General features: G+C 42.9%; 14 protein-coding genes and 1 non-coding gene across 23 annotated transcripts in view; 6 read left to right on the forward strand and 9 right to left on the reverse strand.

Moving 5' to 3' along the window:
* Positions 1-2035: 2035 nt before the first annotated feature.
* Positions 2036-5102, forward strand: LOC108602164 (alpha-tocopherol transfer protein-like). Its single transcript, XM_017990197.1, has 3 exons — positions 2036-2172; positions 3907-4211; positions 4268-5102. Exons 2-3 carry the CDS (start codon positions 3907-3909, stop codon positions 4887-4889), a joined length of 927 nt encoding a protein of 308 aa, XP_017845686.1. The 5' UTR covers positions 2036-2172; the 3' UTR covers positions 4890-5102.
* Positions 5103-6433: 1331 nt separating this feature from the next.
* On the forward strand, positions 6434-7982 carry LOC108601340 (odorant receptor 83a). The gene is made up of 4 exons (XM_017989239.1): positions 6434-7000; positions 7054-7253; positions 7312-7861; positions 7923-7982. Exons 1-4 carry the CDS (start codon positions 6434-6436, stop codon positions 7980-7982), a joined length of 1377 nt encoding a protein of 458 aa, XP_017844728.1.
* Positions 7983-8917: 935 nt separating this feature from the next.
* LOC108602205 (ubiquitin domain-containing protein 1) lies at positions 8918-10987 on the reverse strand. Its single transcript, XM_017990252.1, has 4 exons — positions 10827-10987; positions 10297-10558; positions 9524-9764; positions 8918-9458 (listed from the first exon to the last, which is right to left on the reverse strand). The coding sequence occupies exons 1-4, from the start codon at positions 10897-10899 to the stop codon at positions 9276-9278; spliced, it is 759 nt and encodes a 252-aa protein (XP_017845741.1). The 5' UTR covers positions 10900-10987; the 3' UTR covers positions 8918-9275.
* A 728-nt stretch (positions 10988-11715) lies between these two features.
* Positions 11716-24905, forward strand: LOC108603280 (chitin synthase chs-2). 3 transcript variants are annotated; one of them, XM_017991941.1, is made up of 12 exons: positions 11716-11730; positions 11819-12178; positions 17699-17874; positions 18391-18634; positions 18697-19926; positions 19988-20258; positions 20318-22254; positions 22339-22515; positions 23449-23649; positions 23711-24076; positions 24141-24245; positions 24299-24905. In XM_017991941.1, exons 3-12 carry the CDS (start codon positions 17750-17752, stop codon positions 24455-24457), a joined length of 4815 nt encoding a protein of 1604 aa, XP_017847430.1. In that variant the 5' UTR covers positions 11716-11730; positions 11819-12178; positions 17699-17749; the 3' UTR covers positions 24458-24905. The 3 variants fall into 3 exon arrangements, with proteins under 3 accessions (XP_017847430.1, XP_017847432.1, XP_017847431.1); XM_017991943.2 differs by lacking the exon at positions 22339-22515 and adding an exon at positions 22603-22779; XM_017991942.1 differs by having other exon boundaries at positions 11819-12017.
* Positions 15642-15714, reverse strand: Trnar-ucg. Its single transcript has one exon. It is a non-coding gene; the product is annotated as a tRNA-Arg (tRNA).
* A 14-nt stretch (positions 24906-24919) lies between the features above and the next one.
* Positions 24920-26123, reverse strand: LOC108603281 (neuroendocrine protein 7B2). The gene is made up of 2 exons (XM_017991944.1): positions 25997-26123; positions 24920-25933 (listed from the first exon to the last, which is right to left on the reverse strand). The coding sequence occupies exons 1-2, from the start codon at positions 26025-26027 to the stop codon at positions 25143-25145; spliced, it is 822 nt and encodes a 273-aa protein (XP_017847433.1). The 5' UTR covers positions 26028-26123; the 3' UTR covers positions 24920-25142.
* Positions 26124-26334: 211 nt separating this feature from the next.
* Positions 26335-27633, reverse strand: LOC108602442 (transcription factor Ouib). Its single transcript, XM_017990564.1, has 4 exons — positions 27455-27633; positions 26724-27376; positions 26553-26660; positions 26335-26492 (listed from the first exon to the last, which is right to left on the reverse strand). Exons 1-4 carry the CDS (start codon positions 27584-27586, stop codon positions 26384-26386), a joined length of 1002 nt encoding a protein of 333 aa, XP_017846053.1. The 5' UTR covers positions 27587-27633; the 3' UTR covers positions 26335-26383.
* A 188-nt stretch (positions 27634-27821) lies between these two features.
* Positions 27822-29724, forward strand: LOC108604125 (protein downstream neighbor of son homolog). Its single transcript, XM_017993424.2, has 3 exons — positions 27822-27909; positions 27967-28127; positions 28182-29724. Exons 1-3 carry the CDS (start codon positions 27862-27864, stop codon positions 29713-29715), a joined length of 1743 nt encoding a protein of 580 aa, XP_017848913.1. The 5' UTR covers positions 27822-27861; the 3' UTR covers positions 29716-29724.
* A 30-nt stretch (positions 29725-29754) lies between these two features.
* On the reverse strand, positions 29755-30376 carry LOC108604129 (DNA-directed RNA polymerases I, II, and III subunit RPABC2). Its single transcript, XM_017993428.1, has 2 exons — positions 30285-30376; positions 29755-30227 (listed from the first exon to the last, which is right to left on the reverse strand). Exons 1-2 carry the CDS (start codon positions 30311-30313, stop codon positions 29855-29857), a joined length of 402 nt encoding a protein of 133 aa, XP_017848917.1. The 5' UTR covers positions 30314-30376; the 3' UTR covers positions 29755-29854.
* Positions 30377-30469: 93 nt separating this feature from the next.
* LOC108604127 (leucine-rich repeat extensin-like protein 2) lies at positions 30470-32285 on the reverse strand. The gene has a single exon (XM_017993426.1). The coding sequence runs from the start codon at positions 31352-31354 to the stop codon at positions 30485-30487; it is 870 nt and encodes a 289-aa protein (XP_017848915.1). The 5' UTR covers positions 31355-32285; the 3' UTR covers positions 30470-30484.
* A 12-nt stretch (positions 32286-32297) lies between these two features.
* LOC108604128 (mediator of RNA polymerase II transcription subunit 15) lies at positions 32298-33253 on the reverse strand. The gene is made up of 2 exons (XM_017993427.2): positions 33168-33253; positions 32298-33105 (listed from the first exon to the last, which is right to left on the reverse strand). Exons 1-2 carry the CDS (start codon positions 33169-33171, stop codon positions 32318-32320), a joined length of 792 nt encoding a protein of 263 aa, XP_017848916.1. The 5' UTR covers positions 33172-33253; the 3' UTR covers positions 32298-32317.
* Positions 33254-33445: 192 nt separating this feature from the next.
* Positions 33446-36676, forward strand: LOC108604720 (G-protein-signaling modulator 2). The gene is made up of 3 exons (XM_017994297.1): positions 33446-34356; positions 34418-34999; positions 35055-36676. The coding sequence occupies exons 1-3, from the start codon at positions 33682-33684 to the stop codon at positions 35733-35735; spliced, it is 1938 nt and encodes a 645-aa protein (XP_017849786.1). The 5' UTR covers positions 33446-33681; the 3' UTR covers positions 35736-36676.
* Positions 36677-36792: 116 nt separating this feature from the next.
* On the reverse strand, positions 36793-45421 carry LOC108603597. Its single transcript, XM_017992539.1, has 6 exons — positions 45393-45421; positions 43119-43293; positions 40512-41593; positions 39991-40453; positions 38217-39863; positions 36793-38160 (listed from the first exon to the last, which is right to left on the reverse strand). The coding sequence occupies exons 2-6, from the start codon at positions 43225-43227 to the stop codon at positions 36872-36874; spliced, it is 4590 nt and encodes a 1529-aa protein (XP_017848028.1). The 5' UTR covers positions 43228-43293; positions 45393-45421; the 3' UTR covers positions 36793-36871.
* A 2686-nt stretch (positions 45422-48107) lies between these two features.
* LOC108603598 (attractin-like protein 1) lies at positions 48108-55604 on the reverse strand. Of its 2 annotated transcripts, none has more exons than XM_017992540.1 (8): positions 54915-55604; positions 52358-52597; positions 52135-52292; positions 51931-52078; positions 49038-51867; positions 48886-48972; positions 48740-48824; positions 48108-48571 (listed from the first exon to the last, which is right to left on the reverse strand). In XM_017992540.1, exons 1-8 carry the CDS (start codon positions 55316-55318, stop codon positions 48414-48416), a joined length of 4110 nt encoding a protein of 1369 aa, XP_017848029.1. In that variant the 5' UTR covers positions 55319-55604; the 3' UTR covers positions 48108-48413. The 2 variants fall into 2 exon arrangements, with proteins under 2 accessions (XP_017848029.1, XP_017848030.1); XM_017992541.1 differs by having other exon boundaries at positions 48414-48571; positions 48740-48821.
* A 625-nt stretch (positions 55605-56229) lies between these two features.
* Positions 56230-65695, forward strand: part of LOC108603114 (tubby-related protein 4) — a 24079-nt gene continuing 14613 nt past the window's right edge. For 3 of the 6 annotated variants that reach the window (XM_033294107.1, XM_033294108.1, XM_017991620.1), the window contains exons 1-2: positions 56230-56557; positions 61843-62098. In XM_033294107.1, the coding sequence (XP_033149998.1) occupies positions 62003-62098 (96 nt within the window). In that variant the 5' untranslated portion in view covers positions 56230-56557; positions 61843-62002. The remainder of the gene's footprint in view (positions 56558-61842; positions 62099-65695) is intronic. The other 3 variants (XM_033294109.1, XM_017991623.1, XM_017991624.1) reach the window with 1 other exon arrangement.

Below are 65695 nucleotides of genomic sequence, written 5' to 3' on the forward strand. Positions count from 1 at the left end.
AAACTATGCGCCAGCAACTGCGAAATATTTTAATGCGCCAGCTTAGTTGTCTTTAGCAACAACAAGTTACCTTCTAGCCTCACTGTTGCCACTTGTTAATTTCTTTATGTAGCAGAGACTTTCGGCTGGCAATGAAAGTTTCTTGACTTGTGCGCTACACGAAAAAAGTTACAGTAACTACAACAGTAGCAGTTTTATTTATTAGTCTGCTGTTTAATTAGTTTTCGTTGTTGTTGCGCTTTAACAGCTTCTTGTACTTCTTTAATTTCTTATTTATGCGAATTTTTTAACTCAATTTGTCACTACTTAGTTTTTCAGCTCGACTTGTCGAATTTCTTTTTTTCTTTCTCTGCTTCTTCTTTTAAATGCCATTTTAACGAGCTGTTAACATAACCAAGCATGACATGGGATGGTTTTGTTAATCACGTATTGAAACATTAACTGCAAGTGTTTATTAAATTGCATAAGGTTAAGCTTTTAAAACAGTTTAATGGCGCATGACTCAGACATAATAAAATATGAACCTTTTAATGATGCACACACTTATTTTTAAGCAAATCATTTTAATAGAATACAGTAGCTTTGGAGCTGTAGAAGATAATTTATATATTTATAAGCTGAGAAAATTCAAGCAAAAATGTTGCAAGTAAGCTGCGTTGTCTTATGAGTATTTAATAAACAAAATGAATAAATAAATAAATAAAAATTATATTTATCTATGCAATTACAATTGATGCTGTCTCGTTTTATTTAAGACTATTAGCAAATTTTGAGTTTAATCGATGTGTTCGGTTGCCACATTAACATGAGCTGCTGCTTCAACAACAACAACTATTGCAACGCTCTTGAGTTAACCGCGATCCACTTGCCAGCTGTACCCTTTTCCTAATGCCAAGCCCAAACATAAACAGTACAGTAAAGTACCACAAAGCAGCAAAGTTATGGTCGCAATATGGAAAATTATCAGTGTGTGCTTTTCATGAAAATGAGGAAATGACGCTGGCGCTGGCGCTAAGCACAAGTTCAACGACTTGTGCTCGTTGTGCCTGAGTCAGTGCATAAAAATTGTAGACAGTAGCCGTAGAGGTATTACCATTACTATTACTATTACGGATTGCTGCACTAAATTGCTTAATTGAAAAAATGTCGAAAATAAAACAGAAACTGAAAACTAAAGGCAACAGACAAGAAAGAAATACAAGCAATTATAGCGTAAAAAATAAAACAAAATTAAAAAACCATACGGGATTTAAGCTGAAATACAATATGCACGTTAAGCCGTGTCGATTATAATTCAGCAATCGTTAATGATTTATTTTCACTATTGTTTCCCACCCTCCCTGCACTGCCAGACATTAGATTAACTCGTTAAAGAAAAGCAACAATTGAGCGAAAAAAAAGTAAAAAGTAAAAGAGGCAACGTGATGTTGCATGCAACTGTTTAAGTGTAACTGATAAGCGGGCGTTATGGCAAAGAGGCGTGGCAGCGGTAGCGCAGCCTTGCATAGAACGTCAAACGCAAGACTCAAGACACGAACTTGGCCGCTGTGTTCGCTTGTGGTTTGAAACTTGACTAAACAGCTGAGCCAGCAAACTGACCGTTACATTTGTATATCTTGCTGATTGCAGCAGCGTCGCTGACTAACGACGCTGGCAGTGGAGCGTGGCAGCCGTGTGCGCTCATTGAACTTCTCTTGCGCAAATGACAGAAACTTTAACGCTCTCTCTCTGTCTCTCTCGCTCCTATTGCCCAGTCGTCAACAAGTGCAGGCGCAGGCGCAGATAGTCGCGCCGCCGGTTCGTGCGGATTTTTCTCTTTGACCGATTTTCATGGCATGATCTGTTTTACGGCTTTCGGTTTTCTTTTGTTCAAGTTGCTGCTGTTGTAGTAGTTGTTGTTGTTGTTGTTGTTGCTGTTCTTGCAATCGTCAGCTGGCCCGAAGTCTTCGTCTTTAGTAGTTAGTTTGCTGATCGCTCGTAAGTATTTAAATGCGCCGAAACATGTTTCAAGACGTTCAGTTTTAGTTAACGTGTTCAGCGCTTCGGTTGTGTTTTGTGTGCGTGGAATAATCGCATTGCTCATACGCCGCGTTGCCCATTGGATAACCAAGCCAACAAAAAAAAAACCAATTCTAAGGATTACCAACTGACTAACCAACTAACTCTAGCAAGGTGAGCTGCGCCCTCAAAAGGCAAACAATTTACCACAGCACAGCATTGTTTACTTCACTGCTGCTGGCTTCTACTGCTGTATACACAAATATTTTGGCAATTTATGCAAAGGTTGAGGTAAAACAAACAATAAAGAAGCCGCACTTGCAGCATGGAATTTAAATGAGTGCGTAAACAATATACAATTGTGATAAAGTGTTGTACATTGTGTGTACCGATAAATTGTGCTGCAGGCTTCAATAAATTCCAATGGACAAAGACCAAGTTGAACTGCATGGAATTTAATAAAAGTTTTGCCAATCATAAATGTATTTGGCAAATATTTGCATATCAAATTCAAATAATCAAAATAACATAATGAAACTGCACTTTCAAAAAATAGCCAAGAACTGTAATTTAGCGCAGCTACAAACATTTCCCCATACAAATCGCTTGCAACATTAGAGTAATAACAATAACACACACACAAACACACTCGCTTACTGGAGAGCTGGTCATAAACCTGTTTTCTAGATTTTTGAAGAACTTTCGCAATATTTGTGGCAACATTTGCAATAGACGCAATGGCCATTAACAGCAGCAACAACAACAACATCACCACATGAGTGTGCACAGAGCAATTTGAGTGCGGTTGGGCCATGCCATGCCACAACCGCAACTGCAGTCAAAATTTTACAAAAAACAAAACGTACCAAACTGCAACCGGTAGTAATTGTAGCTGATGCAAGTTGCACGATTCTAACAGGTTGCAAGTGTTGTTGTTGTTGTTGTTGCTGTTGTTCCAAGCATATAGCACAGCCGTTTTCTGCCTGTTGACCTCAATGAGGCATGCTCACTGCTCTGATGTTGCGAATTGTAAAGCGTAAAGTTAATTGAATTTCGATTGCAATTGCAAGAGAAACTGATGGAAGCCCGAGCTGAGCCATAAGAGTATTTGCAAATATTTAAACAATTGTTGCCGCACTCAACAAGCGATGAGTTGTGTAAAAACGTCAGATTACAAACCTTAAAGCTGTTAAGCTAGACAAGTTCAAAGCAGCAACTAAATATTTGTGTACAGTATATGAATAATATTTAGTACAAACGCAAGCTAATGTGTGACCTGGCCAAGACCATAAAACACATTAGCAACCAAACATTTAAAGCAAGCCAACAATAATAACAACAACAATAGCACAGTCTAACTCTGAGCCTCACTGCTCGGTTACTTGATGTACTATTTGCGTTTTGTTGCCACTCTCTTTGTTTTATTTGGTAACGTATTTTGCGTTTACTTTTATGGGCGCAAGCGTTGTATTTGTTGCTCGTATTATTCGTCAACTAAAAGCGCTGAATAAACGCAAAACCATGAAGAGTTTCGTTGTTGTTATTTTGAGGTCGCAACGCGCTTGATTTGGGGCGGTAAATAGCAAACCTATTTTACGCAAGTGGGCGTGCTGGGCCAGGCCTAAGGGCAAGGAGACGGGGGCACACAACCAAATAGTCAGCTGCCAATCCAAGTGGGGCTGATGTTAATGAAACGACGCAGTCACGTGTGACTACAAGTCGAAATTTCTGAGCTACCGCAATTAAAATGTCAAAAAAACAAAAATGCAAGATCTGCTGCGATAGCAAGCATTAAAATATAAAATAATTATATAGCTTAGGCAATTCGTAAGACGTTGCCGCTGCATTTAGCAATAGGTAAACAACTCTTTTATTAATTGTAAATGCTTTGTTTACGTTTCGCTGCAGATGATGATGCTACACCCCACACCCGCACAGCGCGTGAGCATACGCGAGGAGCTGCGTGAGCCCGAGGATCCAGCTGACATTGAGCGTGATATTAAGCTGATACGCGAGTGGCTGGAGACGCAGCCCCATCTGCCCAAGGGCATGGACGATATGCGTCTGACAACGTTCTTGCGCGGCTGCAAGTTCAGCCTGGAGAAGGTCAAGAAGAAGCTGGACATGTACTATACCATGCGCAATGCTGTGCCCGAGTTCTTTGCCAATCGCGATATCAATCGCGAGGAGCTCAACATTGTGCTGGACTATGTGTAAGTTACTCAGCTGGCCGACACTCTGCTTTATATTAAACTTGCTTTTGGTCTAGCCACTGCCCCACACTGCCTGGCATTACGCCCAATGGACGCCGCATTACTTTTATACGCGGCATTGACTGCGATTTCCAGCCACATCACATTCTGGATGCCATGAAGGTGGCCCTGATGATTGGCGATGTGCGTCTCGCCGAAGAGTCTGTGGGCATTGCAGGCGATATATTCATTTTGGATGCCGCCGTGGCCAGCGCCTCACATTTTGCCAAATTCTCACCCACTGTGGTCAAGAAGTTTCTGATTGCAGTGCAGGAAGCATATCCCGTTAAAGTGAAGGAAGTGCATGTCATTAATATTTCACCGCTGGTGGACACTATCTTTAACTTTGTCAAGCCCTTCGTCAAGGAGAAGATACGCAGCCGCATTACCTTCCACAATGATGTGGAGAGTCTCTACAAAGTGGTGCCCCGTGAGCTGCTGCCCAACGAATATGGCGGCAAGGCCGGCAACATTGTGGAGCTGAACCAGTGGTGGAAGCAGAAGCTGGTGGACAACACCCAGTGGTTCAAGGATCAGGAGGACAAGAAGGCCAATGAGTCTCTGCGTCCGGGCGCACCAAAGACCAGCGATGATCTGTTCGGCATGGAGGGCACCTTCCGCCAGCTGAACATTGATTAAGCAGGAGATTAACAATCATCAAAATTTTCCATCTTATACTATATATTCCATTGTTTGTATTTGTATTTGTATTAACCAATCGTTTGTTTGGTCTATGCGCAATTATTTTTGTTCGCTTTTACGCTTCATTTTCAATCCACTATCTCATATTGCCTCACATCGCCGTATGTATTGCATTAATTACAATAACAAATAAAAGCCGCAGCATATTAAGGAATGAATAAATAAAAAACCAAAACACATCACTTTTATATATGTATAGTTCTATATACTATATGTTTTGCCATTAGCCGCTTTCCGCTTGGTAGCAGCATTAACTGTTGAGTGTCGTCCCGGCTGTGCACTTGATTGTTGATTGCTTCTGCCGCATTGCCGCACATTTTTCTTGCCATTCCATTGACTTGTCTCCATTTTGTGCAACATGCAGTGGCAACAAATGGCATTGAAGTGCCTGTGCAACGGAAACGGAAACATGTCGCATCTGTGGGCGGCTCTCTCTCCATCTCCCCACTGTACGCCTGAAATATCGAGTCCATTGTTATGTGCGCATTTCGGCGTACAAAATCAAGTGATGCTAACATATAGCAGTCATGACATCTACATGGTCAGCTGGACATTCGTACATATAAGACATTTGCTTTTTTCGTTGTTGCAAGCTTTATTTTGAATTAATCGCCCAGCTATGCTGCTGACAGTAGAAGCAGACGTATTGAGTTTGAGTTTCTGGCTAAGCACCGGCATGCGATGTTGCCACATTTCGTATGCATATAAATAACTATTCATGTCACAATGGTGTAACCAGCTAAGGGCAAGGGGCAGCTCGCCAAGATATGGCTAAAAAGCGTGCTAGTGACGAAATAGCAATATGCCTTAATATAAAAGAAACATGTTTATTTTTTATGAAAAAGTTTAATCTGTATTGGATAAATCAGTCGGATATATCAAAGTTATATATATCGATACACAAGGTAAAAAAGCTTTGTTTTTGGTTATTGATGTACAACACAATCGTTAGTTGTTGATGTACAAATTCACGTTGCAACACATCTGTGCAATGTAACCTTTGGTTGTTGATGTACTTTGAAACTTTGTAAGGCTGTAAGTAACAATAATTCCTGTGAAATATCCAACTTTGATAATCTATAACTATGGAAATTATGTCCGATTTCAGAGTTTTAAACCTTTTTACACTTATTGATGCAACTTATAACTTAGCATCATTACAAGCATAAAAAAGCAAATCATTCAAGAATCGGAAGTTTTTTGATCAAGCTATGACTAAAAATCTCATGGTTGCTGGAATTTGTCAACCATTTTTATTAGGTATTTATTTTTGTCTGTATTTAGCTACGCATTAAATACAATAATTCTTTACTTGCATTATTTATTTAAATTATATTAACTAAAGTGAGAAAGTTTACAAACTTAAGTGAAAGCTATAATTTATATGGAAGTTTGTTCAGACATGCATTTATTAATAGTCTACACAATATACAATTTAATAAGGCTATATAAGGGTGTCTCAGGCTGATAGAAGCTTAATCATGAGTGGCATAAAGCAGCCCGAAGTCGACTCAGCCGAGCAGTTTAGTCGTCGAGATCTCTTCAGCTTTGTGCGCAACGTCATGCGTGTGGCTGGGATGCATCCTTTGGGAGCGGAAACTGGCGGCACAAAGAGCTGCCTGCACTACTTACTAGGGCTCTGCGATGTTATCTACGAGCTGTTCAACTACTTTGTGTGTGTGCACATTGAGTGCTTATATATTTGCACAATATACATTTACTACAGCACAGGTGATTTGGAGTTTTTGGTCAATTGTTTGATACAAACGGTCATTTATCTGTGGACCTTTGCCATGAAGTTATACTTTCGACGCATACAACCAAAGCTGCTCAAGCAGCTAATTGAGTTTATTAACTTGAAATATTGCACACGCTCGGCACCGGGATTTACATATGTAACCATGAAGGGCGCCTTGCGTCAGTCAAATCTCTGGATCAAAACATATGTCTACTGCTGTTTTATAGGCACTATATTCTGGCTAGCACTGCCCTTGGCTTATGGCGATAGAAGCTTACCGCTGGCCTGCTGGTATCCTTTTGATTATACAGTAAGTTTAAACTATATTTAATAGTTTTACTTTAAGTTACATTTAATTTGCAGCAACCGTTTGTCTATGAGCTGGTGTTCTTTCTACAAGCCGTGGGACAGATACAAGTGGCGGCAGCCTTTTCAGCTTCAAGTGGCTTTCACATGGTTTTGGGCATTTTGTTAGCAGGACAGTATGATATTTTATTTTGCAGTCTCAAAAATGTGCTTGCCACCAGCTATTTGGAGATGGGCGCTAATATGGCAGAGCTGCGGTTAGTTTGATCTACTTTTTATTAAATAAACAATTTATAAACTTTTGGCTTGTTACAGCCAACTACAAGCTGCACAAGCAGTGGCTGATGCGGAGCTTAATCAATACAACTATTCACAGGAACAACAGACTACGCTAACAGAACTTGCAGCGCTCATAGGTCCAGGTGAAAATAGAAACTTCCAAATTGCATTTAAAAGCGCTTTTGGTCGCTGCTTGCATTTGCATCGTTATATTATCAAAGCGCTTTATAAAATGGAGCGCTTCTACAATCCCATTTGGTTGTTCAAGATTGGCGAGGTGACATTTCTGATGTGCCTGGTCGCTTTTACGTACACCAAAAGCACCAACGCCAACTCATTCATGCGCATGGTAGTCCTGGGACAGTATTTGCTGCTAGTGCTCTATGAGCTCTTCATTATCTGCTACTTTGCCGATGTGGTCTACCAGAACAGCGTGCGTTGCGGTGAGGCGCTGTGGCGCAGTCCTTGGCAGTTGCATATGCGCGAAATACGCAGCGATTACATGTTCTTCATGTTGAATGCACGCAGACAGTTTCGGCTGACTGCTGGCAAAATTTATAATTTGAATGTGGATCGCTTTAGGGGCGTAAGTCTGCTTACAGATATAACTAGTGCCAAGAATTATATTTGGTTCTTTTCCATTTCAGACAATTACCACCGCCTTTTCATTTTTAACCTTGCTGCAGAAAATGGACGCACGTGCCTAAGCATTTTATGTTATAACCAAAAGTCACTGCTTTTATTTGATTTCCATTTGTTCATTTACAATCATTATTAACTGAAGCATATGCAAAGGCAAAAGTAAATTTTTGCTATTAAAAATTAGGTTCTTGCTCAATGTAAAGCAGTGCAAGTTAACTAAACTGAATTTGAATCTTTTTATTAAAAAAATGTAATTTTAGACTAATCGATTTATAATTATATTAAATAAATAGGCATTTATCATTGCATTTGTGTTGGTTACGGCTCTAAAGCTACATACATAAGCAAAAAAATCAAATATGTACATTTTATAAGGTACTTGGGTTTACACTATGCAATCTAAACATTCTTTTTTTTCCTTCAACCACTGTTATAATGTTAGCTACCATTATAATGTTAACTACATTGAGCAAGAGAAATGTTTAACAATTTATTGTATGTAATTTTCTTGTTCTTCGCTTGTACTGAATCAAAAACAAAGCTTGTTCAGTTTTTGTTTTGTGCTTGGTTTCTTCTACTAAACGTTGTAATTTGTGCCGTTTCTTTTGTTGTTTGTTTGTTTCCTTTGCTTTACAATACGTACAAATGTTTTGCGATATTTGCTTATAATTAGTTAATAAAGAATCTATATGTATACTTCCTTTTGCTTGTTTGATTTTGACTTCATGACAAAATGTACATTCGGTTGATTCACTTTTCAGTTTCAAAATTTCGACTACTGTTTATACAAAGTTTTGTTTATAAGGACTGCTTAAATATTTTAACATGCATATGTATACATATATATATTATTATTATTATCAAAAAATTAAATATATTTCTTTTATTAGTATTTTCTCAATTCATTTCATTTTTCCTTTTAATTTTATTACGTTTGTTACGCTTGCTGAATTGTATATATTATTATTGTATATATTACAAAAACACGACAACAACAACGACAACAATTTGGGCATCGAGCAACAATAGTAGTAACAAAACAAGTTAATCAGCATTGTGCAAATGACAGCAACAATCTCAAAACGTTGCTTTTGATAAATGCAATACGTTGGCTGTTGCTCTTGTTGTTGATGTTGTTCTTGTGGCTCTTTGTGCTTTACATTAATGTGATTTGTGTTATTGCTGTATCTGTAGCCTGAGTATCTAACACTATAGTTTTGATTGCTCGTAAGCTGTTGTTGTTGCAGTTGTTGCTGTTGATGACATGGCTTGTAGCTGCAGCTGCTGTTGTAGTTCTTAATGTTGTTGTTGCAGTTGCTGTTATTACCTAGGCTGACTAGTCTAGAGTTGGTACATTGCTAGCTTGAAAGCGAAACGTTCACAATACTCGTGCTGTTGTCGTGATTATAATGTTCCGCGTTCACAATAACCTGCACCACATAGCCTTGGTGTATGCTGCATTCATCAATGGGTACTTTGTCGCCCAGCAACTTGCCACTGTAGAACCAACGCTGGCAGCATGAATCAACGCCCTCCGCGGCCTACAAAGCACATGGATGTTAGTTATAGCAACGATATTAAACAAGATAGATCTAAGAAAACATACCTGGAGTTTCTTTTTGCACTGTCCCACAGTATCCTTTGAGTATACCGGCAGTTTAACATCAGTCATGGTTGAAGATATGCGCAACTTGAGAAAGATTTCGGTGCCGCCATCAACCGGCTCTGAGTATTCGGCTGGCGAATCACGTCCATTCTCCTCCTTCACAATGTTTATGGGATATGACAGACAATAAATCGGCACCTTGTACTGCGTGCCCAGCTCATCGTAGCATTCTGTGAGGTAGCTGCAAAAATAAAAAGAATTCCCAATCTCAATAAATGTTTAGCACACATCTTATCAGCAACTAATTTTTTCAAACATATTGGCTAAAAGTTTGTGCGAACGCTGATAATTCAATGCCAAGTGCAAGCTGTCAGTGCCAGGGTGCAGATAACAGACGATAAATGCAAGGACAGCTGCTCCAATCATTTAGCTAATAATTATAACATGATAAAGGTCAGGGCAGCAGTTAAGCACGACGCGGCGTTAGTCAAAAATCGATTTCGCATAACTATATACAAGTATAGGAGCTGGACAAGCGTTATAAATGGCATTGTTTATAAATCATAAAGTCGTCTCAGTTTACATTACATTCCATTAAGTAACATATGATATGATCTATTAGCAGCAGTTTTCAGTTAAATATGTAATTAGATACACGCATACACACGCACATCGCCACACATTTAAGGAATAATTGTCTCGGCAAATCAGTATATGTTATTGATTATTTATGTGTGTGAGCCAACACTTTGTGGCAGGATAATTAAACTCACCCATTGGGGACAGACACATTAGCCCCATCCAATATGGCCTGGGCCATTTGAAAGTCTAGCCCTTCGGCTGCATTTGTTGCGGCACGCAGTGCATCCCAGATCTCCTTCCTGCCATCGAAGGCTGGTGCAGTGTCCCAAAACTCGTCACGCTTAGAGCGCAATTGTCCCTCGGTCAATGGCACATCTGAACGCCATTTGATGGTCTCATGGCACAGTGGACGATTCTTACGCAGCGCTCCACCGCCGCCACCAAGGGCAATACCTGACGCACAATATTCACAGTCAGTAATCATCAATCATAGTTAATCACTCACACTAACTAGGGTTGCCAATTTAGCCACTTTTCAACTTTGATATGTGGTGCTTGCAGAGAATTAAATGTTTTTGCTAACAATAGCAATCATTTATTAAACAATAGTCGGAATTCCCGCTGGTTGCTAAATTAAAATTCTTGCTGTTACTGGAAAACAGCTAAATTGGCAACACTCTTGCTAACTGAAGACAAATATAAAATTTATATATTTTCTTACCTGCGCTGCCCGGACGCTCGCTGGAAACGCTGATCGTCTCCTCATTGTTCATGCGACATACGCAGGCTCCCATGGCCACCGGTGGGTGTTTTGTGTTTAATTTTAACAATTTTTACAAAAAATACACGCACACTTTGTTTTATGTTAAGTTACAATCAGTACCAGTGCTGCCATTTTAGCGTAATTGTGGCTAGATTTAGTATTTTTTAAAACAGCCTGGCTAAAAATTCGATAAGCATTAGCTCGATAGGCAAAAGTGTGCATGTGTGACCAGACTATATATTTTAACTACAGCTTCCATAAAAAAACGCCAGAGGCTGTTATTTCAAAGTGTTCGGAGTTGGAATGATGAAAAGCCATTCGGAGTTGGTAGCCGCAATGATATGAACAAATTTGAATTTTAAACTAAAATTTAATCAATCTTAAATTAAAACAGCAGGGAAAGTGTTGCACAGCAAATTTTATTTTTGAACTAACCGTCAAATTTCACTGTAGCAGAAAAATAAAATATAGTTGCTTGCTAAATTTTATATACATATTATTGAGTTAAATACATATTAAACATATATATTTTACTATAGCTGCTGCGCATGCGCATTCCGTACCCCCAGCAGCTGGCTCTATCAGTTGCATTGCTAATTTATTTGCGAAATGGAATACAGGAGAAATGAGAAACAAGAAACCAGACGACCTCGAGCAAGTTGACTCAAAAAAAAAAAAAAACAATCGCTTGCAAATTTTAAATTGAGCTACGAAAATTGTTAATAAAGCAAAACTAATAGTTTCGGTAGATATACGAAATTTGTATGAAGTTTAAGTTATTGAAATCTCATTAAAGTTTTAACTCTCACTTAGAGAATGAAATGGCTGGCAAGACGTTAATCACGCTCCACTCAGCAATAAAGTAAGTACAAGCCGTAGTCTCAGCTAATAATAACAACAACAACAGTAACGAAATAAACAAATGAGAGCCCATAAAAATTTATTTCCAGTCAAGCGGTGGCGGTGCCAGGCCCGAACAAGAGCTCCACAGCTGCGACCACTTCCAATGAGCAAAAACGAAAGACTTCAATTCAGTTTGGCGAAGACAACGAACTCGAAAAGAGCTTGCCGCGGACAACGGAAAAGACCGAAAGCAACAGCGACAGACAACAAAATCACGTCTACGTCTGCGTCTCCGTCTCGAAAACGGTACGTGCGCGCATGCGTCTGTGCGTTAGTGTGTGTGTGAGTGTGCTGGTGTATGTGTGAGTGTGTGTATAACTGGCTGGCTAAAAGCTTAATGCAGCAGCAATAATAACAACAACAAGCAGCAGCAGCAACAGCAGTTACCAACACAACTCAGGCCATAAGTAAGCCAAAAATAAGCAAAAGAAATAAACAACAACAACAACAAAGCAACAAGTTAATGAAAGAAATCAAATGCTAAATAAAATTTGAAAATTTGTGAGCCACGCAGGCGACTCGAGACCAAATATATATGTATATGTAATTGTTAACGTATTTTTAAAGAAAAAGTGAAATGTCTTTCTCTCTTTCGTCGTCTCTTTTTCTTGCTGCTTTAACAAAATGCTATGCAAGTGAAAACAATCAAGTGTGCTTTAAATTCTTTAAACTACAAGCGAGAAGCTCTCACTAACAACATTCACTTTGCCAGCAGCAGCAGCAGCAGATGTTAACTCTTACTAGCTGTCGTTACTGCTGCTGTTGTTGCTGGGGCAACAAAATTTTTCTTGGCCTTTTTTTTCTTGAGCGTGTATCTTTTCTTTTTATGCCATTTCATCGTTGCCAGCCACCGCATCAAACGGTACAATTTTATATGTGAAAGTTATGCGCCAACACAAACACAGATTCAAATACAAATACAAATACAAAGCACTATGTTTCTATTTCTTTGCGTTGCAAGGTTTATTGTTAGCTAACGGGTTTTGTGTAAGACTTTGGCAACACTTTTGCTTTTAATATAAAGACACACAGACAGACAGACAGACCGACAGACACACTTAGCTCGACACAAGCAGTCAAAATATAACTCTGACTATTTAGCATTTTCGACTTGATATCATTTTGCGTTGTTAACTTAAACCCGTTCGCCAAAAATAAAACAACAATGTATACAAATGCAAAACACACCTCAAAAACAAGTTGTTCTAGAAATTGTTGTAATTAAATTAGCAAGCCATTTTCTTGGCATTTAACAGCATGCTGTTAACAATACAGTAATGTGCAGTGAAATTTTCGCTTTCAGCAAATGTCAATTAGTTAATAAATTTCAGCTGTTGTCAAAGTCGCAATCCCAGCTTCTTCAGCCGCTGGCTCATCTGCTTGGCATTTTGCTCGATCTTTAGCTCTCAGACACCTACACAAAAGCAAAGACAGCGCAACTGAAACCTTGTCGTACTCGTAGATCTCTGTACGCTCTTGCTCTCTCTGTCTATTTGTCTAGCTACTTGCTTGCTGTATTCATTAAAATTTCGCGCACAAACAAAATACTGCAAGCTAAAAACTTTATTTTCATGTTGTGTATATGGCACAAATAACGGTTTGCTGCTACATTCTTTTGCTGCCTAAACATAAATCTACAACATGACAATGGGCTTGTCCTTCAGCTGCCAAACAATTAAAGCCACAACCAGAAGACACATCATACTTCAAGATTCCCCCAGCTTAATCGAGAAGCGAAACAGTCAGAAAAAATAACCGAAATTAAATGATATGGCAGCTGAGATTACGTAAACAAAACCAAAGCGCTTAAGATTTCTGACTCATGCGTGGCATAATGAATATATATACTATAGCGGCTTATTGCCAGTAACTCTATGCTCAAGCACTTTAATTAACAAAATGTGTAAAAAATCGTTGATGAAATGCACAAACAGGCGTCAAGACCAACGAATGCGTCTCGTGAGTCACCAAAACAGACAAAACACTTTGCTTAAATTTCGTATTTATGCATGTATGTGCATGTGCATAACGGTTTTGGCAAATAAGAAAAAGAAACGCAGCAGCGAACTTGACTTAATGAGTTGACAGCGGGCAGTTTAACAAAAATACACCAAACTGTTTAGGTTTATTGAACTGCCAGTCAGATAATAATTATGATAAAAGTGCATATCTTTAGCGCGTTCTACAAAGCTTCAGCTGCTAACGGTAATAAATTCAACATGGCCTATACGCGTTGAGACCACTGAGGCTGGCTGAGGCATAAATCAATGCCATATATGGCTAGTCAGAGTAACCGCTGACCAAATGCGCATTGAACCCACACCCATTTTAGCTTTTAGTTCACTCTATGTCCAGCATGTTCCGGCAACATTTATTGCTCTTATTATCTGGCTGTTGTGTACTCGTATGTGTGCGCATATTTCTTAACTTGAACGCTTTTCCTGTACGCCAAAAAAACTGGTTAGCTGCTTGGCAAAGCATTCAATACAAGCTGGAATTGCTGCTTGGTTGCTGAGTGACCGCTTGGCTTGGCTTGTCTTGTCTTGGTGTGGCCGGTTGGTTCGGTTCGATTGGTTCCCGTTTTGACTATAGCTTAAGTGTAGCAATCAATTTATGCGCCAGCAGCAGCAATAACAACAACAACAACAGCAGTTGCGATTTGCAGCTACAATTACAAGTTGCTGACAGCAGCGCGCACTTAGATTTGTCAGTGTCTGTGTCTTGTTCATAGATTGTTTTATACACACACACACACACAGTCAAGCACACACATACACACATATTTATGGTTGTAATAGCATTTGTTAGACTTTCACTTTTTGTTGTTGCTTTGGGCTGCGCGCTTTAATTGTTTTTGAATTTTTTGCCTGCCTTCTTGGGCCAAAAAATCAGCTGCATAACCTAATTTTATGCACACAAAGAAACAAATAAATTAAGCTACATTTTAAACATATTTGGTGCTTATTATGCTGATACCATTCACTTGGCCAACGCCTGCTTAAGTCGAAAAAACTAAAAGATTCATGGCGAAGCTTAAATGCTCTAGCAGCTTTTCTAGCAACCCACACCCAACAAATTTGCTGTTACACATTACACGCTATAATTAAAATACGCCCAAGTCAAGCAGATACCGAAAAAAAATTGTTATTAAATTGCTTGCTGCCAAAACGCCCGCAGCTGTGGCATTGTTAACGCAGACCAGTTCTCTTTTATTGTTGCCCCCAAGGCCCATTGCCCCAACCGGTTGCTTATCATTGATCTATATGTATTTTGTAGCATTTGTGGTTTATAATCCTTTGCTTGCTGCACATAGACAAACACACGACTCTTGTTTGCTGTGCTGCTTGGAATTTACAATTAGTGTTGGGCATTTGTCGGCTCTGTAATTTCTTTGGTCAGTTCAGCATTGGCATGTCAAGCACGTCTTCTATTATTGTGTGGGAAGTACTAGTTGCAACAGTTGCAACAGCAGCAGTTGCAAGAAGTTGCTGCGTATGCTTCAAATATTGTTATCAAAAAACATGTTTGCATTCAATGTTAAGTTTCCATTAACAACTCAATAAACAAGTCTTGGACTAAAGTCAAAGCATTTGACATTTAAGCGCTTCAATATAATTGCCAAACGAACTAAAGCGCAATGGCAAATCACAAATAAAATATGGGAAAATAACAACAATAACAAACAGCAGCATTAGTTAATATTTAGTTGACCAAACAAGTTTTTAAATCTGTTGTTAGCTGCACACAATAAACATAAACAATGCGCCATTTAAATATGCTACTGACATTGTTTCCAATTGATTTGAATGGGCTAATTAAAAAAAAACACTCACATTTATATTAAAAAATAAAAAAAAAGACTTTCAATTTCGACCGTGACAGGACTCGAACCTGCAATCTTCGGATTCGAAGTCCGACGCCTTATCCATTAGGCCACACGGTCCTGTTGTAAGGCAATGCTTGTTACGGCTCTATAAGCTACCGAAACAGTCGCGCGGCAAGGATAACTAATGCACGTCGAGCATCCGCCAGACCTACCCACCCTTAGGCAATGCGTTTTTAGGGCACATGGCCTGAGACAGCAGCAGCTGCCAACCGCTTATATACTACAAATATACGTATATACTTTATATAATTGCGGGGTTGTAAGCATATGACGTTTGAGTTGGCCGATGACGCCAGCAGATATGTTACGTATGCTAGCGGACTACTGCGCAGACGCCTGATTAGGCAGACCAAACCACCAACCACCCACCCAGCATCCACTGAGATTTCAGCCTGAACAGCTGTTTGTAGCTAATGCAATTAGCTGGCTGGCTCTGTCTACTTAGCAAGCTGGTGCACTTTTGTCTAGCTGTCAATGTCTCAGAAAAATGTTGATTTAATTATTTTACTTTTACTTTTACAAACATTACTTAGCTAGCTACATTAAACGTGTCTAAAAGCTTTTGTTGTTCAAAGTATTTGTGCATATATAAATAATGTATTCTCTGAATCCCGGCTCAAAATTCTCAATTCAATAAATTCTTATACGCCAATCCTCTCACATTGCATTTCAACATGTTCAGACAAAAGAAGCCGCAGCTATCAGCGAATATCTATGATATAATGCAACTCAATGGCAGAGAACTAGCCTATGATAGTGGTGTGCAGCTGCCGCCGTTGACACTGAACAGCCGCATCAAGCCAGCGGACATAGCGCATGCTAGATTCCGTTTGATTAAGAATGGCGATGCGCCCAAAGTGCCGCCGCCGCCGCCCATAAAAGCCATAACCAAGGCTCAGATTATTAAGTATTTGGCTCAGCATAAGACCAACGAAGAATTGTTTCATTTTATGCGACAGCCGAAGCTCAAGTTTCAAGCAACTTCAAGCAAGCCCAGAGCCAACGCAACGTATACGCAACCAGAGCCGTACTGGCTGCAAGTTGAGCGCAACAAGCAGCTGCAGCAGCATGCCAGCAAGAAGCCCAACCCGCATCCTAGCCCCAACATATCCTATATACGTCCACCGCAACATTTGCATTTACCACAACCACCGCCTTCTTTGCTGACCATGTTGAGCAATGAGCCGCAACAGCAAGACACAAGCGAACTGTCGGAGCAATTGGAGTCGGAACACAGTTCGGCTGACAATTTATCCAACATAAGCTTACGTGCTGCCAATTCCATCAGTTTTTACGATCTTCCCAGTGATGATTCTTATGATGCATACTTTGATGCGCTGAGCGGTTCAGAGGACAAAGAGGTGTAGCAAAAATAAAATCATTGTTGTCCAAAAATATTTTAAGCTGCGTTTGCAACGCTTTAGAAATAAAAGTAGCTGTCAATATAATTTAATTTTCTTATTCAAGTAAAATTCAAGCAACCTACAAGAGAGCGCATCTTTCAATCAAACGCCGTTAAAGGCAACTAGTTTCTTAGCCAGCATGCTGCCGCATGTGGCACAAGGTCTAGCTGCATTGTTCTCAAACCATATGCCAAATTCATAGATGTAATTACCATAAGAGCAGCCTAGAGCTGCAGTCTCAGTTCCGTGCCAAATGTGTAACAACTGAGGCGTGTCCAATAGACTCAGACTCCGATTGTTGCGCATGCTTGTTGAGATGCCATTGTGGCACATGCAACTGCTACTGCTGCTATTGCTGTTGTTGTGGCAGTGAAAGGGAAAGGAAAGTGTAATCAACAAGTCGCCTGCTGCATGCAACCTTCAGCTGCAGTTGCGACTGCGCGATGACTCATTAATTATAGGCTTCAGCAGCGACTGCCCTAACCGGTCTTGCTGCAGTTCAAAGGACACGTGTCCTTGAATTAACACAAGCTTGTTGCTGGCTTACAACTTTTGCTTGGCTTGGCTTACAATTTATGACTTTGCTGGCTTATCGCGCGTCTACAATTAATTTCCACTTCTACCAACTCTTATTGCAGCAAGCTTAGCATATTGAAGATTTCTGGCCATAGCAGCAGCGACCGTGGGAGATGTCTGCGGTGCGGCATCGCCCGATGGCACCGCCAGCCGCTGGCGGGGAGCAGGGCGACAGCGATGACAATAACTTCACCGACGATGAGAGCTCACCGCTGACACACGATATTTATGGCGGCAGGTAAGCAAAGATATCATGGAAAATTTATGCAAATTGCTATATAGTTGAGCTCCTATCAAAGTTAGATGCGTTAGTTGTGAAAAATTTGTCTTCCTTCATTGCTTACTTTTTAGTTCATAGCTTGATATTAAATACATAATGTTAGCTTATAACAGATAATACTCAATTTAATTTAATTTTCTTTTGCCCATCGCTTGATAAGCCAGAGAGCTTGAATTTTCTGACATTCAGATACATTTGTCTTGCTACTTTCGTGGCTTTTGTACTGTGGCTGACAAACCGGAACTGCTCAAGTAGCCGTTCCCATAGTTAAACTAGTTGCAGTAATCACTTTCAGTGCTAAGGCGTGGCGACTTTGAAATGCCGGAAGTTGCGCACAGTAGTTTGACTCGAAATATTTAAAGCTGCACTAAAATGATTTAAAAATTTTTTTAAGCAATGTTATTTATTTGCTGTTTAATAATTTACGTGTTTATGATTTTTATATGTAACCAATTTCTTTGTCAATTCTTGCAGTCAACGCACCATACAGGAAACAAAAGGCTGGGATGTATTTCGTGATCCGCCCATTAAGATTGAGACGGGCTCAACGGCGAACCAGGAGTGTTTAGAATTAACCATCAAGATCTTAAAGATCTTTGCCTATATTATAACGTTTATTATAGTTTTAACGGGTGGCGTCGTAGCCAAAGGCACAGTGCTATTTATGACCTCGCAAGTGCGCAAGGATCGCAAAATCGAATATTGCAATAAGGATCTCGTAAGTTCACAGTCTAGAGATAATATATGCTTCATTAATTCAACAATTTATACTTAACTTAGGGTCGCGATAAAAGCTTTGTGGTGCGTCTGCCGGAGGAGGAGCGCATTGCTTGGATCTGGGCGCTGATCATAGCGTATTCTCTGCCCGAGATTGGCGCCTTAATTCGTTCGGTGCGCATTTGCTTCTTCAAGACATTCAAAGTGCCCAAGACGGGGCACTTTCTGTTTGTCTGGCTGATGGAGAGCATGAGCGCATTGGGCACGGCGCTGCTAATGTTTGTAGTGCTGCCGCAGATCGATGCCATTCAGGGCGCCATGTTGACGAACTGCCTCTGCGTCATACCCGGCATGTTTGGCCTGTTCTCGCGCACATCCAAGGAGGGCAAGCGCTTTGTCAAGGTCATCATTGATCTGGCGGCGATAGCGGCACAAGTGACAGGTCTGGTTATCTGGCCTCTGCTTGAGAATCGTCGCGAGCTCTGGGTTATACCCGTGGCCTGTGTGATGATCTCCTGCGGCTGGTGGGAGAACTATGTGTCGCCGCAGTCACCAGTGGGCATAGTGCGTGCGCTGGGACGCATCAAGGAGGAGATGCATCATACGCGCTACTTTTGCCACATGTTCCTGTCGATCTGGAAGATACTCTTGTTCTTCTGCGTCACCATGCTCATTTTCTGGGCCAACGGCAGTGAGCCCAGCGATCTGTTTAGCCTGTACGGCGATGCGTTTGGCCCACACAAAATTATTGTCTATGAGCTGCCAGCGGGATTGGGCGGCGTGCTGCCCGATACCTTGGAGGCGGCCAACATAGACACCGTTGATGTGGATGCCGCCTACAATACTGTGATATATGTGCTGCTGCTGCAGATCTTTGGCTCCTATTTGTGCTACATTTTTGGCAAGTTTGCCTGCAAGATTCTCATCCAAGGCTTCAGCTATGCCTTCCCCGTCAGTCTAACTGTGCCCATTGCGGTGTCCTTTTTGATTGCCGCTTGTGGCATACGCATCGATGATCCTTGCTTCTTCCATGACACCATACCGGACTATTTGTTCTTTACCAGTCCCTCCAACTTTAGATTCAATAATTTTGTCACTGAGCAAATGGCCTGGGCTTGGATACTCTGGCTGCTAAGTCAAACTTGGATAGCGTTGCACATCTGGACACCCAAGTGCGAGAGATTAGCGACGACTGAGAAGCTCTTTGTGCATCCCATGTACTCTGCTCTGCTGATTGACCAGTCCATGGCGCTAAACAGGCGACGTGATGATCAGGCGGATGTTAAAACTGAGGTAAGCTAAAGCTTCAGCTATAAACATAACTAAGCCTAACATATAATTGCGACTATTGCAGGATCTATCTGAGATTGAGAAAGAGAAAGGCGACGAATACTATGAGACCATTTCAGTGCATACGGATCGCTCATCAGCGCCAAACAGACCCTCAATTAAGAGTTCGGATAACATAACACGCATCTATACTTGCGCCACCATGTGGCATGAGACCAAGGATGAAATGATAGAGTTCTTGAAGAGCATTATGCGCATGGACGAGGATCAGTGTGCGCGTCGTGTGGCGCAGAAATATCTGCGTGTCCTAGATCCCGACTACTATGAATTTGAAAGTAAGCTACTGTGAGTTGCAAACTGAAGCTCAAGCTAACAAACTGATTTTTTTTAATAGCTCACATATTTTTCGATGATGCCTTTGAGATTTCTGACCACAGTGACGATGATATACAGTGCAATCGTTTCGTTAAGCTACTTATTGGCACCATGGACGAAGCTGCATCTGAGATACATCAGACAACGATACGGCTGCGTCCGCCCAAGAAATATCCCACACCCTATGGCGGCCGTCTGGTCTGGACGCTGCCTGGCAAGACGAAGTTTATAGCGCATTTGAAGGACAAGGATCGCATACGTCATCGCAAGCGTTGGTCACAGGTCATGTACATGTACTATCTGCTGGGCCATCGCCTCATGGAGCTGCCCATATCAGTGGATCGCAAGGATGCCATTGCCGAGAATACTTATTTACTCACACTGGATGGCGACATTGATTTCAAGCCTAATGCTGTCACCTTGCTGGTGGATTTGATGAAGAAGAATCGCAATCTGGGCGCTGCCTGCGGACGTATTCATCCTGTGGGCTCAGGGCCCATGGTGTGGTATCAGCTGTTCGAGTACGCCATTGGTCATTGGCTGCAAAAGGCCACCGAGCATATGATAGGCTGTGTGCTTTGTTCGCCCGGCTGCTTCTCGCTGTTCCGTGGCAAGGCTTTGATGGACGACAATGTGATGAAGAAGTACACAACGAAGCCCACAGAGGCACGCCACTATGTGCAGTATGATCAGGGCGAGGATCGTTGGCTTTGCACCTTGCTGCTGCAGCGTGGCTATCGTGTGGAGTACTCGGCTGCCTCAGATGCCTACACTCATTGTCCTGAGGGCTTCAATGAGTTTTACAATCAACGCCGTCGCTGGGTGCCTTCGACCATTGCCAATATTATGGATCTGCTCGGCGATGCCAAGCGCACAATCAAGATCAATGACAATATCTCCATGATGTACGTTTTCTATCAGATGATGTTAATGGGTGGCACTATACTGGGCCCCGGCACTATATTTCTTATGTTGGTGGGCGCCTTTGTCGCCGCTTTTCGTATTGACAACTGGACATCTTTCCACTACAACATTGTGCCCATTTTGGCGTTTATGATAATTTGCTTCACCTGCAAGTCGAATGTGCAACTGTTTGTGGCACAGGTATTATCTACGTGTTATGCCTTGATTATGATGGCTGTCATAGTGGGTACGGCGCTGCAGCTGGGCGAGGACGGCATAGGTTCGCCTTCGGCCATCTTCTTGATATCTATGGTGGGCTCATTCTTCATAGCCGCATGTTTGCATCCGCAGGAGTTCTGGTGCATAACATGCGGCTTGATCTATTTGCTGTCCATACCCTCTATGTACTTGCTGCTCATTCTGTACTCCATCATCAATCTGAACGTTGTCTCTTGGGGCACACGCGAGGTGGTGGCCAAGAAGACCAAAAAGGAGCTGGAGGCGGAGAAGAAGGCTACCGAGGAGGCCAAGAAGCGCGTCAAGCAGAAGAGCATGCTGAGTTTCTTGCAAAGCGGCATAGGTGACAATGATGATGAGGAAGGCTCTATTGAATTCTCGCTGGCTGGCCTCTTCCGTTGCGTATTCTGCACACATGGCAAGACGTCTGATGAGAAGCAGCAGCTGACAACCATTGCTGAGTCGCTGGATACAATTAAGAACCGCATGGACACTATTGAGAGCGCTGTGGATCCACATGGCCATCATGCACGACATGGACATCATAACAGGCGTCGCACAACTTCTGGAGGCTCCAAGGATCATCATTTGCTGTCATCGGTGGCTGAGAAGTCGGGCGATGAGTCTGATGAATCTGATTCGGATACGTCAGCGGAGCCCAAGCAGGAGCGCGACTTTTTGACCAACCCATACTGGATTGAGGATCCTGATGTGCGCAAGGGTGAGGTGGACTTCTTGTCTAGCTCGGAGATACAGTTTTGGAAGGACCTCATTGACCAGTACTTGTATCCCATTGACAACGATCCCGTGGAGCAGGTAAGACTCACTTTATACTTGATTTGTTTAGCTTTCAGCATTGAACAGTTGCTACCACAACGAACTGGAATAACATAATTTTAGGCTCGCATAGCTAAAGATCTCAAAGAGCTGCGCGATTCGTCGGTGTTTGCTTTCTTTATGATCAATGCGCTCTTCGTGCTGATCGTGTTCCTGCTGCAGTTGAACAAGGACAACATACACGTCAAGTGGCCCTTTGGCGTGCGCACTAATATCACCTACGATGAATCCACACAAGAGGTAATTGAAACCATTGCAAGCACTACTAACATACGTTTTGTTTTTTTCTCTCTCTCTGTCTGGCTCTATTGATTGTCGGCGCTTCAGGCACGCATTGCTGCTGATCTGATTGAGCTGCGAAATAAGTCGGTGTTTGCGTTTTTCATGGCCAACGCCTTATTCGTATTGATTGTCTTCTTGTTGCAACTGAACAAGGATAAATTGCATATTATTTGGCCATTGGGCGTCAAAACAAATATTACGTATATTGAAGAGACATCTGAGGTTTATACAATATCATATTTGTTCTACTACTACTACAATAAATATTATAACGATTACGTTATATGTGTGTGTGCGTGTGTCTGTCAGGGTGTCTTGCTCTAAACACCAACATATTCAATGGACCTTCTAACTTCCCCAAGTTCTCATGTCCTGCTCTCTATCTCACAACTTTCTCACACTTGTTCACAGTTACAGCTACTAAGTTAATGTTTCTAATGTTTATATGTTTCTTTATGTTTATAAGCGTTGCGTTACCTATGTTTTGTTAAAAAAAAAAAAGAAAATATATACCCATCCTAATGGTTCTGGTCTTGGCATATCACCAAAACAACAACAGCAACAACACATTGCCATCGATATCAGTTGCTAACAGTTAACCCCTAAACACGGTAAACTGTAAACTTTAAACTCAAAACCATATGTGCCATAAATGTTTACAAAACATATACATACATATACATACATATGTCATGTGTCCATAAGTATATAGAACGAAGCAAGCATGCATATATATACTATAACACTTATATAATCACATATAGACATAGCACCCATCACCGACAACTGGTCTATGTTTTGCCATTTATTCCCAAGCTCCAATGTTATGTGTAACTAACATTTTAGAAATTGCACATATTGCTTACTTACAATATTCTATATTTTATGTAGGTGCACATTTCCAAGGAGTATCTGCAACTGGAGCCCATAGGTCTGGTGTTTGTGTTCTTCTTTGCCTTGATTTTGGTCATACAGTTTACTGCCATGTTGTTCCATCGCTTTGGCACCATCTCCCATATACTGGCATCCACAGAGTTAAATTTCTGCAAGAAAAAGTCAGAGGATCTAACTCAAGATCAACTTATAGACAAGGTGCGTATCAGTTATCAGTCAGTTTTGAAGCCACATTGCTAAAGCTTTGCTACTCACACAGCATGCGGTGGAGATAGTCAAGAATCTGCAGCGCTTGCAAGGCATCGACGGTGACTATGACAATGACTCTGGCTCAGGACCTGATCGCATAGCCAGACGCAAGACTATACAAAACTTGGAGAAAGCGCGTCAGCCGCGACGTCAAATCGGCACACTGGATGTGGCGTTCAAGAAGCGTTTCCTCAAGCTCACGGCAGATGCTGAAAATAATCCAGCCACGCCCATTTTGACGCGTCGTCTAACGATGCGAGCAGAGACCATACGGGCGCTGGAGGTGCGCAAGAACTCGGTAATGGCAGAAAGACGCAAATCGGCAATGCAAACGTTGGGCGCCAAAAATGAATATGGCATTACGACAGCTCTGCCGGTAAGAGTTTAATGGAAATATATTACAAAAATTTAATTAACATTTATAAATTTACCATTTATAGATGATGAATAATAATGGCGCTGTGCCAAATCCGCGCAGCGGACGCATTTCCAATGCTGGCATTAGCATTAAAGACGTGTTCAATGTCAATGGCGGACCTGCTGAGGTGAGTATTGCTGGTTGCGACTGAAATAGTTTCTTATTTGTTTATGTTTTCAGCAAATTTATGGCTCTAATGGCGGCGGCACTATCAATCAGGGCTATGAGCATGTCATTGATGAGGACGGCGATGGCAACTCGCTGCGCCTGACCACACGCAATCCGCATCAAGTGTCCTGGAGCCAGAACACCAATGGCAACAACACGGGACGCTTGTAAACTATTAACGCAATTGTTAAGTTAGCAATTTTAAACAATTTTTTCCACGCCTCTTACACAAATACTATCGCCTCGAATTAGAGCTTATAGTCAAGATATTAATTTGTAATTTGTATATAGTTATAAATGAAAACGGTACGATGCACAACGAATATTATGATTAGCTAATCACACTGCCAGTGATCTGTATTCGAATGGTTATGTGTGTGTGTTTGTAATAACGCTCATACGAGTATACTATAACAATAGTTAGGTTAGGTTTTGTAAGAAATTGTGATGCTGTTGACCATGGCCCACAATACCAGTGTATGCTGACACATAATACTCACTGTAAAGCTGATTTTGAAAGTACAGCAGCTAATTGCCCTATTTATATAGTAATTTTTGTAAAACTGATTTGTTAAGTGTACAACTTTTGATACTTTTAAATATATACAATATGTGAAATGATGACAATATTGATTTGTTTCGGCTTTGAGCCCTCGTTTTATTATGGATTATATTATTTATGTATGTGGGTACTACTTGGAAGCGTCATCTACGCATATCGCATTAGCGCGGGAGGGCAACATCTATGATAAGTATTAATAGACACAGAGAATCGTTTATAATTTATGCTCTTGCTAAAACTGTCAAGATTATTTGATAACGAGCGCGGTTACATGTATGTAGTTGAGTATGTTATCTAATGGAAAAGCATGTTGCCCTTTTTGGCAGCGATTGGCAGACGGTCACCTGGGCCGACTTGCAGGAAAGGATTTGGCAAAACATCCACGTTAAGCTGCCCAGCGTCGCGTGCAGCCTTCTTGGCCACAGCATTGGCTCTATCCACACCGTTGCCCTTGCCGAACTGATCCATTAAAAACTTTTGAATATCTCGGATTTCAGCGCTCTCACCGTCAGGGCCAGCGTTCTCCTGGTCAGCACAATCAAACATATGCTCGCTATCGCAAGTGCAGTCCTGGGCTGCCTGGAATTCACGACTATAGATGGCTGTATTATCAAAGTCAGCAATGCAATTGCCAGCCTGTTGTTCCATGTCATAGCCAGCAGGGCAAGGATTGGGTGGGTTGCAGTAGGCGGGCAAGCTGGCATCGGTCTTAACAATGTTGTAGCCATTGGGCATCTCACCCATGCCGCCGGACACATACTGATGTCCCCACAGGGAGCTGTGCTGCATAAATTCGTGGTCGCGCAGCGAAGGATTGCGACTTGATTGCAATAGGCAATCGGCATCTCCGTCACACAGTCTGCCATACTCTGAACGCGACACCAAATCTACATTATCCTTGGGTGGCGCAGCGGCCATTTCACCCTCATTATCGGCATCATAATAGCCAGCCTGCATGTCGTTGTCCATACGCATCAGCAAATCATTGAGCAAGGCATCAGAAAATATATTGTTCTTTTGCTCATAATGTATTTCAGCGTTGGCGCCCAACAATAATGTTATGTAGGCGATCAGAACGCTCACAGCTAAATTAATGCAGCAAATTAATAGCTTACACTTGTTGAATTTAATACATTTACAATGTTTACCTTTATATTCTTCCAACATATTGTCATTCATTGAACAGTTAATGCAACGTAAGCAATATTGTTAACTTATTGATTTTTCGGTTCTGTGTGTATCACTAGCTCTGTATCTATGTGTGACGTTCTCGACGAGTCGACGTAATGTGTTGACTACCAGTTGAATTCAAGGAGTATACACCACACACATATGTAACCCCTATTTACACAATTGATAAGCAGCCTCTGGCTTAAATGGCGCATGCGCAATTAATAATTGGCGCCTAATGCTCGCAATATTCAAATTAATATTTAAGTCAGCACAGTTTTAAAAGTAAACATTATAATTATTTATTTGTAGCATTTGCATTGCACCATTACCGTTTAATTACAGCGATACGAGCTCTGCTCCACTCAATCATACAATAATTCGTAATTGCTTTGCATGCGCTTGTGCAGTTTTGTGTTTAAATGTGTCTCTAGCAGTTTTCGAGTTTTAAAGTCCTTATCGCAAGGCTCGCATCTATAATTTACATATATTAATACATATACTTTGAATTAAGTCGCAGCATCAAGCTCTTACCTTAGTTTGCGCTCAGCGTGTATTTCAAAATGTGCACGCAGCTCTGTGACCTTTTGAAACATGTCACCGCACTCCAGACAAGGGTATGGACGCTCATTTACATGTGCTCTGAAAAAACAATAAAATAATGTTATTTGACTATATTTCAACCAGCTTATCTTTAACACCCACTTCTCATGACGCTGCTTGGCGCAGTACTCTAGAAATACTTCATCGCAGATGGTGCATTTAAACTGAGGGATGCTGTGTTCTTCCCGGCGATGCGTTTTCAGCAATGACCTTGATGGAAAGGTGGCTGTACATTTACCGCATGGGAAGAAGTCAACTGATTCCTTCAGCTCAATGTGACCTTCCAAATGCTTCGTATACTTGTCCTCAGTAATAAAAAACTGTCCACATTCTTCGCAAATAAAAAAATTGCGTGCACGCTTTGGGCGACTTTCTTTTAGCAGTACTAAATGTCGTTTAGCTCTACGACTTTGCTCCTGTGCTGCATAATCTATATTCTCTACTTGGTATGGTTTAGCATCTTGTGAGTTGTCATCGATGGATTCGCTGTATTCAAAGGAAGCATCCTCCTCCTCCTCATTGTCATTTAGTGTCTGATAATCGTCTTGCATGTACTCCAATTGATCCTCATCGATGAGGTCCTCTGAAAGTTCATCTGGTGCTTTTCCTGCAACTTTTTCGCAGTGCTCCCTGTCTATCATGTCTCTTAAATACTTTTGCGAAAATATGCAGCGCTCACGAAACTTCATGGCAAATTCCAACTCAGAGTTGCAGCGCTCACAAATGTAGCTGGGTAGGTATTCCTCAGGCGTTAACTGCAGTTACATGAATTACAAATTAAATACATATTGTTTAAGAGCTAATGTACATACATCTTCTTAGATTGCACTTACCTCCACGCCTGTAATCAACTTCAGGTTTTGATTTAGTTTGCCTCTCATATAGCTAAATATATGACGCTGACGCTTTTTATCCTTTATTTTATTTGCACAAACCCGACACACGTCTAGCAAATCCTGATCCATTATTATAAATAAGTAATTTTATTTTGTCTTTTGTTTATGTCGCTTTTAAGCAGTACTGCCAATTACGCTTTTTTCACGTCAAACTGCGGAACGCGAGAATGTATTTTTATAGCTATTTCTAGTTGAACACACTGTATTCCACGCCAAGGGTTGAAAAATACAAAAACAAAACAAAAGATTCGGTTTCGCGGCAAAAAAAATCTTTAGACATGTTTTATTTAATCTAAATGCTGCAGCCCATTTAAATTTATCTTATTTATTTTAACATTTGCATCATGTCAAGCGAAACAGGCTTAAACTCAAACTGGACGCGTCCCGATGATGTGAGTATGAAATGCCACCTAATCAAAAACCGTCTTAAGCAATTTTGCAATTTACAGTTTATTAAGCTGCAACGATTGAAACAGAAGAAGAAACAATTGGCAGCACGTGTAAGCAACAACAATAACAACAACAATAAACGTGTTGAATTAGATGAAAATGATAGAAGTAAGCTGCTGGAGGCCAAAATAGCTCAAAAGCGAAAGAATCCATTTGCCAAGTAAGTGTGTGATGGCCATCAGCTGTTTGACTACATTTATAAACAGTTTAATAGATCAACAGACTGTGCAAAAAAGCCGAAAACTGAAGAGATTCAAAATGCAGCTAAATCAACGCCTGACTCTTTTGTTCGCGATACACCGACGCGTCCGCCACCCGCCAATTTGGTGCTAAAAAAGTTCGATGCCCAGGCTTTTGCGAAGCTCCTGCAACAGGAGCATGCTAAGCAAGCAGACGAGGACGATGATGCTGCATTGGCCGCTCGACAGCTGCATACCTCACATTTGCCAATGGACTGGTGTCTTAAGACACGCGTGCGCTTCTTTTGTCCTACAGAGCTGCCCTCCACACAGCTAAAAACGTCTCAGTTGGCCAGTGGGATGACAAGTTTTGTGCGTTGCTTTGACACAAATCAGTCGGAAAGTACATTGGATATATCGGATGCCACGCGCTTTAATCAATGCACTTACTATTGGCAACATCCGCATCTGCCCTGGATGACGCTCTTCCCACGGAATTCAAAGGAGAACACCGGCATCACAATTGGCGAGCGTGAGCGTAAAGCTCTGGCTGAGGAGTGGGACTACAGCTTTCGCGGATTATTTCAGCTGCTACGTGCTCGTCAGTGTCCGTATTTTTATCTGTGCGCCAACTCCTTTACGGTGCTTTTTCGTGCTGCTGGCACTTGCGGACGTGCGGAAATGCATGCATTGGTCACACCATCGACACGTGGTATGCGTAACGCGCTGCGCGAAGAAGGCATAGAATACAGCTTGCCCTTGAAAGGCGAAATCACGACTGGTAGTGGGCAGAACAACAGCCTAACCGAGGACACTGAGACAAACCCCGAATCCGTTGATATAGCCAGCACTACAGATACAAATGCACAACTGAATGAAAAAGCAGTGCCTGCTGAGGATGGCGACGACGACGATGATGATGATGCCTGGCTGGAAAGCTTGGGTGTCGATGAACGTGAGTTACGACGCATACAAACCACACACGCCAGAAAGCTGCAGGCCGCTGAAATGAGCGTGGATTTTAGTGACAATTCGTTGCTCCTAATAGAGGGTGTTGAATGCCAAGGCTTCTTTAGCTATATACTTAATGCAAAGAGCACCATTACAAGTGTAGGTCGCTTGGCAGGCGTGCCACCAACTTTATTGTCACCCGTTGCATTTCCGAAGGCCACAATGCAGCACTTAGTGCCGCGCTCCAAGCAAGTGCGACTCGATGGCGTGGATTATCACAGCATAGATATCAAAGGTCTGTTGCTGCCAACATTCCTACCCAGCGTTGCGGCGCTACTTTGTGAGACGCGTCAAATGTTTAGTGCTACATTGGCCAGCAGCACTAACACATTATCCTTTAGCAAAGCCACGCAAAAGTTGTTGGATACTTCTCCATGCGAGGCAAAATCCGCTGGTGAACAAGACACTGGATCTCATCAGGTGTTTGGCGAACAAAATCTTTCCGAATGTGGTCTGTTGCCGGCTGTTGTGAGCTCTATTTGCAAAACAGGTCAACATGCAGTCGGCTTGCTGGAGCGCGTTTGCTATCAGCGTGGCGACGGATTCGCTTGGAGCTGATCACCTAGCACAGACTTACAAAATACATTGTTTCTGCAATTTCTAGGCAACTTGTTTTTAATTGTATGTATATTCGTTATAGTAATAAATCTCTAATAGCTATCCAGATGCAGGCTTCTGTCTTAATATCTATCCCCAGCTAGTTGTCCACCATAATGAGCTCGTCTATGCTCCAGTCCTCGTATGAGTGGTCGGGCAGATATCGGCGGATTATAATAGGAATTTTCTTTTGCTTGAGCTCCTTCATTGCTATCTGCAGTGGATCCGTTTCACCATCCAGCTCGACCATAATCGGCGCACACATAGCAATCTGCAGAGCACGTGTGCCCAGTACTCGCGCTCGCTCGTATTTTGTCATATACTTGGTTGTAATGCGCTTAGACTTGGGCACACCACCGCCTCCAGCGGTACCGGTGGCTATTATTTCAATGTTGTCTACTTCTTCTTCTTGTGCAATGTCATCATCCACATCCACGTCCTGGTCCACATCATCGAAATCATCAGCGCCCACACTGAAAACGAGCACTCATTAATAAAATGCTATTGCGCACCGTTTTATATTTACTTACTCATCGTTATCATAGTCGCCATCATCCATTTTTGGTTGTTTTTCTTTTAATATTTAATAAACAAAATTTCCGCAACGTACTTCTGCACGCTTCTCCGCTGCTTCTTCTTACTTTAATGTTATTGTGGCGGTCGGCCGATTAGCTGTCCTATCGTACACTGCTGCCCTACCGTTCCGAACGGTTGGTCAACTGTTGAGTTATCAACCGGCGCGACGGTGAGGACAGGGAGTGTATCTAACGGAATCAGATCTATCAGTTATTGAAGGGCGTCTTTTACAGTTTCTCTGCGTAGGCATAAATTGTGGATGCGGACACGGACACGGATTGGGCTGGTGTGGAAAGATATGTGGAGAGGGCGGTGGAGGATATGGATAAGGATAGGCAGATGGTGGTGGTGGTGGTGCTTGCGCTTGGTAAGTAGTCCCCGGATCATAGTCATAATCAACGCATGTGCGTATACTAACATTTCTTCGGCGCCCAGTAGTACCTCCAATTCCAGCGTGATCTCGATCAAATCTGTTTAAATCAAAATTGCCCATTGGATTGCCAATTTGTGGTTGCATAGTATGATTATAGTATGGATCGCTTGGAGCTTCAATACAATTATTAATAGACTGGATGGCTGGCTGGAAGGGGGCTACCTGACCAGGTGGAGGCTGAGGTGGATAGTAAGCGGGTGGCTGTGGACGTGCCATTACCTGGGATACTGGACCAGCATCATATGCAGCACAGGAACAACAGCTGGGAGGTTGCTCAATTCGAGGCTCTTTTGGACAGCAACAGCTTTTGCGTTCTAGACGGCGTCTTGGTGGGGGATCTGGCTCCCGCACAACCAAAGGATAACAGCATGTCTGTTCGGATTTGTTGGATGGGCTACAGGAACAGCCGCTGCTAGTGGCAGATGGTTTCCTGCGGCAGGTTCTCCGCGTAGAACTTCGCGAAGTAGGAGGTAAGCGCGGACAGTAGCATCCACCTTCTGTAGCACACCGACGAGCGCCTGGTCTTGGTGGCGGATTTGCATAGCAGGGAGTGCGATAGACAAAGCAATGCCGACTGCATTTTCGACGCATTTTGCACTGATTTATGTTGCAGGCGTTGGTGCAACGATTTCACGTTGTTTTGTATTATTGACCATGAGTAAGACTAAAAATTTTTCTGACTGTAAATTTTAACATTTTTCAAGCTGCCGAATCATATTATATCCAAGTTGAAGTAATTGTAACGCCTACTGAGATCGATATACTTTATGTATCATTGTATGCTGCATTTTTTTTGTTTTCTTCGCTGACAGCCATACTGCAGATTGGGGTTTCTTTTTGATTCTGTGCTATGTGCTGGTGCTCCACATTTTATACGTATGATCTGGGGCTGTACACTCGTGGGTGGTACAGGCACCGCACAATGGCATTTCGGATTGGGTGGCTTCGGCTGTGCCATACTTCAACAGTTACCATCAACAGAAGTAGCTGTAGCTATTCATACAACTATCTGAAAGCTTTAATTTTTTTTTTTTTTGATTGTGTTACTATATGCCGGCATTGAATTTATATGGAATTTTGTGTGTTGTACCTAAAATTTCAAAGGCGTACGCCAAGGCATACCTGGATGACAGCCAGCTGGGGAAAGCGGCTCAGCAGTTATTGTATAATGCAACACTTCTTCTTCTTCTTCTGCTGCTGACGACAATGCTTGCACATAGCTCTTTGCTCTGACCGAGAAGCCTTTCGTGGCTTGTCTTGTCTGCCGCATGTTCCCGAGTGAGGGCCGCAGGATGTAGGAACTGGAGCAGGCTGCGGTGGATTACAATAACATCCAGCCTCCGGAGGATGTGCAACTGGCGCCTGGCAATTAGGAGCTTGTGCCTGGCAATTGTTTTGCATGATAGAGCCGCTAATCCCCTTTGGTGTTAAATTTTGTTTTTTGATATTTTCTGTCGTCTCTAATAGTCAGACAATTTTGTTGAGTGTCACAATTTATAAGCATTGTGACTGTTAAGGCCTGCTGCGTTTCTAGTGTTACAGATAGCGCAGCGCTCATTGTATTACGCATTTTTTCTTCTTTTGTCTATCGCCAGCACAATGTCCACACTTCGATGGACCTTGATTCTGATATCGCGATTGGTTCTGGCCGCACGATCTAGCTTGGTTATGCTGGGTAGGCTGTTCCCCACAAGTTACATAGGCATGAGTTGGCTCCCTATATGGTTCTACCTGTTGCGGTGGTGGCAATGGTGGAGGCGCACATTCACAAATGGCTGGCGTCTCTTCTTGTTTGCAAGTGCAGATTTCCTGAGTTCGAACTTTCTCTTCTCGTCTTGGCCTGCTGCATGTGTAATTGTCAGCCAAGGGCGCCTGTTGTGTGCGCGTACGATTGTTGGCGCATAAGCATTCCACATTTGGTTTTTTATTTTGTTGTTGCTGAGGTGGTGGCCCTGCATTGCATTGGGCCAAATTGCATTGGTTTACTGGTATTGCGTTGTTGCATGACACCATTGCAGGCATTTGTGGTTGGAATTGGACATCCTGTTGGTATTGGGGTTGCTGTTGGTATTGTGGTTGCTGTTGGTATTGAGATTGCTGTTGATATTGGGATGGCTGTTGGGATTGAGTAGCCGACTGATATTGAGGCTGCTGCATAGATATGGAGTCCTGCTGTTGCGCTTCCCTTGGCGGCACTACTGATTCCCTTGGCTGCTGCGCCGAAGGTGCTATAGATTCTGTTTGCGGCGGTGGAGGCTGCGGAGAAGGAGTCGCCGATTGAGCTGTCCCGCGCCTCGATCCTGCACCACAAGGACACGTAGTACACTTACCACATGGTTTTGCTGCAGCAATGTGACAAAGTAAATGTATTATTGCATTATTAAGCGCAGTTACCATTACTTACACATATTCAAGCGGGCAAAAGTAAACAATCAAAAAATTTGTTATGTTTTAATTTATATTTTAAAAGCCCAGGCCTAATATTTAAAGTATGGTTTTGAATTTATAAGAAAAGCTACTATTAACAAAATGTATTTAGTAAATGCTTAAGTTGGCGTTAAATTCACGTTTAAATGCAGCGCCATATCATGGAAAGGCCAACGTGCATGACATGTATGATGGCATCATCAGCACACTGTCATCCCCCAAATGAACTTCGGTCACACTGAAAGTGAATCACATCTGCAAAATAACACAAAAAAAGTAGCAATTAATTGAACTTATAAAGCTAAAGCGTAAGTAGAAACGGTTTTAAACTGTGCATGCTGAAAATATGGATAAGGCTTTGTCCTAAGAGTGCATTTCGAAATTAGGAAACGTTATATTTTGCTGCTTTAAAAGTAAATGAAAATATAGGAAGTGCAGTTGAGAGTTCATAAAGGGCGCAGCAACAAACACAGAAAAACAAAAACAAAGCCATGTCTTCGCTTTCCGCATCAGCGGAAAATGTGTCCACAATGGGCATGGGACAGGATTCGAACTCGCATCATGGCTCTGATGGCGGCTCAAGCATGTGTCTGGAGTTGGCGCTGGAGGGTGAGCGTCTCTGCAAAGCTGGCGACTGTCGGGCGGGCGTGGCTTTCTTCCAGGCGGCCATACAAGCGGGTACAGATGATTTGCGAACGCTATCAGCCATTTACTCGCAACTAGGCAATGCTTACTTCTATTTGGGCGACTACACCAAGGCGATGCAGTATCACAAGCACGATTTAACGCTAGCCAAATCCATGAACGACAAGCTGGGTGAAGCCAAATCCTCTGGCAATCTAGGCAACACACTCAAGGTAATGGGACGCTTCGATGAGGCGGCTATTTGCTGCGATCGCCATCTGACGCTAGCACGCCAGCTAGGCGACAGACTCTCTGAGGGACGCGCACTTTACAACCTGGGAAATGTATACCATGCCAAGGGCAAGCACTTGGGTCAGCGTAATCCAGGCAAATTTGGTGATGATGTTAAGGAATCACTCAGCAAGGCAGTAGAGTTTTATCAGGAGAATCTACAGCTGATGTGCGAGATGGGAGATCGCAATGCGCAAGGACGCGCCTGTGGCAACCTAGGCAACACCTACTACCTGTTAGGTGACTTTCAGGTAATATACACACGATGTATACTTGTGATATGGTTTTAATAATGCTTCATCCATTGGACAGGCTGCTATTGAGCATCACCAGGAACGCTTGCGCATTGCGCGTGAATTTGGCGATCGTGCGGCAGAGCGTCGTGCCAACAGCAATCTGGGAAACTCGCATATCTTTTTGGGTCAGTTCGAGGATGCGGCCGACCATTACAAGCGTACACTGGCTCTAGCTGTAGAGTTGGGCGAGCGTGAGGTGGAGGCGCAGTCCTGTTATAGCCTGGGAAACACGTATACGCTGCTGCATGAGTTTGCCATGGCCATAGAGTACCATTCACGTCACTTGGCCATAGCCCAGGAGCTGGGGGACCGCATTGGCGAGGCGCGCGCATGTTGGTCGCTGGGTAATGCCAACTCCGCCATTGGCCAGAATGAGAAGGCGTTGCAGTTTGCCGAAATGCACTTGTCGCTGGCCAAGGAATTACATGACCAGGTTGGCGAGAGCACAGCACGCATTAATATTTCCGATTTGCGTAAGCTGATGGGCATGCCGGAAGCGGACCATACGCCGACACCAGAAGAAGAGCGCTCCAGCGCTTCGGATCATTCAGCCAGCGGGCATCAGTCGGACGGCTCGGAGAACTCACAGGGACGCATGGTAAGTGGCCAAGTAAACAACGCACATTATTTACTAACCAAGTTTCTATGCTTAGGTGCGCGTGCGTCGCCAGAGCATGGAGCAACTGGATTTAATCAAAATCACACCGGATGGCAAACGCGCGCAGGAGGAGAAAAACAAGGCGGGCGCCAGCGTCAACACCAAAGCCAAAGAGGATGACTTTTTCGAGCTACTCTCACGTACGCAGTCTAAGCGCATGGATGATCAGCGCTGCTCCATTAAGATCAATAGTGGTGCAGCCACTGGCGCCACACGCAAGCCGCTGGTGCAGCAGAACTCGCTGTTTGTGGATCCCACCAATCTGCCGGGCCTAAAGTCACCCTCAGCCGCTGGACCAGCAAGCATAGCCCATGGACATTCACATGCACCGCTGCAAAGGAGCGCCACGACTACACAACAGCCGGATGACGCTTTTCTGGACATGTTGATGCGTTGCCAGGGCTCGCGTCTGGAGGAACAGCGTTCCGAGTTGCCACGTGCGCATGTCACCATGGATGCAGAGGCGCCACAACCGGTGCCAGCTGCACCAGCTCGTGGTCGAGGCACCACTGTTCCAGATGAAGATTTCTTTTCATTAATAATGAAAGTGCAAAGTGGACGCATGGAGGATCAGCGTGCCTCGATAACCTTTAATGCGCAGCGTAATGCGCGCGGCCCCAACAACAATAGCAATAGCAACAACAACAGTAACAACAACAATGCTGCTGCCAAGTAAACAACGTCCCATATAAAGTCCAGCTCCAGCAGCGATTTGCATCATTTGTTATACGTACAAGCGATTTATATAGATTTTATTTTAAGATACAAAACACACACACACAAACACACAGCTGAAGAGAGTTTCCATTTAATTAGCGACTAACCAAAAATATACACATAAACATTAAACATACTCACTGGCAACAGTTTGATATTTGAAGAGTTCAATTTGCATGTCAGCTTGTTAAAAACTTTTAAAAGATATTAATGTTTCAATTGCATGCACTTTATGTATTTAACAAAAACATTTATTAATAGTTTAAGCTCGAAATAGTCCAATGAGAATGTTAGATGTTTTTTCTTTCAAACAAACACTGCACTTATATACACTTGGAAGCTATGGGCGCCCACTAAATAATAAGTTATAAACAAATACATACACATACATATATACGTTAGTTATCTAAGCAATTGCATTTTTGCGCTACGAAACTTTCCAAAATTGTAACTACAAGTATTTGCATCTGCATTTTCTTTTTCTATACTCTTAACACTCTAAACATACACTAAGCTACAAAATATACTTTTATTTTTAAACTTTTTAAACAAAGATATTATTAATGAACTCTAAACTCGAAAATTCAAAAGTTGTGGCATAAGTTTACACTAAAAAACGAAACGAAATTGTGTTTATTATATTAAAACTATTGAACTGAAATTGCAAAACATTGAAACTGAAACATGCATGTGCATAAATTTTGCTTGAAAATTGAAAATGAAGCCAAAATTTATTAAGAGTTAAAAATAGTATTGAATGTATTAACAGCAGCTCAGCTCGAACAGCGTTATTCTTGTATTATTAAATAGAATATTCAAAATCAAAAGCAACTGTTTGAAATTAAAACTTGATATCAAACTATAAAGGTTTAATTATGTATTAAATGCTGAATTTAATTGTAATTTACTGTTCATTTCTCTCTCAAATGGGACGGACAGCTGCAATCAAGGCACACCACAGATTATTTATAAAGCTTTATTTATAAATTAAACAACTTAATAATTATATAGTATATAGTAGACTATAGAGCATAATTTATAGCGAGCAGCGACGCTAGCATATTTACAAAGAAATTCTGTACTATGTGTAATGTTCTACGCCTTGGCCTTAATACTCTCTGGTTGTGTGTCGTCCAGCACAAAGATGGGCAGCGAGTAATCCACGGGCTTTTCGCTTTTGGTTGGCGTCTCATACTCATAGATCTTTTGATTGAAGCCTTTGTGCCAGCCACGCTTCAACATGACATAGACGACAAACACGCTGACCAGAAAAGCGGAGCAGCTGGCGAGCACAAACATGGCCAGCTGCACGGATTCATCCTCGGCATGCACTGCCTGCGCCTGCGGCGTCGCCGCAGTGCGATGTATGAAGTGTGAACGCGTTAGATCCGCTTGATAGAGTCCGTTGACCAGCTGGAATTCACCAGCTGAAATGGCGCTCTCAATAGCAAAAGCAAGATCCACCTTGGCCGCATGATGCAGCTCAAAGCGCACGATAACGGAGCCGTCGAAGTTCTCCTGCACGCGCAGATTCTCCAGCACATCGCCCAGCAGCTGCAGCAGCTCACGCTTGATGGCATCATAGACATTACGCACACTGCGTCCGCTGCTGTTGCTCATATGCAGCTCAATGGCCACTGCCTCAATGGGCACCACCTCGCAGTGCCTGTCGCCTTGGCCAAAGATGTGTGTGGACTGCAGCTGATTGCCAGCGGCATCCACGCACCAGCAGCTGCGTCCATTGCACTGCAGCGGCTTGAAGGCGCCCGCATCGTCACAGCTTACGGGAAAGCTTGCGGTCTTGGCCAAAGCCTGGCAACGTGTGCTCTTCACCTGCAGCGGCTGCAACGTGCTGGACTCCACGCTTAGCTGCGAGTCCAACAGCGAATTGGCCAACTCCAACTCCAAGTTGCGTCCGCTGATCATCTCGGGCGCGGCTGTGCTCTGTGGCAGCAGCAGCTGCTGCTCCAGCTCATCAAAGTCCATCTCCTGGTTCACATCGTTCAGCAGCGTTAGTTGACCTATCAGCTGCTCCATCAGCGGATCTCCCGCATCAGACAAGTGCTGGCGATTACGCGCCTGCCGACTATTGCAGCTGGGCTCCTGGTCACGTGTCAACGAGCCCTTGAGCGGCGCACCCTTGCGATCTGCACACCAGCAAACGCCATAGGGCGTCGCCTGCTCCTGTGAGCTGGCAAAGGCGCGACTGATTACTTCTGTGGGGCGTGGCAGACTAGAGAGTGCAGGCTGCTTGCCCAGACACTGCACTGGACTCCAGTGACCAGTAACGGGATCACAGCGTGGCTGGAACCAAACCGAAGAGTGTCCAGTGCGTTGGGCTGCCAAACTGTTCTTGACTTTCAAGCGTTCGCATTGGGTAAGCACTACAAAAAGACAGAGTTAAGTTGGAGCGCTATAAGCTAGCGGAATCAATGCTCACCTGGACACACAGAGTTGCAGGCGAGTTCGTTGTGGAATAGATTCTTGGTCTGGCAGCTGGCGGCGTCCAAGTCAATGTTGACAGCCAGACACTTGTTGGCCTTGGGACTGAAGCGATAGCGTGTGCTGTTGTGGGTGGAACTGGCGCTGGCGAGGCACAGCTTGTCCTGCGATTCGAAGCAGACATCGCGCGTTTTGGCGCAGCAGACGCCACGATTGCTGACTGGATTAAGCTGACAGCTGTGGGTGCTGGGACAAGCCTCCTGCTCATTGTGGGGACCACAGCTGACATCTAGACCGCCTTGTTGGAGCGGCTTACCTTCAGCGCAGACGGATTCACGACGTGGCACACATATGGGCAGCTTGGGACAAGGCGCATCCACGCACTCGACGCTGATGAGCTGGCACTCCTCATCGACGGCGCAGCTGAGTTCATCGCAGTAGTTGCGACAGGCGCAAGTGGGACAGCCATGCTCATCCGACTGGTAGCCGCTCTCGCAGCTCAGACTGCAGTTCGACTGTGGGCAGGCAAAGCTGGAGTTCGCCTTACAGACAGGCTTAGACGGCGCCTCTACTTTGGTGCCCGCCAGCTGCTGGCCTTGAGCATCCACGCACCAGCACTGACCCGCAGGCGAGCACTGCACCTGCTCCCAGGCACCGGTTTGGGCATCACACTGGGCTATATGCATTTGACGCGCGGGTATGCCCAGCTCGGAGCTCTGATGCAGCTGCACAGATTGCAGATGCTGGCAGGCGGTCTTCAGCTGCGGCTCCACGCACTGCGTGCCACAGCCATTGGAGCAGCAGCGTCTGGAGCCGGCGCAATGCGCATCCGTGCGGCATTCATAGGCACAGCTATCCGTAGGGCCAGGTGGCACCAGATACGGACACTGACCGGGCTTGCGCGGCAGACAGGCCGGCACTGGTGGACAATACTCGCCCTCGCAGCTGACATCCACTATGCGGCATTCCTTGCCCTCGCCGCAGTTGGTCACGCCCTCGCAAGGATCACGACACTGACAGGCTGGACAACGTGTCTCCGCATCCAAAGCAAAGCCGTACTCACAGCCCATGCGACAGGTTAGATCCAGGCAATCCAATTGCTCACGCAGCTGCTGACAGCTCTCCAGGCTTACATTGAAGCCACGTGACTGGGGAATTTCTGTGCCAAAGCTATCCACGCACCAGCACTGTTCCACCTCCAGCTCCACAAGTTCCTCATCCGCTGCTGCTACGTTCGGGCGCTTGGACGCCGGCAGCACCTTCTTCAAATCAGTTTCAAACAATTGCTGCTGGCCCAGATGCTGACCCATGTCTATGACCTTGGCGCTGCGCGCCATCACCGGCGCTGCCACCTGCACCTTGAGCAGACTGTCATCCACGCGATACAGCTTCAGTCGCTCTGCCTCGCGTCTGCTGCGCTTGGGCGCTCCAGCGCTGGCGCTGCTCAGCAGCATGCGCATACGTCTTATGGTGTTCTCCTCCAGAATCTTGCGCTGCTCCGCGCGTGTCACGCGTATCTTGCGCAGCTCACACTGCCTGGGCTGATAGTCACCCTCCTCATTGCACATGGGCGCCGCAATGGCCAGCTGCATGCCTTCCTCCGTGCCCTCCATGCGCTCCGAAAAGTCGCGCAGATATTCACACACTGCAAACAAAATAAAGAGAATTCTTCAATAAAGTTACAATAAGTGGATTTCACGTTCATGTATTAAGTTACTCTAAATAAATGTACATAATAAATATGAAAATTAATATAAAATGGATTTACTTACTCGTTTGCTGGCGTGTCGTTGACTCCTCCGTTGGACTGCTCTGTTCTGCTTCGGGCTCGGGCAATGGGCAGCAGACGCTTTCAGTGTCGCGATGCAGCTTGGTGCACTTGTAGTCCGCTGGGCACATGATGCGATTGCTCATGGCGCGTCCTTGCTTGGCCTGCGACTCTGGCTCGGGCTCAAAGAAAGCTCTGGGCTGGAAGCTGCGTGCCTGACGCTCTTGCTCTTCAAAGCAGTACATGAGCTCAGCGCTGGCGGCGTCTGTGAGCGGTGTGCCCACAGTGCAGGGATTGGAGTAAGCCAAATCGGGTTTACAAATGGGCCAAGAGGCGCAGAGTGCGCTGGAGCCGGAGCTGGATTCGCAAGCAGGATCGGTGGCCACCTCGCAATGTGAGCCAATGGCGCACTTGAAGCCCTCGCAGGGCTCCGCGCACTCGCAGCTGGGACAGCCATTGTGATCGTTCTAAAGTGAATATGGGAGTAAGTGAGGAATTAAATGGACGGACTGTGCTGGGACTTACCTTGAAGCCATATTCACAGATGGCGGCGCAGATGTTTGTATCGCATTGTTGCATTTGGAAACTGCGCGCGTAGCTGCGGCTTATCATGTTCTCCCAGCCATCGCAGTTGACTGTCTGGGCAGCGCCCATGGACTCCTTGATCTTGTGGCCTGTGCGCGGATCTACGCACCAGCAGACGAGGCCATTGCGTGAGCACTGCCTAGGCGCATACTGTCCGCCGGGTCCGTTGCAGTCCGGCACATAGCCGCGTCCCTCGCGCTCACTGATGGCCAGCACATTGGCCAAAGCTCGTGCTTGATGGCAGCCGGTGACATTGTTGGGCTGCTGGCAATTGAACTGGCAGCCCTTGCTGAAGCAACACTTGTCCATATTACGGCACTCCAGATCGTGCGTACAAGGCGCGCCACACATGTAGCCAGTGCGCTCACTATGCGGCGTCTGCTCGGGTGCGGGACATACGCCCGGCTTCTGGAAGTTCAGTGCGCTGGGACAGCAGACGCCATAATCGTTGCCAGACTCCACCAGGCACTGATACAGCGGCGGGCACTGTGGCTTGCCGGCATCCAGGCCACATAGGAAGGGTCTAACGCTATCGTCGATGGCCAGCGGCAATCCGGCGGGGCAGTAGTTGGCCAGCGAGCGCGCTTTCTTGCACGTGGGCAACGGCGGACACGGCTCCGACTTGCATTGCACTTCCTGCAGCTGACAGGACTGTCCATTGGGGCAATCGATGCTGTCGCAGGGATCACGGCAACGGCAGACAGAGCAACCTGTGGCTGGATCTCGCGCAAAGCCCGAGGGACAAAACATGCGGCAGGCGGAGGCGGCACAGTGCGCCGGCTCCTCACAGCGCACATGGACGCGACTCTCGTTGCGTGTGCCGGGCAACTCCACACCATACTCGTCTATGCACCAGCAATCCTCGCCAGCGCGTTCGTTGGCACATTGTATGGACTCGAACTCACCGCTCTTGCGGCAGCGTGGTATTCTCACCTTGGCGGCGCCTCCATTGGGCTGCAGCGCCTTGGCGCGTCTGGATTCGGCGCGTCGCAGATGCTGGCAGGCACTTAGGTTGGCATTGCCTGCAAATATAGTTTGACATACTTGCGTGTTATTCAACTGCAGCGGCAATAAATAAACAAAAAAAACAAAAAACCCAGCGCCAACTTTAGTTTCACTTTTGAGCGAACGAACGTGACGCGTTCAATTTTCAAGCGAAAACAACAAAAAAACAAAACTATTTGAACAAATGGCTTTGCCGACGGCAATGCGCGCTGGCTGTTGTTGTTTGCTATTTGGCATTTTGGCCCTCAGCTCAGGGCCAGGCTACAAAGCGCGCGCTTTGTATGGCCCACGCGGCGTATGCGCAATTTGTAAATTTACCATTTGCTCTAATCAAGCGCCCACCCACTGTTTTAGTCAAGTTAAGTCATTGTCTAGTGCTCCTTTGACCATTTAATGCTTATGTAATTGCTTAAAGCTGAACGATATTGCTCATACGCAACGTTACCCGCTCTTTTGCATTTCGCAATTGGGCGATGCGCCTCAGTTGACTGCACGGCAAAGCTTGTGTTATGCACGCCTGTGCATGTGTGTGTGTGTGTGTAAGCTGACTATCAATGAACCTGGCCAACACTTGCAGCTAAAAGTTCAACAACACTCGATTATTTATTTATAGGCCCATTAGTATTAATCGGCTCAACTTGAGTTAATTTTCATACTAAACATTTTTAAGCAAATTTAATTTTTAGCTGTCTCCAATAATTTTTTAATCTTATCTTATAATTTCTTTACTCTTTGAGCTTGTCTCTAAATTCGAGCTAGGCCGATTAATTCTATGATTGTCTTATAATTTAGAATTTATTATAATTATGCGAATTGCTAGATTGAAATTACAAACATGTGCGTGGAAGTTTTACTTTCATTATAATGATTTATTTTTTGCTAGAAATTTCTCGCATTTATTAAATGAAAGTTTTTATTTATTTACTTGGCATATGTGCATGAATGAAAACAAAGACAGGCGGCCAATTTAAGGCAGCAGCAACAACAGCAGCAAGAGAGTGGCATTCTAGCTGTGGCGAAATCAAGTTTGTCGCCTAAGTCTTTCGTTTGCTGTCAGGCCCCAAGCGTAACGAAAACGAAAACAAATGCGCGCATAGACAAAGGAGAGGGGGCAAAAGGGTTGCAGCTGCTTGTAGATTGACCGACTGACACACACACACACACACACACACACAAAGTGTGTGACAGAGGCTCCACTGTAGTTAAAGTCTTAACGGTTTCTGCACGTTTCAAGTTCGTGCCGCGCAAGTCTTTTGGCCTAAGCGCTTTTTAATGATTGCCGTGCTATATTTAGCACCTAGAGTTCTACACGAATTGCCACACACCGCACGCTAATTGCCGCATGCATGTGGCAACAACTGCAACTGCAACAATTGCAATTGGTTTTTGTTTTGTTTACTTTTAACGAGCGAACGGCTGCACGTCCATCTAAGTTGCTCCACATTTTTTAAGCCAAAAAGTTCATTGACTTGCCAAAAAAGAAGTTAAACATAACGAAAATCAGCGCAAAGAGTCATTGACCAAAGCGTCTTATGTACTTACCCGTGTTGCGTTTTGCCTCTGTCTCTGCCACTTGCCACTGCAACAGCAGGCAGAGCAGCAGGCTGCCTGTAAATAATTTGAGCCAACGCTGATCACAATGCTGCGCCATATTCAGAGTTGCAACGCATGCAGAAACAACAACAAAAGTTGCCCAAAATATAAAATTTCCTGTTTGCTGCAAATAAAAGAGAAAAAGCAATGAAAAATATGTATGTATGTGTGGGTGTGTGTGTGTGTGTCACGTTTGACGTCACACATGGTAGGGCGAGCTTATGAGACCGCAACTGCGCATGAGAAATTTAAATATTCAAATGCAAACAATATAATACTTTCACTAGACAATTTATGTTGTTGCTGTTGTTGTTGTTGCTTTTGTGGCATACATTTGCATGCGCTGTTAACTAAAGAATGCAACAAACTGAAACTAAAACAAAACATAGCATAATTTATATTGCGCAATAGACAAACAGGCGGAAGCGTTGCCTAGACCAAAGTTCAGAGTGCACTTCGCTTTGAAGTCTTTTTGTCAGCTGCTGTGCCTTCAACTTCAACTTCAACTTCATCACACTCAACGCCAAGTTGAACAGCTTGTGTGTATGGCGTGTGATTAATCTTTGGCGCTCGCTTTCACTTTGGCAAGCAATCGCAGTAGCAATAACAACAACAACAGCAGCAGCAGCAACTAGCTGTGCATGCTTCATGCCACTTATTTTTGCCAGCACTGTATAAAAAAAAATTCACTTTTTTTTACTTGCTTAAATTTCATGCGTTTTCCGGTCCATTGAAATTGGTTGTTGTTGGAGTTATTGTCGTTGGAATTTTCTCTAATTATAGCTTTGGTCAATCCCAAACAGCTGATCACTCTACTAATGACAAATATAACGAGCTCGTAAAAAAAAGGTTTGTTGCTTAAGTCTTTTGTTTGCTTTGGGGTGAAAACAGTTTTTGGCAGCAAGTACGCGCATTTCTCCTACAACAACAACAACAACAAGAGACAACACGGAACTACAGCTAAACCCAAAAAATAAAACAACAAAAACCTTGCGGCAGTTTTTGAAATTTTATGTTGTATTTTTTTTTTTCATTGCAAGGTTCTGCAAAACGAGGCCAACTAGCTAGCGTTAGTGGTAATTGCTGGTGCTACCACCTGCAACATTTTCACAAAAATAAAATAACAGTTGCTAGCCACGTTTTAAATGAAAGCAGCTGCAAAAAAAAGGCACTTTATGCTGAACTTGTGTAGATTTCACCAAAAAAAAAAAAGCGGCAGCAACCAAAGCCTGTCTGCGGCAACTCATTTAAGCCAGTTTAAGCGCAGTTTTGACCCTGCCACATTAGCTGCCACCAAACTCACAGTGTGTGACAGTTAGTAGAGTGTAAAGTTTAACGCTTTGACGCCGTATTGAGGTCACATGTCAAGCGTAAGTACATTATGCTCTTAAAGGGCCTCGCGTGGGCTGCTCAAGCATTTTAAGGTGTTTCCTCGCCGCCGCCTAAGCCGCTTTTGTGGCAACTACTCAATGTGTAGCAAGTTTGGCCCAAATTTGTGCTGTGCTGAGTCATGTTTTTGGTTTTCGGCTTATTATTGCGTGTGCACTCATTTGCGAAATGTTCCAACATTAACTACAAACTATAACTAAAGCTCTGCCTAACGGTGCTTGCGCTTGGACTAATGTTCAGCTGAAAGTTTTATTATTGGATGAACTGATTTTGTGACTATTAGATAATTATTTACAAGTGTTTAAGACTTACGCAACAAATTTTTGTTGTGTCTGCTTCATAATTGCAGCAAACAATTATTTGTATTGTTAAGTTAGTAATAAACTTAATGAATGCTATTCAACTGGCTATTTTTAAATAGTGTAACAAAAATAAATTGATATAAATTTATATGAAATTTGATAATGTAATTTGTGTCAAGCTGAATTAAGTTTATGAAAAAATTAGTGAAACACAAATTTAATCGACAATTTAAAATAGTAAAGTTGACAAAACTACTTTAGATTTAGGTTATATGACTAAACAATACTAATGTTTAATAAATTTAATTTTAAGCAGTATGCTTTAGTCATTGTTGATGATACCCACGCCATAACGTAAATATTTATTATATTCACAACTGCGCAAATATTTATTGTTAATACATATATTCTAAATGTCGCGAGTTGACTTTGAGTATTTGTCAATTGACATATTTACGATTGGCACATTAAAGTTCCAGGTTTCGATTTCAATTTACAAGATAAAACGTCAATGGGGCATTGCTCAACAAACCTGTTAACTGATTTTGTGTTGTTGTTGGTGTAGCTGCTAATCCAATCCAATATATAAAAAGTGAAATTATGGGCTCGTTGTGTTTTATTTTTTTGGTTAGTGCTTTAATCCAAGTGCACGGGCTGGCTTTAAATTGCAATTTTCACAATTTCACTAAAAATACTCACACTTATACACTTGAAGACCAAACACTAGTCGTAGTGCTGGCTTTAAATTATAATTTTTTGTTGGTTTTCACTTTGCACACACACAGTTGAAAAACTCTCTCGTATATATGTGTATATATATTTTTATAACTTATTTTTGTTTAAGTTGCGCGCGCGCGTTTCGATTCAAAAAATTCGCGTGTGACTTCAACGACGTACACTGTGCATCTGAGCTTGAGTTTTGCTGTTGCCATGGCTCTTAGCCCCAGCCGCTCTCTGGTTCGATGCGAACATGTCGCACTGCATAGCCGAAAACCTTGTGTTGGGAAATTTTGTATATTTTTGGAAACGCTTTGCAATTGCGCGTCACACTTAGTGCGATGGGTTCTCAAGCTTTTTTGATTCATAAAGTTCAGTTAATGTCACTTGAGTCCGCAGTGCGTGTTAGCCTTCGGTTTAGTGCCTTGGCTGAAATGGGGTAAAACCGTTTGAGTCAACTCAAGTGCGTCAATTGCTATAGCAAGATCTGGTTTTGGCAGCAAGGGCGCTAGTTTTGATTTTTAATGATTGATTATGTCTATATAGCTCGCATATTATGACAACATTTTATGCGCTTTTGTTTGCTCTTGCTGCTTCCGCTTCGCTTAAACATTTCGCACGGTGCTGGCTTTCTTCTTAAAATTCATTATTGTCATCTTCATCTGCTGCTCGTTTGCATTAATGTATGTTGGCGCGGCTATTATTAATTTAAATGCAGCGCTTCGAGTTCCGCCTTGAAAAAAGAAAGAAAGGGCGTTGGAAATAATGATAGTGTACCCAATTTTTCTTTAGACTGCGCTTACATCAATTTTGTATGTCAATTACAACTACTTAGAGTAAAATATAAAATTGAAAGCAAGTTTAAATTGGCTTGTAGCAGAATTTGTTTTTAAAATTGTTATATTGAAAAACGTTAGCTGAAAAGAAATATTACATGTGCTCAATAAAGTGTTTAAAAAATTACTGCAAGTATATATTTTTTAAATAAACTCAATTTCAATTTAAGTTGTGTTAATTGCTCTTCCAAGACCTCACACAATCTGAAATCGCGCGCAACTTTTTAGCCGGACATGAAGCTGACTCATGGCCCCGGCTTCCAACTTGTCTTAGTTCGCATCGGTGGTCGATTATATGGTGAAAGTGAAAGTTCTGTGCGCACGCATTTCGTGGTAAGAAGAAGAAGCAGCAGCAGCAGCCTCAATATTCAACAGCTGCTAACAAGTTTAAACAATTTAAATAAAAGCGTTGTGCATATTACATAATTGGCGTGAAGTTTTCTTGTTGTCATTTTGTTTTATTGATTTACAATAAACTAATTTATATATATAAATATAAATATATATATACACATTCATATGTGTATGCATATTATGTGTATATTTATAAATGACTTTTGAACTAAACGTTTTTTTTTTTATATATATGTATATATATTTTGAAATAATACTATAACTCTAGGAGAACAAACAAGTCTTTATTTTTGAGTTATGTGTTAAACAGTTTCGTTTTGTTTTTTATGTTTTTAGTGTTTGTTTAAAAGGAAGAAAAGAGGAGGGTATATACTGTGGCTGGCAATTAATTACGTTACGTTAAATAACAAAAATATTAAAGAGAGAGCGATTTTACAATTTGAAATTGAATTTCAAAACGTAAAGTTAGTTAGCAACAATCAGTGTTTTTTGTTTGTTAAGTTTCTTAGGTGCTTTTTGATTCTGTTTAGTTGAATTGTTTACAAAGGTGCCAAGTTAGTGTTGTTGTTGTTGTTTTTGTATTTGTTGTTTGTCATCTAGTTCAAATGTGTGTGTGTGTGTGTGTGTTATCCAAGTGGAAACCTTAAGTTGTAACTTTAAATTTGATTAAAGAATTTTAAAAGAATTGTTACAATTTGCATAAACTAATTTGTCTGTGATTTGTTTGCAGCATTTGTTGTTGTTGTTGTTTCTTCTAGCTTGATGTATATTTTTTAAATATAATTTTATATATTCTACCATTAGCTGTATAAATTTACGTATTTTCTTATTTACAGGCGTTTTTTGTTCGCTTTTTTATATAAACAAAATACTCGTACTTTATGTTTGTTTGTTTTTATCTCTGAACACAGTATTGCATTATTCCACATTTGTTTTGTTTTAGATCAATTAAAAATGTCTTTTCTTTTACATGTTTGTTTTTATCGCTTGTTTGCCATTTGTTGTTGTTCCTAGTTTTGCACAAAAACAAAATTTGCAATTTGTTTAAAAATAAATTCTAACAACATGCTTAAGCTATCAATGTATGTTTGTATACAAAAAAATATATGTATATACTATTTAGACACATACGTAGCGTAGCTGTTGCTGCAGAAAAATAATTTGTTTTGTTTTGTCAATAAAAATAAATAAAAAAAACATTTATAACTATTGCAACGCTACACGGACCTATCAACTATATCAAATTTGTTTGTTTGTTGTATATATAATAACTTGTTTGCTTTTGCTTTGTATATAAATATGTCCTTTTGCTAAAAATTATTTTTAATAATATATGTATATATAAATTTAAATTATTATTTGCATAGTTAGAGCATTTAGCATTAGACGTATTCATTATGCATTAGACTAATTGCATTAGATTAGTAATAACTGCGGATTATCAACTTGCTAGCTGGCCATTTGTTGTATATATAAATATACTATATATATATATATGGTATAGAAGAAAGTCGGAGCAAATATGCTAAGGGTCTACTAACTAAGTATACACAATATGTATATTATAATTAATATCATTTATGCATGTTCTCTGTGTATGTTTTTGCTTTTACTCTTTTGATAGCTGTTCTCTCTATTTCTTATTATTATGTACAACTGTCTGGGTGCTGGCTCTGTTTGCGTTTGGCCTTGGGCTCCTTTGGATGCTGATCGATTGACGGCCGTCGCGGATTGCCGAGCGTGACTAAAGCGCTCGCCACGGCCAGTCCGGCTGATTGGCCAGCAGGTGCTTGGGATAGACCGCCTATATAAATAAAATACACAATTAGTTGATAGAAATACAAATATAGATAAAGCAAAATTTCATTCAATAAAAACTTGTTCGCCTTGGCTTTAATTAAATACAAATTATTTACAATAAGTGAGTGCCAGAAATTGAAAACTTGATTGTTTAAATAAAGCAAAAACTTACCCGTGGGCAGTCGGACTAGTAGCGAAAGCACTGCCGCTCGATTGCCGTTGCAAGGCTCCAAGGCAATGGGACTGGGACACTCCTGCTAACAAGTAGAGTGAACTTTTAGTATAATATGCGCTATTAAATATTATAGTTAGCCGAACCTTTTTGCGTTTCTTTGACATGTGACTGATGCCATCAAGCGTCAAGCTCAAATCAATGTTCTCACGATTCTCAATGTCCACCAGAACCTGCGCAGCAATAATAAAAAGTATTACTAAATGTTATTAACGAATTAGAGTGGGCAAGTGTGTACCTGGGAGAAGGGTCTGCTGGCCATCTGCTCCATTTCGACAAACAAGCGCTGGCGACGCCGAAACATGTCATACTTTTGTTTAATCTTCCACAGCACAGCGGCCATGAGCAGCAGCAGCAAGAAGCATGAGGAGAATGTGATGAAGAACTGTTGCAGATTGAGCTTGGGATACTGCGAGAACGCAATCTGTATCCAGATGGGCGGCTGAAAGTCATGCACAAAGACGTAGAACGTGGTCAGCGAACTATTGTCACCGGGCAGGGTGGCGGGCCCGAATTGATATTCGGTTTTGAGGAAACGATGCCGAAAGGCCGAACAGTTGACGCCCACCAAAATGAGCTTCTCTGGCGAGCCGGCACGCTTCACCGAGATGTCCATTTTGGCCGGCACACTGCACGTAATGGTAAAGTCCGCATCAATTTCAGGCTTGGCGGGCGAATTGCGAAAGTTGATTTGTGTGAAATGGCGATCCTCCTTCTTGGACAGATTGAATGTGAACTGATAGTCGATGGTGAGCTCGTAGTAGCAACTACCACGCAACGGATCGCCGATGTAATGATTCTGTGTGTCGCACTTTTCGCAATGATCGCCCACAATGCCTTTGGTGTTGCAGAAGCATTTGCCCGTATCCGCATGACAATAGTCGCCCTGATTGTTGCACTCGCAACGCTGGCATTGGCCACCATTGATGGCATTGCCCCAGTAGCCAGTGCGGCACTTTTCGCAGTGAGCGCCACTCGTCAGATTGTTGCACGGCTGCTCGCAGTGCTGCTGATCGTTGCAGTAGGAGTGACCGTTGCAATTGCAGCGTGGACACGATGTGAAGAACCAATGCTTCAAGGCGCATTCCGTCTTGTCGTAGGGCGACAAGGCGCCGCCAACGACACACTTGCCGAGGCCCGTATTGGAGCCATTGTCACACCAGCCACATGCAGGATCATCCAAGCACTGCTGGCAGCTATTGTAATAGCCGCACTGGGCACTGGACAAGGCCGTTGTGCTGCCCACGGTGCCAGCGCTCAGGGCAGCCAGAGGCGTTGATCTGCACTTGGAGTTGAAGGTAGTCCACTCGCGGCACTGGCCGTACGGAAAGCTAGCGGTGTAGGCATTGCGATCCACGCAGCGCTGCTCGTTCTGACACCAAATGCACTCATCCTCCGTGCAGTTGTGGCAACTGGTGTGGGCAGCGCAGTTGACGCGACAGAGCAGCTGCTCCTCGTGTGAACTGCGATTGCCATGACTGTAGCTGCGACAACGGTTGGACTCTGGCTCCCACTTGCAGGCCATGTTGGCCATGCAGACGCGGCAATTGTGCAGCTGCTCGCAGATTGACTGCAGCAGACGCTCCTCCTGGGCGGGACAGTTGTCCAGCCGCTTGGCGTTCAGCGGCGGCGCTGCTGTTGGCGCTGGCTGTGGCGCCGCCAGTGCACCATCTGCATAGAAAATGGACGTCACCGAGGTGGTCTCGCGGCAGCGATCCTTGCTGCAGACGCCATTGCCGCAGTACGTGCAACCAAACGCAGTTGACACGCAGCTGCGGCAATTGGGCAGCTCATTGCAGCGCTGCACATGATCCAGATGATCCGTGGTCATGGTCTGGCGACTCTTCAGCGGACACACGACATAGTCGTACTCCTCGCCTCGCTGCAAGGCCAAGCGCTGCACGCTCATAATGTTGATGCAGCGCTTCGACTGCACATCCCAGATGCACTTGATGCCCGCTCGTGCGCTGGTGCACTTCTCCTGCTTGGTATGATAGCTGCAGTGTCCGGGCTCGTAGCGCAGCATATCGTTCAGCAGCTGGCCATTGAAGCCGCCGTAGATATACAGCGCGTCCTCGAACACCACGGAGCTGTGGCCGAAGCGCGCCAGATCCGCCTGCAGGTGCGCGGGAATCTGTTGCATGTGCCAGGAGTTGCAGTAGACATCGTAGATGAGCACATCCTGGCTATAGCACTTCGCGCCATAGCTCTGTGAGGTATCGTTGTGTGTATTGCCGCCAAAGACTATCATCAGTCCGGGATTAACAAAGTTTGCCGTATGCAGCAGTCGCGCGCTGGGTGCGGCCGATAACAACGTCCACAGCCGCGTGGAGGGCTCGTAGGCAAACAGCCTGGAGCTAAGCACCTGGCTGGCATCGCTCTCCGACACAATGCCGCCATAGACATAGACCTTCTCCGTTAGAAAGTCGTACGCAGCGCTGTGGCCGTAGCCGCCCTTGACCACATAGCCGGACGTCTGCAGCAGCTTCCATTCGCGCGTGGCAAAGTTGAACTCCTGCACCGTATTGAGGTAGCCGTACTGCGGCGAGTGTCCAAAGATGACCACCATATACTGATAGTTGTTCTTGTCGCCAAATCCCGGCACCAGCGTCGCCGTATGCCCCGCCACATGCAACGGTCCGCACATGCTGCTCTCGCTGCTGTTGCAGCCCTGCGCCTTGACTGTGATGTTCTCCCAGCTCTTGGCGCTGACATCAAACGCCCAGAGCTCATTGCTGATGCCTTGGCCCTTCACCACGCCGCCATACATGTAAATCTTATCGCCATACATAACTATGGAGGCGCCATAGCGCTGCGCGGGCGTGGCTCGCCCATCCTCCGGATGCATAGACTCCCAGACATTGCCATTGAAGTCGTAGGTGCTCATTAGCTCGCCACGCCCATATGTCTCGCCGCCAATAATGTGCAACGTGTCGCGCCACACAGCCGCACCATGCGATGCGCTCCCAGCTGGCGCCTGTGAATGCTTTGGATGGACTGTGCTCCAGACGCCATGCGCACGCAGCTGCCCGCAATCATCGCCGCCATAACCTTCAGCGCATTCGCAGCTACAAAGACACAAAGCACAGAGTTTATAATTGGTTCATCATAAGCAATTTATGCTTAGTTACCGCTCCTGCTCCAGCTTGCAGATGCCATGCCCACGCGCCTCCGTGCAGTTGTTGGGACAGGCGGCCACCTCGCAAGCCTCGCCTCGATACATGGGATCGCAGAGACAGTCGCCGTCACTGCAAGTGCCATGACCCGAGCACTCCACATCTGCAAAGAGAAAAAGTTTAGTTTAATTCGACTACAGCATAGACTTGGGCACAAACCATCGCTATCTGTGGGACAACCATTCATTTTGTACGTCAGATTAAAGCCCGACATATTGTAGGCATCATCGCTGAAGAAGTGCAGCAACGCTGTGCCCGATCTGGCAATCACCTGCGGCACGCGTCTTATGGAAAAGTTGCCGCGATACATGAGACCACTGCAAGTTGCAAAAAGAAATTGATTAGTCTATAAGCATTGAATGGAAAGCTATGCAGCACTCACCTAAACACCGCTAACAGCGGTGAGTCCACACTATCACCATCGAATATATACAAATGATCCCAGCCGCATTCAGTGGCAAATTCACGCAGATGTATGCGTATATTTGTTTTGCGTCCCGCTGCCGTGCTGCTGTGTCGATGTATCCAGTGCGGATGATGTGCATCAATCAGCCAGCTGCACTTGACGCTCACCGAATAATTGCCCCAGCCATCGTGTATCGTGCCCATGGGGTGGTACATGCTATGGAAGAAGAGAAACAGAATTACTCGAGATAACTTTTTGTGTTGTCAACTTTACAGTTCCGACTTTAGTTGGCTTGCCCCAGCAATTATGCATGTAAATTGTTTCCATATGCTACAGCGTGTGGCAAGATAATTGAATTTAGTCAGCTTCAATTGATGCACACACACACACACACACACACACAGACACACGCGCGCTTTGCGAACTGTAAGCTGAAGCTTTGCAACTGCTGCAATTTCAATTAACTGCAAATAAAATTTCGCCTATTGCCACAAAAGCATATGTGGGGCTTTGCTATGATTGTTGCTATATGAATATATGTACATATATAGTATATCGATTTGTTAAATTGTTTATTGCATTACAGGCCACTCAACGCTTTAAGTTGTGCAATTTAAATTTATTTAAGCTTTAATTCAATTTGTTAGCTCAGCGTATTTGCTCGTCGTGCAGACTTCTGATTCTTATTATTACTTTGAGCAAGTGCAGCTGAGTTGCCTATTATGCGTTTTCCTGTTGCTATTTATTTTTCAACTTGAAACTCTTAACCAACGTTGGACCCAGAGTAAAGTGCATAAAGATAACTGCATTGCTCTTAGCCTGGGGACTCAATCAGGCGCACAAGCACATTTCTGAACTTAAGGTAAACATGCATGTCTCCATTAGTATGCCACACATATAAGCATATTCCAAATGTGTAGGTGTCTGTGTCTGCATATTTAGTTGCAGCACAAGCTGTAAAATCAATTTCTTAGTCGGAATCTAAGTTGGCAAACTGATATGCCCTATAATTTGTACATATGTTTGTCTGTCTGCTGGCGCTTGTGTGTTTATTCAGTCTAATATGAGTGCAAGCACACATATCGTATTAAGTAAACACTCTAGCAAAAGTGCAAGAATTGCTCTCATTGCTATTAATAGTTAAGGCAAGCTTGCTGCAGAATTTTCATTTAATTAGTATAAGCATACGAATATACGCTCAATCAGACACAGAATTTAAAGCATTTAACTAATTTAATTGTTAAATAATTGCACAAAAGGAAAGTGTGTAGCGCATTTTTTCAATGAGCTGCGAAAAAATTGACGTTTTTCGTTTAGTTAAAGATAGCTTAATAATATTTAACATACTAAACACATGTCTCTTGTAGTATGATCTAAAAACGTCACAGTATGTGACGATAAAATAAACTAGACGATAAAATAAACGTTGTGCGCTGATAATTCTTATCTTAGCTTAGTGTGCCAAAGTCAAGACAGGCATAAAATATTATTACAAAAAGCGCTTGCGATCTTGCAACCTGTTATGTGGTCAGCTTGAGAAGAAGAAGCGCTGCGACAGGTTGATGGGGGAAAACCAGTTCTTGACATCGTTTCACCATTTAAATGAGGGAATACTTCTATATGTGTGTGTGTGACAGGTAGCTGACAAACAGATAGAGAGACAAACAGGTGCAGTTAACTGGGTTAGAAGCGAAAGAGCGGCGGGCACTAGAGCTTGATAAGCGAGGCACATTTTTGTTTTTGCTTGCCTGATAAGCTGTAAGGTCTGCTATCAGCTAAAACATCAACGAAATCAGCAAGGTATAAAGCCTGTGTATGAATATAACATTTATTTATTACTCGTCGTATTGCCACAAATGTGGTCAAGTGACCCACAGTGCAATGCCAATTAGTTGCGAGACCGTGAGCGGGCGAGAAAGGCTTTAAAACTTAGAACAAGCGTCTGCCAACTTTGAATATTTGCTTTTGCCTGTTCGCAAGTTGTTTATGGGAAGAATGACGCTTATCGCGCAAATACCCGTTATTAAGAAACATAAACAATGGTGTGTGTGCATGTTTTATAAGCTTTTTATGACGCGCCTGCAAAATTGTTAGATTAGACTAAACACAGCAATGAGAAAATGTTTACAAGTTGGACTTGCAGCTTGCTGTGTTGGAGGCAAGTTCAAAGTCAGTCGCCACAGGTAATTAAATTTGATTGAGAGTGCGTCAATTGGAAAGGTGGTGAGCACACACAGCACAGCACAGCACAGCACACGGCACACACAGCAGACAAAGCAAAGAGAAAAGAATTGAAACTGGAACCCGTCCAACGAGAATGGGCAATAGAGACTAAAAACCGTTGCTTGACACAAATAGGCCACAAAAAGCAACAAATACTTACACACAGACGGACACACACACACACACACACACACACACACACACTGATTGAATAATATATATTAGTGCTAGGTGTCATTGCTATGAATCAGCAGCTGCTCTGTTCCCCCACCCATGCCCAAAAGATAACTGTTCTGTTACTGCTACTTACCGCACTTTGCCACCGCAAAACTGACAGGCAGGCCCTTGCCAGCCGTCCGCGCAGATGCACTGCCCCTCGACGCACTGGCCCTCATTCTGGCAAGGATTTGTTGTGCAATTGTAGGCACTGGCGCTATGTAGTCCACTGAAGCAGCCATGGAAGAGCAGCAGCGACAGCAACAGCAAACATTTTCGCCTATATTTCGTGTTGAATGTGGGCGTGATGTGCTCTTCTTGTTGTTGTTGTTCCTGCAGCTGTTCTTCTTGTTGTTGTTGTGTGTTTATAACAACGACGCTCGTGTTGTTGTTGCAGCAGCTATAGGCGTCGCTGTTTCTTTGATGCTGGAGCTGCTGCTGTGGCAAGGATGTGGAGGAGTACGTCTGCCTATTGCCAACATGCTCCACCAAGCACATTTTTCACTTTATTGCAGTCGCTGCTATTTTGTATTGAATTTTCACACACACGCAGGCGATTTTTTTGATTTTCGCAGCGCTCGCATTGTGAAAACTACGTATTGCACAATTCTATAACGCGCACTCACACACACACACACGAACGAACAGCAACAATGACAAACTGCAGCCTTAAATGCGAAAAGGAACACACTAATTGCACAACCTGATAGCGTCAATGAAAAAAGGAAAACACTTGTATTACCAACAATGAGCAAAAACAAAGTTGCGAGTTTCGACAGTGTGACCGGACTGATGATACAAGTGTAGAGTGTAACCAGTTATCTACAAAAATACTAAAAGTCACAATGTGACCAGCGCACCATTAGTATACTAAGTAACATATCAGTTTTAGGGCTGCCTAAACAATTTATTTTAAATATCGTAACGATAGTTTTACGCTCTATATAAATTATTCTTTCGAAAAATATCGATTTCAACGACATTCTCCGTCGTTTTTATACGAATAAAATATAAGTTGCATTATTTACGATACGTGATACGTTTTACAATACACGGCCACCTTAAAAAAAATGTTGTGGCACCACTGGTCTCGAGGTGCGAGTTAACGGCGGATTAATTAATCAAAGGGGCGTAATTAGCTGGAACTGCTGACTGAAAGTAGTGTTTTTATACAAACTTTAGTGTAGTGCTCAATCAATTTATAGAAATTAAATGCATTTAGTTACAAAAACCCGCCGAATGCAAATACAAAAAAATCAATACGTTACAAATAAACAACAGTTAGCAACCGCTGTATGTAGTTTTTACATACATACACACATACACGTATAGGAAAGCGCGTAAATTCCGTCAGTTTGGCAGTTACAGTTACAGTTACATTGATAAGAAATGGCGCATGCGTGCACAAGTCTGGACAGGATTGCTATAGAGCCCCAAAGAGCCCCACAAGACAGCAGTCGTTGCTCGAACTTTGCTGTGCGCGGTGCGTGCTTCTGCTTCTAGCCGGGCCCAACGGTGTATATTATGTGTTTTGCATTTGTGCCGCTGCATACGCGTGCATGTGTGAGTGAGAAAAAGAAACAAGAAGCGCGATTAGAAGAACATTAGCTTTAACAATTGCCCATAAATAGCAATAGCAATAGCGAAACGCAAACGCAGTTTGCAATAACACAGCGAGAGTAATAACCGCAGCAGCCGCAGTGCAGTCACAGTCGACGTCGCAGTCTCAGTCGTCAGGTAAGTTGTGGAATTTTTGTTACAATGCAGCGCTGGACTGTTTTTTTTTTCTCGTTTTGGGGGTGGTGAATTGGCTACCGCAGAGCGACAGACAAAAGTCTATACAGTTATGTTTGTATGTGTGTATGTGTGTGTGTCTGTTTGTGTTGTTGTGGCAACAGCAATGACGACGACGACGACGACGACACTTTGACTGCTGATTACACTTACACCACTTACACTAAAGCCTAAAGCCAAGTGTATTTGAAGTTGTTTTTTGTAAGGCACGTTCTTTAGATTAATCCGCCTGCACAAAAGAGTGACAGTGAAAATCGATTGGCATTGGCATTCTTTACAGCTCGTTTTCGTAATGCGCTAACAGGCAAACAGACAGCAAGTCAAACGGGGTGGAGCACATAATAAACACGGCGACTAAAAAAAAGCCAAGGCACGTTTTTTGATTAAAGCGAGAGGCTAAAAAACAATAAACGCGCTTAGCTCACACTCTAAATGTGCAACCTATGTGTGTGTGGCATGCATATGCGTCTATCTATGTTTGTAAAGCCGGACGGACGGCAATTTCTCACTTTGCATAATTTCAATGTCGCTGCTGACGGCGACGTTAACGTTAACGTTAACGTCAGCGGCAGCGTCTACGCCAACGCATGACCGCCATTTCTTGCTCTTGATATGCCTCATTCCCCTCTTGAACTGCCGCATTCTTAGTCTTCGTTGCTCTTTGGCAAATTATTTTTAAATTTTGTTGCTTAGTTGTTGTTGTTGCTGTTGTTGTTTTTGCGGCCGCTTGCTGCCAAGGTCGTTACATTTGTTTTATTTATTTTGTATGCTGCTTGCGTTTGCTTTTTTCCCACTGCGTTGTTGTTGTTGTTTTTTTTTATTATATAATTTGCGTTGCGCTGCGGAGGACACAACGCAACGACGTTTGGCGTTTTCTGTGGCAAGTTCAAGTGCAAGTGTGTGGGCAGCTGGCGCCCCCAGTCGGCCACCCCCACCACCACTTGTGGTTAGCAAATGTTTTGCCAATATTTTTGCCATTGGCAATAAATGACGCTTTTGTTGTTTTTGTTGAGCGACCGACCGACCGCCTTGTGCATAATAAACAGATAGTGACTAAGCGAAAACGTTGAGTGTGTGTAAATAAAACATAAACTAAAGTAAAGAGTGTTTGCAAAGGATTAGCTAATGTATTTATTTTGATAACAAGTCAAACAATAGATAAACAAAATTTGGCTGTAAAAATATTCAAGTCTATAAGGCTAATTATTGCTCATATTTTATAAAAATAAATTATTGTTAGCCTTACTGTTTACATGAAAGTTGATACTTGCAGCCTCGAGTGCATGCAATCTGTGGCAAGGATTTACTATATAAAAAAAACTTTCTTTGAACACGCACATAGCAAACACACACATACATACAAAGCTATTACCGCTGCAATAGTAAAAACAGAGCTGAGGCTTTACGAGCCTTTCTATGTGTGAGTGTGTTTGTGTTTATTTGCAGCGCCAGTGAGGCGCACCAAATTTCCAAGTTTGCCTGCCTAAGCGAAGGCCAGGGAGAGGTTAAAGTCGAAACAAATTATACGATACCAAAGCACTCCACTCCACTACACACTCTCTTAGTTACGCACTCTCACTCTCCCGCTCTCCAGCCCCCGCATAAAGTCAATAAACAAGCGTCAGTAACAACAACAGCAGCGGCAATAGCTAAACAGAGCGCCGTCAGCTTTTATATTTCCCAGCGAATACATTTAACCGACAACACAGCGCCCCCGCCCCGCTCCCGCTCTCCCCTTAGTACCCAGCACTGCTTTAGCCGCCCCAAAAAACTCATCTCAGTTGGCTTCCCCCCGCCCACGAGCCTGCTGAATTTCCTTTAGGGCTCATGTTCACTTTGTTATTGTCGTTGCTTTTGTTGTCATTGCTTTCGTCATTTATTCTTATGTAGATTTATAATATTTGCATTAGTATGTATGTGTGTGTGTGTATTGCTCGTGTTTTAGTTTTCGCTACTGCAATTAGCTGCATGCAACACAAAACTTGCAACACACACATGCTGCGGCAACTTTTTGAACAACTTGAACCACTTTGAACTTCTTTTGGCAGCAGCAGCAACAATAACAAAAGCTTAGATAATTATGCCAAGTTGTTGTAGCTACCTCGGCTACCATTTCTGCTGCTCGCTGCTCGCTTCTCGCTTTGGCGCGTGTTATGCTTGGCTGCATTTTCATTACGCAGCGCTGAGCTAGTTTAAAGCAGCCCAAGGACATGCCACACGCTTGACATGTTGACGCTGTCTCTCACGCTCTTGCTCTTTCTCTTAGCAACAGCAACAACAACAACAACAATATTAAAAAAAAATCACAAACATATTTTTGCGCAAATTAAAAAAGTCAGTGAGCGCAATGCCTTTGCTACATGCCCCAAAAGGCAAGCAATTAATAATGCACGGGTTATAAAAAAGGCAAATGATTTGCCAAGTGGATTAATTTGGGATTTGTTTTTATGTAAATTGCGCAGGGAGGCTTAAAATTGTTTGCATTTCTTAAAGATTTATTTGCGCGCAATAAATCAATGCGGACAGCCATTTCAGCTAATAGTTTATTAGTTGAGTAAATGATGCACACACATGAAGTAAAGTTTGCGCCACAAGCGGCAAGCTTAAGCGCCTTAGACGCGTGCTGTGCACAATGGTGCGTATGCTTAATCCTATGCTGCCAATTTAATTGTCATAGAGCAGCAAAAACAAAAGCAAAAGCACTGGCGGCGGCAGGGAAGGTGAACGTGGAAAAAAACTAATATGGAGCTTAAGTTGGCTTTAAGCTGGATTAAATGTGTGTGTGTGTGTGTGTGCGTGTGCGAAAGAGAGAGCGCGAGTGTTTTTCCACACAATTAACTTTTAATGGCAAGGCCACAAATCGTTTGCCGACTTTCAAGCGCAGAGCGAAAATACATAGCATACTTTACTGCAAAGTTGGCCAAGAGCGAGTACATTTAGGCCTGGCCTGTTTTCATTCGTTGTTATTGTTTTCCTTTTCGTTTATTTTTGTATTTTTTGGCAAGCACAAGGCTGACTTGCTACTGTTGCTGTTGCTGGTTACTGCTTGTTAAATGCACATTTCATGTTGCAACAGACACGGACACAGACAGAGACACAACACACACCTGCAGCAGTTGCACGTGACAAGTGGCAGCTCACACACGCAGACAAAGAGACTGCTTGACACTTCGACAGTTTTCAGACAGCGCTCATGAATTTCGCAAATTATAAGAGCCTCAAACCGCAAAACGAAAAAGGCAACAAGAGAGCGAGAGAGAGAGAGAGAGCGCAAGGCTGAATGCTACTGCAATTTTAAAGGCAAGCCACAATGTGTGTGTGTGTGCATTTTGTATACACAAGTGGCACAAGGAACACGTACCAGATATAGCTTGTGGCATATACTATATAGACACATATATATAGAAAGCTCTGAGTCTGCAAACCCGTTGATAGAAATTTGTATTGAGCGCAGGTAAGCAGAGATGTGGGAACGCAGTGCTCTACTTGTAATTGAAATTTAATTCAAAGCCAGACAGCAACAACAACAACAACAAAACGAGTGAAAGCTAAGTGCAATAACTAGTTTTTGCTTTTATCAATATTTAAGCAGGCCAAGCTTTCAACAAAAGTAATCAGCTAAAGTCTCAGTCTCGTACGATCTTGTCTCATCTGTCACAATTTGAAATGACATTAGTTTGTTGACTGATGGCATTGCCAATGAGTGAATGAGTGAGTGAGTGTGCGTGGGTAAGTGCACCCCAGGCGTATACGCAATCAAAAATTGTATATCATATGACAAATTCAATCAGACAAAAGAACACGACATAATTGAGTGTATATATATGTGTGTGTATAGCCCAGAGCAGTGCGTTGCCAAAGACAAATATTGATGTTGACTTGCTGCCTAGACACACACACACAGTCAATCACACATACATGCTTAACAAGGCTAAGAGCCAGACAACAGCAGTCAACAGCAATCAGCAGCATCATATCAATTATTTAAGCGCATTTTTGAAACATTGACAAACGCCAGCAAGAGAAGCAGAGCGCGCTGAGCGAGGATGAGCTGAAAGTCATTTAACAATTAACAAATGTGAATTTATTATTGTAAGGGTTGCTATGTTGAAAGCTTTAAATGTATGTGCAGTAAGTCAGCAAATAGTTTTCTTTATATAAAAACTTGTTGTATTCTTGGAATTTATTTCAATGCCAAATATAATATATGCAACTCTAATCTAAATGTAAATTTACTGCTGTGCTTGAATTGAAATTGTCAGTTGCTGTTAACAAATATGCTACTCATGAGAGGTAAAGCTAAAGCAGCCAATTTATTGAATTGAATTACATTGATTTGGAATTGTATGTTTGAATCAAATTAACTGTGACAGCTTATGGACTACACTGTCGATTACATCCCACTGTGCTTTCCGTTTTGCTGATTGTGATTTTTACATGCATTTTTCTTAGCTTAATTCATGAATTTCTCTTTTTGGTCTTTTAAGTAGACTGTAGTTCCGAGAATCATTAAAAAAGCTTTGCTGTCGTTTCATTTGTTTTTTTTTTTTTAATAAAAATTTGTTTCATATTGCATCAAGTCAACTTCTGTATTATGGCAATGTAATCTAATACTTATTAAAAATAATTATTTGAGAGATTTTTCATAGTCTTAATGTTGTTAAATTAATTGCTGCTGTGTTTTCTTCTGCTGCTACATCGACCATCTTCGAGTTAACGCTTTAGCCAAGCTGCTGTGTTATCTATTTAGTTAAGTTAACTTTCAAATTCGCTTTACTATTCTTATGTACACTGCTGTTGTGTCTTGTGTGTTGAGTAGTGTAGCAAAAGCATATAGAACATGAACATGAATATGCATATGCATATATGAGCTTTGGTTTGGCTGCTGCGGGCAAACATTGTGTCCACTTGCCACTAATATCCAATTAGCGTGTCGGTGTCGTTGCCGTTGCCGTTATCGTGGTTGCAAGCGCATGTTGCCACATTATGTTGCTGCTGCGTGCGCTGCAATTTGTCAACCCTTATAGATGGCAAGCATATGCCAACAGACACACGCAGCTTAAGTCGAGTGTGTGGCACACAGCTGATAAGGCATGCCACGTTGCGCTGCCTTGGGGCATTAGCTTTTATTGTAAATTAGTTATTGGCATGTTGTTCCCAACTAAGCGATGATAAAAACTTCCAACTAACAAGCGCAATCTCTCTCCCACTCTCTCTCTCTTTTATAGCTAATAAAATGTGCAGGACATAAATCAGCAAACTACAACAACCACCCCAAGCAGCAGAAGAAGAAGAAGAAGAAGTAGCACAACTACTACTCAGCTTTATTGTACTGTTGGCTAAGGCGGAAGGAAGCGCGTTAAGAGCGCGTTTTAGCCCACAAGTAAAATGCATTTACACTTTGAACGCAACATAAATACAAAATGCGACTGCACAATACTCTCGTTGTCCTGGATGGGAAAGGTGCCAGATGATATACCCGAGGTAAGTGTAGAAAGAGAGACGTTGCCAACGTTAATTCATTACTTTTAATATTAATGCAATAAAGTGCCGACAATGTCGATTAAACTATCGACAGCACTTTAAATTGCCGACAGCGCTCATTAGTTGTAGCTCAAGGCGAGCAGCTCGAGAGCTAATGGCAAATACTAAAAGTTATGTCTGCACTAAGCAAAATCGATATTGATAGCAAATTATAAACACTTAAAGCAGCGGCTAAGGTTAAGTGCTGCTCTAGAGTGGGAGTAGTTAGCTGGAATAAAAACTTGTGAATGCAGAACATTTAGCTGATAATGATATAGTTGGAACACAATTTATTGCCTCCATTTATTGAATGTACAATAAATAATTAATAAATTCACATGCAGCAGCAGTTGTTAACTGCAATTAAAATGAATTACAATCAACTTTATGCTTGCAAAGTGTATATTATAGTCTTGCTTGCTTCTTCTAGTCTCCAGTCTTAAACTGGTAGTTGAGTCAGCGCTGTTATTGTGATACTAAAAATGTTGGGGTATATCAATGACAGACACTGATATATTGACAAGCAGGTTATTGATCCATACACACACACACACACACCTACACATCCGGTTTGTGTACGCATGACTTGACTTTGAGTTTACTACTCATCATCTACTTGGAAAAAATGTTGTGCGTTGGCTCGTTCTTCCGACCGGAAGTGCAGACAATTTGAAACGCAATCTATGCAGCAGCCATAACTATTTTTTAACTGCTGACCAAGAGCATCCGCTTGAGCATCTCTGCAGTGCGTTGTTCAGTGGGGCTTAAAATTGATTTTCTATGCACGCTGCCTGGCCTAACTTTGCCAATTATTATAAAAAGTTTTCAATGCAAGCAGAGCGAGCGCACAAAAGGCACAAAATTCCGAGCACGCTATAATCCTTTTTATATTGCATACGATATAAAAAAAGAAAACCAATCAAACTGCGTTGATCCCGCACGCTGTCTTGCGTGGTTAAATTAAACTTGAGACGCTACCTGCAACTGTATGTGTGTGCTATCTGTGTGTGTGTGTGTTTATCATTCATTCATTCAGTTCAGTTTGTGCCCCCAACGGGCGCATTTGCTGCTTGCGATTTATTTAACAGTTTTCAATTTCATTTTCAACACTTGGACTCGGACCATTGTGTAAGTGTGTGCAAGAGTGTAAAATGTATTAGTGTGCGTGTGTATGCGGTTACGCGCACGTGTCTGTGTCTGTGTTGGCGCGTGTCGATTTTTATATTCGTGTTGCCATTTCCTCTTTTAAAATAATCTCGCTTCAGCTCAAACCCAAACCCAAAGCTGCTTGCGAATTACGGCTACGCATCAATTTATGCTCGATAAGCTTTTGTTATGTCTGATAACAGTTACAGCTTGTAATTAAAATTGTAATTTCAAGTTGTTTACAGAGTATCTTGATGTGCTATATGCCTGACTGTTAAGCAGTTGCTGCTGCTGCTGCTGACGATTTCAATTCCGTAAATGCGCAAATCCTGAGGGAACTGTTACTTTTTTTTTTGCATATAAATCAACTCAACGTTTTGTGGGTTTTCTTTAAATATTCCCTTTGCGCTAACATTACATCAAAGCAGAGCTGCCAAGACATAAATATTATTTAGCGGAAGTGCTATTTTATTGATTTAAATTCATCATAAAAATGAGTGTGCTAAGGCTTTAAAAGAAAGAATTTTAATGAAATTTATAAGATTTTTCCACTCCACTTTAGTCGCTCATAATCTGTTTATCTCACATCTTGTTAACTTTTTAGCCCTTTGACACAAACTTGTGCTTGCCAACTATCATCAAAGTCAGCAGCAATCATTGAATGCTAGTGCTCAAAATCCTATGTTGGCATTTTTCTTTTTTGACAAGGCAGACAATTGACAATGCCTTGTAGTGCAAAAGCTGCCAAAGTCAGGGCAAGCAAGTCAAGTGCCACAGACACACCCCAAGCCAAGCCAAGCCAAGCCAACAAACTCACCCTGGCTAGTCTTTTGGGCTGTCGCGAGACACACACATGGGCACATAAATTGACAGCTACATTACTGACAGGCAGCCAAATCATAAAAAAGTAATTCGATAGCATTGAGAGGCTGCTTGCAACATTTGCATTGCATAATGTTATTATCATTTTTGCATTTATGCAAATGTGTGCGTAGGGGAATTTTACAATTTGAATGCGCTTGTGATTTACACAAATTTTGCGCCCTTTACATTCCAATTCATCAATTTGTGTAATGAGTGCGCCGCTTGCTTTGCATATTTTTATGACGCGCACAAAAGTATGCTAACATTATTGTATGCAAAGTGAACTTTTCATTAGAAGCTAAATGAATTTTGCTCGAGCAGGCAAATTCCAACGTGCGCGGTCTAATTAACTCTTGGCAACTGTTCGTAGCTCTTAAAGCATTAACGCCAGACTTGACTGAAGCATCATTAGCCAAAAGCGCTGGACAGCGCGCTAAGCATCATTAATAAGTTGCTAACGCTGCGACGCTGCGACGCTGCGACGCTCGCTCTTTTACTCTGGTTGTCTTATCTGTTTGGTCTGTTTTAATTACGCACCGTAAAAAATAATTGAGTTCTTAGTAGCTGTGCATTGAATCTGCGTTTGAGCAGTTAAACGGGCTGCTGGGGCTGGTCAGTGACCGACCGACCGATGAAGCAGCCGCAGGGCAATTCCTGCTGCTCTGGCTGTGGCTGTGGCTGCCACTGCTCCTGCTAATTATGTGCACTAGACTGTGCCGTTATTTTCTGGCGGCATTTCATTTCATTTCGCTTGAAGCTATATAAACTGTAGCCGTAGCATAAGCATAGTTGCCTACGTTATTTACAGGCAGTTGAATTGCGTTTTGGTGTGTAGCACTCGTGGGGGTTTCCACTGGCTGTGCAGCGTTATTTATGTTTGTTTCATTGCGCGTGTTTTTATTTAATTTTGCCAGCAACATAAAAATGCCAAGCCGTAGACGCCGTTGCCGCTGCCGCCGCTGCTGCTGCTGTTGTTACCTTTATTTGCTGTTGTTTTCATTGCGTTTATATTATATACATAATGAGCTGCTGCTGGCTGATATAAAATGACAAGCAAATGAGGCAGGCTTATTGCTGTTAAAGACAAAATAAAAACAAAATTAAATTTGGGTACGAGATTTTGACAATGATAATTATTAAGCGAAATTGTAAAATAAAACTTCACTATGATTTATGACTTATAATGATAACAGTGCTGTGTATATTTAGCTAATGCTCTAACTAATTATAAAGTTGCTTATTGCAGTGTATTTGACAGTTGGTCAGCTGAAATTTTAACTAAGTTTACGCTTATGCTTGTTTTAAATCAAAAGTTGCTTTAACAAACAACCCTGAAATTCGTTGCAAGCTCTCACACACACACACACACACGCACATAGGGTAACTCACGCGTACTAAATGTGTTACGTGAGCGTAGCCAGAGCATGTTACGCCTGCCTGGTGAACCACTTCCCACTCTTGCTCGACTCATCAGCCGCTTGCCACGCTTACGGCTTAAGCTGATTTAAACACAACGCAACTTGCGTGTGTATGAGTGTGTGCGGTTTG

This window comes from Drosophila busckii, chromosome 3R (genome assembly GCF_011750605.1).
Source record: "Drosophila busckii strain San Diego stock center, stock number 13000-0081.31 chromosome 3R, ASM1175060v1, whole genome shotgun sequence".
Classification (NCBI taxonomy): domain Eukaryota; kingdom Metazoa; phylum Arthropoda; class Insecta; order Diptera; family Drosophilidae; genus Drosophila; species Drosophila busckii.

What these genes read in the sequence shown, in the direction of transcription:
- LOC108604720 (XM_017994297.1), top strand. Translation starts at nt 33,682, where the DNA reads ATGTCTTCGCTTTCCGCATCAGCGGAAAATGTGTCCACAATGGGCATG. An exon ending in ACCTGTTAGGTGACTTTCAG is followed by an intron (nt 34,357 to 34,417) that starts GTAATATACACA and finishes TCCATTGGACAG; the next exon opens with GCTGCTATTGAGCATCACCA. An exon ending in AGAACTCACAGGGACGCATG is followed by an intron (nt 35,000 to 35,054) that starts GTAAGTGGCCAA and finishes TTCTATGCTTAG; the next exon opens with GTGCGCGTGCGTCGCCAGAG.
- LOC108603281 (XM_017991944.1), bottom strand. Translation starts at nt 26,027, where the DNA reads ATGAATGACAATATGTTGGAAGAATATAAAG. An exon ending in TATGTTGGAAGAATATAAAG is followed by an intron (nt 25,934 to 25,996) that starts GTAAACATTGTA and finishes GCATTAATTTAG; the next exon opens with CTGTGAGCGTTCTGATCGCC.
- LOC108601340 (XM_017989239.1), top strand. Translation starts at nt 6,434, where the DNA reads ATGAGTGGCATAAAGCAGCCCGAAGTCGACTCAGCCGAGCAGTTTAGT. An exon ending in GCTAATATGGCAGAGCTGCG is followed by an intron (nt 7,254 to 7,311) that starts GTTAGTTTGATC and finishes GGCTTGTTACAG; the next exon opens with CCAACTACAAGCTGCACAAG. An exon ending in ATGTGGATCGCTTTAGGGGC is followed by an intron (nt 7,862 to 7,922) that starts GTAAGTCTGCTT and finishes TTTCCATTTCAG; the next exon opens with ACAATTACCACCGCCTTTTC.
- LOC108604127 (XM_017993426.1), bottom strand. Translation starts at nt 31,354, where the DNA reads ATGCGTCGAAAATGCAGTCGGCATTGCTTTGTCTATCGCACTCCCTGC.
- LOC108602205 (XM_017990252.1), bottom strand. Translation starts at nt 10,899, where the DNA reads ATGGGAGCCTGCGTATGTCGCATGAACAATGAGGAGACGATCAGCGTT. An exon ending in CGAGCGTCCGGGCAGCGCAG is followed by an intron (nt 10,559 to 10,826) that starts GTAAGAAAATAT and finishes ATTGTGCGTCAG; the next exon opens with GTATTGCCCTTGGTGGCGGC. An exon ending in AGTGCAAAAAGAAACTCCAG is followed by an intron (nt 9,459 to 9,523) that starts GTATGTTTTCTT and finishes TGTGCTTTGTAG; the next exon opens with GCCGCGGAGGGCGTTGATTC.
- LOC108603598 (XM_017992540.1), bottom strand. Translation starts at nt 55,318, where the DNA reads ATGTGCTTGGTGGAGCATGTTGGCAATAGGCAGACGTACTCCTCCACA. An exon ending in TGCAAGCTGGAGCAGGAGCG is followed by an intron (nt 51,868 to 51,930) that starts GTAACTAAGCAT and finishes GTGTCTTTGTAG; the next exon opens with CTGCGAATGCGCTGAAGGTT. An exon ending in ACTAGTCCGACTGCCCACGG is followed by an intron (nt 48,572 to 48,739) that starts GTAAGTTTTTGC and finishes TTATTTATATAG; the next exon opens with GCGGTCTATCCCAAGCACCT.
- LOC108602164 (XM_017990197.1), top strand. Translation starts at nt 3,907, where the DNA reads ATGATGATGCTACACCCCACACCCGCACAGCGCGTGAGCATACGCGAG. An exon ending in AACATTGTGCTGGACTATGT is followed by an intron (nt 4,212 to 4,267) that starts GTAAGTTACTCA and finishes CTTTTGGTCTAG; the next exon opens with CCACTGCCCCACACTGCCTG.
- LOC108604125 (XM_017993424.2), top strand. Translation starts at nt 27,862, where the DNA reads ATGTCAAGCGAAACAGGCTTAAACTCAAACTGGACGCGTCCCGATGAT. An exon ending in ACTGGACGCGTCCCGATGAT is followed by an intron (nt 27,910 to 27,966) that starts GTGAGTATGAAA and finishes TGCAATTTACAG; the next exon opens with TTTATTAAGCTGCAACGATT. An exon ending in CGAAAGAATCCATTTGCCAA is followed by an intron (nt 28,128 to 28,181) that starts GTAAGTGTGTGA and finishes ACAGTTTAATAG; the next exon opens with ATCAACAGACTGTGCAAAAA.
- LOC108603280 (XM_017991941.1), top strand. Translation starts at nt 17,750, where the DNA reads ATGTCTGCGGTGCGGCATCGCCCGATGGCACCGCCAGCCGCTGGCGGG. An exon ending in ACAACGATCCCGTGGAGCAG is followed by an intron (nt 22,255 to 22,338) that starts GTAAGACTCACT and finishes ACATAATTTTAG; the next exon opens with GCTCGCATAGCTAAAGATCT. An exon ending in ACGATGAATCCACACAAGAG is followed by an intron (nt 22,516 to 23,448) that starts GTAATTGAAACC and finishes TATTTTATGTAG; the next exon opens with GTGCACATTTCCAAGGAGTA.
- LOC108602442 (XM_017990564.1), bottom strand. Translation starts at nt 27,586, where the DNA reads ATGGATCAGGATTTGCTAGACGTGTGTCGGGTTTGTGCAAATAAAATA. An exon ending in GCCAAGCAGCGTCATGAGAA is followed by an intron (nt 26,661 to 26,723) that starts GTGGGTGTTAAA and finishes TTGTTTTTTCAG; the next exon opens with AGCACATGTAAATGAGCGTC. An exon ending in CACGCTGAGCGCAAACTAAG is followed by an intron (nt 26,493 to 26,552) that starts GTAAGAGCTTGA and finishes TGTAAATTATAG; the next exon opens with ATGCGAGCCTTGCGATAAGG.
- LOC108603597 (XM_017992539.1), bottom strand. Translation starts at nt 43,227, where the DNA reads ATGGCGCAGCATTGTGATCAGCGTTGGCTCAAATTATTTACAGGCAGC. An exon ending in TCTGTGAATATGGCTTCAAG is followed by an intron (nt 40,454 to 40,511) that starts GTAAGTCCCAGC and finishes TATTCACTTTAG; the next exon opens with AACGATCACAATGGCTGTCC. An exon ending in AACGACACGCCAGCAAACGA is followed by an intron (nt 39,864 to 39,990) that starts GTAAGTAAATCC and finishes TTTTGTTTGCAG; the next exon opens with TGTGTGAATATCTGCGCGAC.
- LOC108604129 (XM_017993428.1), bottom strand. Translation starts at nt 30,313, where the DNA reads ATGGATGATGGCGACTATGATAACGATGA. An exon ending in GGCGACTATGATAACGATGA is followed by an intron (nt 30,228 to 30,284) that starts GTAAGTAAATAT and finishes GCTCGTTTTCAG; the next exon opens with TGTGGGCGCTGATGATTTCG.